We start from the raw sequence: 50766 nt of genomic DNA on the forward strand, positions 1-50766 counted from the left end.
TTCCTAGCATTGGTTCTAAACCTGTCCCCTTTCAATTTCTCCGAGTGCCTCCTGTAAGGATTGATAGTGGCCCCACAATGTTAGGCGCCCTTACAAACGTCAGGTCCCAGGTTCAATTCCCTCACCGAAGATTCACCAGGAATAGAATCAAATGAGAAGCACAGCCAGAGGTGATTGCATAAAGAATATATTATAGAAATAGGCTTACAGAAAAGTAAGATTCATAAAAGTTAAAAGTTACAATTACAGAGACTGCTTCTGTGTTCTTGTGAATGAGAGCGAACACACAAAGAAAGAGAGAGAAAGGGGGTGGGGAGGGCGATGCCCCAAGCTAGCAAGGGAGACCAGAGCCAAGCTTCGGGTTCCAGAGATAAAGAGAAGGATAGACAGAGAAAGAGATAGATCCTTGTGTGTTGCAGAGAGGAGGCTTTTCTAGCTTGGAATCTTATTCTGAACTAGTCTTTAAGCCCGTTACATTAACCGGTGCTAGAGATTCCTCGGCTTCCTACCCTCTCTTTCCCCTTCCCGTCCCGTCAACCCCCTTGTTTCCCTTTGCACAGTCTCCCTGCTTCATCCGCTCCTTCTCCTGCGCGGGCCACCGGAGCAGAGAGGACTGGGCAGAGGGGGCTGCCAGCCGGGGCCGGCGGAGAGGAGCTAGGCGGCTGGAGGAGTAGCAGCAGCCGCTGCTGATTGCAGCCTCCGTCCCGCCTTCGCCTCCCTGGATTTGCTAGAGCGGCCTGCAAGGTTCGCTACAGTGGCTGGCGAACCTCAGCAGGCCGCTTTGAAGAGGACCGGCAGTGGGAGGGAGGAGTCGCTGGTACACGCGCTAGCGCAGGCGCCGTGAGCACTGGCACAAAAGCACAGCTCACGCCACCAGGACTCACGGATTTTCGACAGCGCATGTGCACTTAGCCTTTTATTATTATGGACATGAGAATGAGCTAGAAGAGTCTGGGGAGTGGAGGGAAAAGAAAGTGAGATTGTCCTAAAGCAGGAGGAGAATGAGGAAGAAGAGCCTGGGGAGTGGAGGGAGCAGTGCCAGGAAGCAGAAAGTGAGATTTTCCTAAAGCAGGAGGAGAATGAGGAAGAAGAGTCTGGGGAGTGGAGGAAGCAGAAAGTGAGATTTTCCTAAAGCAGGAGGAGAATGAGGAAGAAGAGCCTGGGGAGTGGAGGGAGCAGTGCCTGGGGAGTGGAGGGAGCAGTGCCAGGAAGCAGAAAGTGAGATTGTCCTAAAGCAGGAGGAGAATGAGGAAGAAGAGTCTGGGGAGTGGAGGGAGAAGTGCCAGGAAGCAGAAAATGAGACTGTCCTAAGACAGGAGGTGAATGAGGAAGAAGAGTCTGGGGAGTGGAGGGAAAAGAAAGTGAGATTGTCCTAAAGCAGAAGGAGAATAAGGAAGAAGAGTCTGGGGAGTGGAGGGAAAAGAAAGTGAGATTGTCCTAAAGCAGGAGGAGAATGAGGAAGAAGAGCCTGGGGAGTGGAGGGAGCAGAGCCAGGAAGCAGAAAGTGAGATTGTGCTAAAGCAGGAGGAGAATGAGGAAGAAGAGCCTGGGGAGTGGAGGGAGCAGTGCCAGGAAGCAGAAAGTGAGATTGTGCTAAAGCAGGAGGAGAATGAGGAAGAATAGTCTGGGGAGTGGAGGGAGAAGTGCCAGGAAGCAGAAAATGAGACTGTCCTAAGACAGGAGGTGAATGAGGAAGAAGAGTCTGGGGAGTGGAGGGAAAAGAAAGTGAGATTGTCCTAAAGCAGGAGGAGAATGAGGAAGAAGAGCCTGGGGAGTGGATTGAGCAGAGCCAGGAAGCAGAAAGTGAGATTTTCCTAAAGCAGGAGGAGAATGAGGAAGAAGAGCCTGGGGAGTGGAGGGAGCAGAGCCAGGAAGCAGAAAGTGAGATTGTGCTAAAGCAGGAGGAGAATGAGGAAGAATAGTCTGGGGAGTGGAGGGAGAAGTGCCAGGAAGCAGAAAATGAGACTGTCCTAAGACAGGAGGTGAATGAGGAAGAAGAGTCTGGGGAGAGGAGGGAAAAGAAAGTGAGATTGTCCTAAAGCAGGAGGAGAATGAGGAAGAAGAGCCTGGGGAGTGGAGGGAGCAGTGCCAGGAAGCAGAAAGTGAGACTGTCCTAAAGCAGGAGGAGAATGAGGAAGAAGAGCCTGGGGAGTGGCTCCTTTCTTCTTTCCACCTCCTGCCTCTCTCCTACCTGCTGAGTCATCCTGCTGTTCTAGTCCTGGTTCTCTTCCTCTGGGCTGTTGAAGTCGTTTAAGAATTTCTCTTAATGGCCTGAGGAAGGAGACTTAAGGGTGAAGTGAAACTCCTCCCCCTTTGCCCGGGAACATTCTGGCAACTGGCCACTTAGAATGTGCCCATCAGTGTCCGAGGGGCGGACCTTGTGCTTCTCTCCCCTCCTCAGAGTTCTTGTGACCAATTATTGTTAGGAGGGTGGGACCCTGTCTTCCCTTCCTCCTTTAGGAGACTTTTGACCAATCAGTGCAAGGGGTGGAGTCTGGGACAGTGATTGGGCCTCTATCACTCTTTCCTGCTCTTTCCTGTGGATCATAGAGCCAATTGGAGTCCATGAGAGCAGAGAGAGAGGAAGCCCCCAACTCTCTCTTTATCTAAGATAGAAGTCTCTGCTGCCCCCTCTGGCCGGATGTTTGGGCTCAGGAGTCAGATACTATTGCACAGAAAACACCTTTTAGCTGGGCAACAGGATATTAAGAGCAATGAGTGAGAGAGTGAGTGAGTGAGTGTAAGGTGGAGAGTGCATGAGCCTTCCTTACTCCTGGGGGAAATTTCTGAACATTCTGTGCCCAGTGGTTCAAAATTCTCCTTTGATTGTTGGACGTGTTTTTGCACCAAATTAGCCCTTCCTAAAGCCTGAAATTCCTTCCTGCTTTTTCCTCAGGCTCCGGCCTCCCCAGCTCACTCCAGCTGCACTTCTCTTTCCTTCAAAATGCCTTATCGCGCTTCAGGCACTACAGTGGAGCAGTAAGGGGGAGGGGCGGTCTGCCCCGGATGCCTTCTTGGCTTCCCCCCCCCACACACACACGTGCATGCCGCTTCCCTTTCCCCATACCTCTGTAACGTTCCTGGCGTAAGCAGCAACCTGCAACCTGCTGCCGTGCCTGTGATGGCTTTGGTGGTCTCTCTGACGTCATGCTAGGTGCAGGTCCCAGAAGTGACATCAGAGAGTGCGCCAAAGCTGACACTGTAAGTAAGTTAGTGGCTACTCAAGCCAAAGATAAAAAAGGTACAGGAGAAGGGGGTGGAGAAGAGGAGGGTTACTGGCGCCCCAAGGAAGATGACACCCGGGGCAGACTGCCCTCCTCACTACACCACTGCCTGTGACATCACTTCCTGTGGCCCACGCCTAGGAAGTGACATCAGAGGAAGAGCCAAGCAATATACATTATTGAGACAAGCTAAGCAACAAACGGGGGATATTTCTCGCATATTACTCAACAAAGAACATAGATTTATATTTAAATGGCAGACATTGACCCCTCTGGGACATAATTTAGATTTTGATTGGTTTCAGCTGTAGGGTTTCCTTTTTGCTATTTTTGATGTCAGTCTGCAGGGCTCCCCTTAGTTAGGATAAGGTATGCGCATGCATTGGTTTCATTCTTGCTTACGCCGTTGGCTTCTTTTAATTGCTGCTTTGGCCTTTCCCTCCTTTTTTCCCCTTGTTGTGGTTTGGTAGCGCTGTAGTGGGTTCCTCCCCTTTTTTAGAATGCGCCTGCTGCTTGTTCGTGGGACTCGCGATAACTGATGACATCCATTCAGGAAGAGGGTCGGGCAAGGCTGGAGCACAAAAAGATCGTGAGATTGGAGGAGGCAGCCGGCAACTATCCAGTGAGGGAGGGATTTAAGGGGGATTTAAAAAGGTACGGGGAGGGAGGGATGATTTAAAAAGGTACAGCTACTCTAGTAACACCGCGGCTAATAAAATGGGGCGGCTTATCTAACATTTTTAAACCATAAATCAGCATTTACGGCAGCCTATCAAGTGGGGCAGCTTATCTTTTGGGAAATACGGTAATTGTTAGAAAGACATCTGCTTTGTAACATGAAATAAGTTATTTGGTAATATGATGGGTCTTTTTTGTATAAATCTTTTTATTATAAGTTAAGAAATTAGTAAAACTTTTGCTTTTTCATAAATGTATCTTGGTAAAATGACTGAATAGGAAGAAGTTTTATTGCTTTACATAGAAACATGACGGCAGATAAAGGCCAAATTGCCCATCCAGTCTGCCCATCCGCAGTATCCATTATCTCTCTCTCCGAGAGACCCTACGTGCCTATCCCAGGCCCTCTTGAATTCAGACACAGTCTCTGTCTCCACCACCTCTTCCGGGAGAATGTTCCACGCATCTACCACCCTTTCTGTAAAAAAATATTTCCTCAGATTCCTCATGATCATTTACATTACGTAGGTATTTAAACATCTCTATTATATCTCCCCTCTCCCACCTTTCGTCCAAAGTATACAGATTGAGATCTTTCAGTCTATCCCCATACGCCTTATGATGAAGACCACATACCATTTTAGTAGCCTTCCTCTGGACCGACTCCATCCTTTTTATATCTTTTTGAAGAATTGTATACAATATTCTAAATGAGGTCTCACCAGAGTCTTCAACCAACCTCACTATACTCATGTCACCCCTCTCCTTAAGTCACTTCATTGGCTTCCTATTGATCACCCTCTGTCTTCTCCCCACCTTAAACCCCCTCTCTCCTCTCTCCCCTGCCTATCTTCTCCCTAAATTTCAATATAGTCCTCTCCTAGTCCTTACACTGACAAACTGTATCTAAACTCATAGAACTGTTCTTAAACTAAACTACTTATATGTAAAGTCTACTCTTAATTTGCTTATTCTCCCTTTATTTAAATTACATCACATTCTTATAGTCCAAACATTTAAACCTGTTGTACTTCTTATATGTCAAATTACTCTCCATTGTGTATGTTCACTTGTAGACCGTTCTGAGCTACTGGGAGGACGGGATAAAAATCTAAATAAATAAAATAAAAATAAAATAAAATAAATAAAATATTGGCCATCGCATATGGCTCAAGATCTTATTGCTAACCTACAAGTGTTTTCATTCTGCTGCCCCTCAATATCTCTCTCTTCTCTCTCCTTATACACCTCCCAGAGAACTCCATTCCTCAAATAAGCTACTCTTAGCTGTACCCTTTTCCTCCACTTCTATGCCTTAGAACGTAAAAACATTCCGGATCAGATCCTGGGCCCATCAAGTCCGGTGATCCACACACGCGGAGGCCCCACCAGATGTACCCTGGCATAGTTTTAGTCCCCATATCACTGTATGCTTCTCAAGGGAGATGTGCATCTAATTTACCCTTACCCGTATCACTCTATGCCACTCTTAAGGAGATGTGCATCTAGTTTACCCTTAAATCCTAGAACAGTGGATTCTGCAATTACTTCCTCTGGGAGAGCATTCCAGGTGTCCACCACTCGCTGCGTGAAACAGAACTTCCTGATATTCATCCTGGACCTGTCCCCCCTCAGCTTCCGTCTATGTCCTCTTGTCTGTGTCACATTGGACATTGTAAAAAACTGCTTTCCCTTGAATTGATGGTGGTAAGTATATTGTACAGAATATCAGGGGGACATAACTAATATGGCCCCCATAACCCATATATTTATTAGATACACTTTTAGTTAGGGCTCTGAAAGACACTAATATTATAGCTGAATAATAGAAATCCTTCACACACAGCAAAGTATAAACAACAGAATTCGCAGAGTCCATATTTTTCCTTCCTAGAGCAAAATATTATGGTGTAATGTCTGAAACTAGCTCAGTAGATTTCAGACCTCCTCTTCACCAAATCAAATAGATTTTTTTTTTTTTTTAACAAAGCTCTATCTAATAATGGGTATTGTATTATTGCAGGGGATTTCCTTGATACAGCCCGTTTGGGGCGAAACGTAGCTCTATGTCGGAGTGCCTACCCCCACCCGCGTAGATGAAGATGAGTATTTGTATTTATACTAATTTATTTAAAATATTTTAAAAAGTATTTAAAAAGTATTAGAGGCCATTGACAACTATGGGTGCCAATAGTCTGTATGATCTAAAAGTTTAGTGGCATACAGATGGTACCGCTGAGGTCTGTTAGCCTAAGAACTCTGAAGTTGTTTAATGCTTGGAGCCATAACATAGCAGGTCCCTGCAAATCAGCTAAACGTCACGCTGATGATGTTTAGCAAAGGAAAGAGTTTCGGGAAAACATATTGTCTCTTCCAGTAGTTGTTCAGACAGGTTAATGAGAATAATATGTCTGTGCATGAGAACATACGGCCTCTTTTTCAAAACTGCGCTAACGGCCCCGAAGCCCATAGAGATTTAAAGGGCTTCGGGGCTGTTGCCGTGTGGCTTTGTAAAAGAGGCCGGTAGTTTTCTTCCACTTACATAGTTAGGGCAAATATTGATAAGCTGGGAGTTATAGATAATCATCTGTAAACGAGATATTTGCAATAGATAGCAGTGATGAGACAATAGCATGTGATGAATTAAGTCATTGTTAATAAGGAATGAAGTAACCAATAGAATATTGCAATTTGTAAATGGATTGTAATTGGACGATGCACCAACTATGTATGTTTAATAATGAATTAATTAATGCTGTCAATAAAATAGCCAGTCACCTGTCTCATTATTTTGGGGATGCAGAAACGCTTCTCAAAGCTTTGACTACCTAAACTTTTGTGTGGATTTCTTTCTCTGATCTTTCCAGAAATAGACTAAAGAACTGAGGAGGCAGGTAGATAGCCTGAGTAGATGGTTAGTTCAACCAGAGTTTGTCCGTCAAGCCCCTTCCCTTGTTTAAAAGCAGACTGAAAACCCACCTTTTGGTTCAAGCCAATTCCCAAAGAAAAGCAGGACTACAAGTCCCAGCATGCACCAGGCAAACTCTGATCTGCACATGTGGATCCAGTTGGCAGCCTCAGGTCTGGCAAATCTGAGCCCACCTATTACAACCCCATGCACGTTTCATTGTCTCTTATACTTGTTTAAAACAGCCCCAGCCTTCCCTTTTCATAAAACAAATCTATAAAGGCAAAAAGAATCTGCAGCCATTCTGACCCTGACTCCGCCCCCTTCCATTGATTGGTTAATAGGACCTTTGTGAGAAATGACAGACCAAAAAGCAACCGGTCTAAAACCGATTGGTCACAAGACTCCCGAGGGCGGGAAAGGAAGGCACTCCTTGCTTTCTGATTGGATAAAATGCTCCTGCATGAGAGAGAAGTGGGTAGGACGCTACAAACGTTAGTCAACAACGGAAGGTCTCGAGAATGAGTCAGAGAGCAGAAGCAAAGGGGCGGAGCTTCAGCTCTTCCTGCACTGATTGGTCAGATTCCTAGGAGAGACGAGGACGACAATTGCACTGGATTCTTAGCTGCTTTTTCCTCCATTTTGTTCTCTCCCTTCATTAAGAGACTCTGATTTCCAAAGACAACCCCAGCAGCCCTTACAGAGAGGGAAGCAGGGCTGGAACCAGTGCTGGGCAGGACAGGAGGAAGAGGCCAGAAGGTAGGACAGAGACTGGCAGGAGGGAAGAAGGAAGAACAAGGAGGGAGCCTCACCCTGCTCCCTCTACCCCCCCAGGAACTGCTCCCTCCAACCCCAGGCTCTTCATTCTCACCCTGCCCCCTCCCCTCCCCAGGCACTGCTCCCTCCACTCCCCAGGCTCTTCATCCTCACCCTGCCCCCTCCCATCCCCAGGTACTGCTCCCTCCCCTCCCCAGGCTCTTCATTCTCACCCTGCCCCCTCCCATCCCCAGGCACTGCTCCCTCCCCTCTCCAGGCTCTTCATTCTCACCCTGCCCCCTCCCATCCCCAGGCACTGCTCCCTCCCCTCCCCAGGCTCTTCATTCTCACCCTGCCCCCTCCCCTCCCCAGGCACTGCTCCCTCCCCACCCCAGGCTCTTCATTCTCACCCTGCCCCCTCCCATCCCCAGGCACTGCTCCCTCCCCTCCCCAGGCTCTTCTTTCTCACCCTGCTCCCTCCCATCCCCAGGCACTGCTCCCTCCCCTCCCCTCCCCAGGCTCTTCTTTCTCACCCTGCCCCCTCCCATCCCCAGGCACTGCTCCCTCCCCTCCCCAGGCTCTTCATTCTCACCCTGCCCCCTCCCATCCCCAGGCACTGTTCCCTCCCCTGCCCAGGTTCTTCATTCTCACCCTGCCCCCTCCCATCCCCAGGCACTGCTCCCTCCCCTCCCCAGGCTCTTCATTCTCACCCTGCCCCCTCCCATCCCCAGGCACTTCATTCTCACCCTGCTCCCTCCCCTCCCCAGGCTCTTCTTCCTCACTCTGCTCCCTCCACTCCCCAAGCTCTTCATTCTCACCCTGCCCCCTCCCCTCGCCAGGCACTGCTCCCTCCACTCCCCAGGCTCTTCTTCCTCACCCTGTTCCCTCCCCTCCCCAGTCTCTTCATCCTCAACCTGCTCCCTCCCCTCCCCAGGCTCTTCATTCTCACCCTGCCCCCTCCCATCCCCAGGCACTGCTCCCTCCCTTCCCCAGGCTCTTCTTTCTCACCCTGCCCCCTCCCATCCCCAGGCACTGCTCCCTCCCCTCTCCAGGCTCTTCATTCTCACCCTGCCCCCTCCCATCCCCAGGCACTGCTCCCTCCCCTCCCCAGGCTCTTCATTCTCACCCTGCCCCCTCCCATCCCCAGGCACTGCTCCCTCCCCACCCCAGGCTCTTCATTCTCACCCTGCCCCCTCCCATCCCCAGGCACTGCTCCCTCCCCTCCCCAGGCTCTTCTTTCTCACCCTGCTCCCTCCCATCCCCAGGTACTGCTCCCTCCCCTCCCCTCCCCAGGCTCTTCTTTCTCACCCTGCCCCCTCCCATCCCCAGGCACTGCTCCCTCCCCTCCCCAGGCTCTTCATTCTCACCCTGCCCCCTCCCATCCCCAGGCACTGTTCCCTCCCCTGCCCAGGTTCTTCATTCTCACCCTGCCCCCTCCCATCCCCAGGCACTGCTCCCTCCCCTCCCCAGGCTCTTCATTCTCACCCTGCCCCCTCCCATCCCCAGGCACTTCATTCTCACCCTGCTCCCTCCCCTCCCCAGGCTCTTCTTCCTCACTCTGCTCCCTCCACTCCCCAAGCTCTTCATTCTCACCCTGCCCCCTCCCCTCCCCAGGCACTGCTCCCTCCCCTCCCCAGGCTCTTCTTCCTCACCCTGTTCCCTCCCCTCCCCAGTCTCTTCATCCTCAACCTGCTCCCTCCCCTCCCCAGGCTCTTCATTCTCACCCTGCCCCCTCCCATCCCCAGGCACTGCTCCCTCCCTTCCCCAGGCTCTTCTTTCTCACCCTGCCCCCTCCCATCCCCAGGCACTGTTCCCTCCCCTCCCCAGGCTCTTCTTTCTCACCCTGCCCCCTCCCATCCCCAGGCACTGCTCCCTCCCCTCCCTAGGTCTTCATTCTCACCCTGCCCCCTCCCATCCCCAGGCACTGCTCCCTCCCCTCCCCAGGCTCTTCATTCTCACCCTGCCCCCCTCCCATCCCCAGGCACTGCTCCCTCCCCTCCCCAGGCTCTTCTTTCTCACCCTGCTCCCTCCCATCCCCAGGTACTGCTCCCTCCCCTCCCCTCCCCTCCCCAGGCTCTTCTTTCTCACCCTGCCCCCACCCATCCCCAGGCACTGCTCCCTCCCCTCCCCAGGCTCTTCATTCTCACCCTGCCCCCTCCCATCCCCAGGCACTGCTCCCTCCCCTCCCCAGGCTCTTCATTCTCACCCTGCCCCCTCCCATCCCCAGGCACTGCTCCCTCCCCTCCCCAGGCTCTTCATTCTCACCCTGCCCCCTCCCATCCCCAGGCACTGCTCCCTCCCCTACCCAGGCTCTTCTTTCTCACCCTGCCCCCTCCCATCCCCAGGCACTGCTCCCTCCCCTCCCCAGGCTCTTCATTCTCACCCTGCCCCCTCCCATCCCCAGGCACTGCTCCCTCCCCTCCCCAGGCTCTCCATTCTCACCCTGCCCCCTCCCATCCCCAGGCACTGCTCCCTCCCCTCCCCAGGCTCTTCATTCTCACCCTGCACCCTCCCATCCCCAGGCACTGCTCCCTCCCCTCCCCAGGCTCTCCATTCTCACCCTGCCCCCTCCCATCCCCAGGCACTGCTCCCTCCCCTCCCCAGGCTCTTCTTTCTCACCCTACCCCCTCCCATCCCCAGGCACTGCTCCCTCCCCTCCCCAGGCTCTTCATTCTCACCCTGCCCCCTCCCATCCCCAGGCACTGCTCCCTCCCCTCCCCAGGCTCTTCATTCTCACCCTGCCCGCTCCCATCCCCAGGCACTGCTCCCTCCCCTCCCCAGGCTCTTCATTCTCACCCTGCCCCCTCCCATCCCCAGACTCTTCATTCTCACCCTGCACCCTCCCATCCCCAGGCACTGCTCCCTCCCCTCCCCAGACTCTTCATTCTCACCCTGCCCCCTCTCATCCCCAGGCACTTCATTCCCACCCTGCTCCCTCCCCTCCCCAGGCTCTTCTTCCTCACTCTGCTCCCTCCACTCCCCAAGCTCTTCATTCTCACCCTGCCCCCTCCCCTCCACAGGCACTGCTCCCTCCACTCCCCAGGCTCTTCTTCCTCACCCTGTTCCCTCCCCTCCCCAGTCTCTTCATCCTCAACCTGCTCCCTTCCCTCCCCAGGCTCTTCTTCCTCACCCTGCTCCCTCCACTCCCCAAGCTCTTCATTCTCACCCTGACCCCTCCCCTCCCCAGGCACTGCTCCCTCCACTCCCCAGGCTCTTCTTCCTCACCCTGCTCCCTCCACTCTCCAGGCTCTGCTCACTCCACTCCCAGGCACTGCTCCCTCCACTCCCCAGGTTCTTCATCCTCACCATGCTCTCTCCCCTCCCCAGGCTCTTCTTCCTCACCCTGCTCCCTCCACCCCCCCCCCCCCCCCGTAGGCACTGCTCCCTCCTCTCCTCAGGCTCTTAATCCTCACCCTGCTAGCTCCACTTCCCAGGCTCTTAATCCTCACCCTGCTCTCTCCACCTCCCAGGCACTGCTCCCTCCACCCCCCAGTCACTGCTCCCTCCACCCCCCAGGCACTGCTCCCTCCACTCCCCAGGCTCTTCTTCCTCATTCTCCTCCTGCTTCACGATAATCTCACTTTCTTCTTCCTGGCACTGCTTCCTCCACTTTTCAGGCTCTTCCTCATTCTCCTCCTGCTTTAGGACAATCTCACTTTCTTCTTCCTGGCACTGCTCCCTCCACTCCCCTGGCACTGCTTCCTCCACGCTACAGGCACTGTCCTCTGCACTCCACAGGCACTGCTCCCTCCACTCCCCAGGCTCTGCTTCCTCATTCTTCTTTTGCTTTATAACAATCTCACTTTCTGCTACCTGGCACTGCTCCCTCCACTCCCCAGGCTCTTCTTCCTCATTCTACTCCTGCTTTAGGACAATCTAACTTTCTGCTTCCTGGCACTGCTCCCTCACTCCCCAGGCACTGCTCCCTCCAATCCCCAGGCACTGCTCCCTCAACTCCCCAGGCAATGCTCCCTCTACTCCACTGGCTTTTCTTCCTTATTCTCCTCCTGCTTTATGACAATCTCACTTTCTGCTTCCTGGCACTGCCCCCTCCACTCCCCTGGCACTGCCTCCTCCACTCCCCAGGCACTGCTCCCTCCACTCCCCAGGCTCTTCTTCCTCATTCTCCTCCTGCTTTAAGACAATCTCACTTTCTTCTTCCTGGCACTGTTCCCTCCACTCCTCAGGCTCTTCTTCCTCACCCTGCTCCCTCCACTCCCAAAACTCTTCATTCTCACCCTGCCCCCTCCCTCCCCAGGCACTGTCCCTCCACTCCCCAGGATCTTCTTACTCACCCTGCTCCCTCCACTCCCAGGCACTGCTCTCTCCACTCCCCAGGCTCTTCATCCTCGCCCTGCTCCCTCTCCTCCCCAGGCTCTTCATCCTCAACCTGATCCCTCCCCTCCCCAGGCTCATCTTCCTTACCCTGCTCCTTCCACTCCCCAAGATCTTCATTCTCACCCTGCCCCCTCCCTCCCAAGTCACTCTGCTACCTGGCACTGCTTCCTCCACTCCCCAGGCTCTTCTTCCTCATTCTACTCCTTCTTTAAGATAATCTCACTTTCTGCTTTCTGGCACTGCTCCCTCCACTCCCCAGGCTCTTCTTCCTCATTCTCTTGCTTTACGACAATCTCACTTTCTGCTTCCTGGCATTGCTCCATCCACTCTTCAGGCTCTTCTTCCTCATTCTACTCCTGCTTTAGGACAATCTAACTTTCTGCATCCTGGCACTGCTCCCTCCACTCTCGAGGCATTGCTCCCTCCACTCCCCAGGCAATGCTCCCTACACTCCTCAGGCACTGCTCCCTCCACTCCCCAGGCTCTGCACTCTCCCCTCCCAAAGCACTGCTCCCTCCCCAGGCACTACTCCCTTCCCTCCCCAGGCACTGCTCCTTCCACTCCCCAGGCTCTTCTTCCTCACCCTACTCCCTCCACTCCCCAGGCTCTTCATCCTCACCCTGCTCTCTCCACCCCAAGGCATTGCTCCCTCCACCCCCCCTGGCACTGCTCCCTCCACTCTCCAGGCTCTTCTTCCTCATTCTCCTCCTGCTTTAGCACAATCTAACTTTCTTCTTCCTGGCACTGCTCCCTCCACTCCCCAGGCAATGCTCCCTCCACTCCCCAGGCTTTTCTTCCTTATTCTCCTCCTGCTTTATGACAATCTCACTTTCTACTTCTTGGCACTGCCCCCTCCACTCCCCTGGAACTGCCCCCTCCACTCCCCAAGCTCTGCTCCCTCATTCTTCTCTTGCTTTACAACAATCTCACTTTCTGCTACCTGGCACTGCTCCCTCCACTCCCCTGGCTCTTCTTCCTCATTCTCCTCCTGCTTTAGGACAATCTCACTTTCTGCTTCCTGACACTGTTCCCTCCACTCCCCAGGCTCTTCTTCCTCATTCTCTTGCTGCTTTAGGATAATCTCACTTTCTGCTTTCTGGCACTGCTCCATCCACTCCCCAGGCTCTTCTTCCTTATTCTCCTCCTGCTTTAGGACAATCTCACTATCTGCTCCCCAAGCAATGCTCCCTCCACTCCCCAGGCTCTGCTCCCTCCAGTCCCCAGGCTCTTTTTCCTTATTCTCCTCCTGCTTTAGGACAATCTCACTTTCTGCTTCCTGGCACTGCTCCATCCACTCGCCAGGCTCTTCTTCCTCATTCTCCTCCTACTTTAGCACAATCTCTCTTTCTGTCCTGGCACTGCTCTCTCCATTCCTCAGGCTCTTCTTCCTCATTCTCCTCCTGCTTTAGGATACTTTCTGCTTCCTGGCACTGCTCCATCCACTCTCAGGCACTGCTCCCTCCACTCCCTAGGCAATGCTCCCTCCACTCCCCAGGCTCTTCTTCCTCATTCTCCTCCTGCTTTAGGACAATCTCACTTTCTGCTTCCTGGCACTGCTCTCTCCACTCCCCAGGCTCATCTTCCTCATTCTCTTCCTGCTTTAGGACAATCTCAATTTCTACTTCCTGACACTGCTCCCTCCACTCCCCAGGCTCTTCTTGCTCATTCTCTTTCTGCTTTAGGACAATCTCACTTTTCACTCCCCAGGCTCTTCTTCCTTATTCTCCTCCTGCTTTAGGACAATCTCACTTTCTGCTTCCTGGCACTGCTCCCTCCACTCCCCAGGTTCTTCTTCCTCATTCTCCTCCTGCTTTAGGACAATCTTACTTTCTGCTTCCTGGCACTGTTCCCTTCACTCCCCAGGCTCTTCTTCCTCATTCTCCTCCTGCTTTAGGACAATCTTACTTTCTGCTTCCTGGCACTGCTCCCTCCACTCCCCAGGTTCTTCTTCCTCATTCTCCTGGTTTAGGACAATCTCACTTTCTGCTTCCTGGCACTGCTTACTCCGCTACCCAGGCTCTGCACTCTCCCCTCCCAAAGCACTGCTCCCTCCCCAGGCACTACTCCCTTCCACTCCCCAGGCTCTTCTTCCTCACCCTACTCCCTCCACTCCCCAGGCTCTTCATCCTCACCCTGCTCTCTCCACCCCCAGGCATTGCTCCCTCCACCCCCCCTGGCACTGCTCCCTCCACTCTCCAGGCTCTTCTTCCTCATTCTCCTCCTGCTTTAGCACAATCTAACTTTCTTCTTCCTGGCACTGCTCCCTCCACTCCCCAGGCAATGCTCCCTCCACTTCCCAGGCTCTTCTTCCTCATTCTCCTCCTGGTTTAGAACAATCTCACTTTCTGCTTCCTGGCACTGCTCCCTCCACTCCCCAGGCTCATCTTTCTGATTCTCTTCCTGCTTTAGGACAATCTCAATTTCTACTTCCTGGCACTGCTCCCTCCACTCCCCAGGCTCTTCTTGCTCATTCTCTTTCTGCTTTAGGACAATCTCACTTTTCACTCCCCAGGCTCATCTTTCTCATTCTCTTCCTGCTTTAGGACAATCTCAATTTCTGCTTCCTGGCACTGCTCCCTCCACTCCCCAGGTTCTTCTTCCTCATTCTCTTCCTGCTTTAGGACAATCTCACTTTCTGCTTCCTGGCACTGCTCCCTCCACTCCCCAGGCTCTTCTTCCTCATTCTCTTCCTGCTTTAGGACAATCTCACTTTCTGCTTCCTGGCACTGCTCCCTCCACTCCCCAGGTTCTTCTTCCTCATTCTCCTCCTGCTTTAGGACAATCTTACTTTCTGCTTCCTGGCACTGTTCCCTTCACTCCCCAGTCTCTTCTTCCTCATTCTCCTCCTGCTTTAGGACAATCTTACTTTCTGCTTCCTGGCACTGCTCCCTTAACTCCCCAGGTTCTTCTTCCTCATTCTCCTGCTTTAGGACAATCTCACTTTCTGCTTCCTGGCACTGCTTACTCCGCTACCCAGGCTCTGCACTCTCCCCTCCCCAAGCACTGCTCCCTCCCCAGGCACTACTCCCTTCCACTCCCCAGGCTCTTCTTCCTCACCCTACTCCCTCCACTCCCCAGGCTCTTCATCCTCACCCTGCTCTCTCCACCCCCAGGCATTGCTCCCTCCACCCCCCCTGGCACTGCTCCCTCCACTCTCCAGGCTCTTCTTCCTCATTCTCCTCCTGCTTTAGCACAATCTAACTTTCTTCTTCCTGGCACTCCTCCCTCCACTCCCCAGGCTCTTCTTTCTCATTCTCCTCCTGCTTTAGGACAATCTCACTTTCTGCTTCCTGGCACTGCTCCATCCACTCCCCAGGTTCTTCTTCCTCATTCTCCTTCTGCTTTAGGACAATCTCACTTTCTGCTTCCTGGCACTGCTTCATCCACTCCCCAGGCTCTTCTTCCTCATTCTCTTCCTGATTTAGGAAGCTCTCTTCAAGAGCCGAGACTTTAGATCTGATCTAAAATATTCTCAGTGTTTCTCCGTGGGCTTGATTTTGTTTCTGGTTTGTCTTTCAGATGCGGGTGACATTTGATGACATCTCTATCTCTTTCTCCCAAGAGGAGTGGGAATATTTAGATGAAGGGCAGAAGGAGCTGTACCAGGAGGTAATGAAGGAGAATTATGAAACTGTGATGTTTGTTGGTAAGTAGTATTTCTTTTATTTATTTATCCCATCCTCCCAGCAGCACCCAGAGCGGGTTAGAGAATAAAATTCATAAAAATCAGACAAACGACAAATAAGTCAAATTCAAAAACTACACCAGAAATATTAGTCTATTATGTTTTTTTCCATATAATCTTATGAAATCCCAATAGACCTTTTAAATCGAGGGAATTCTATTCTATAGCCATTGAAAAGGAGTAGGTCCCAATTCCTGCCCCATACTTTCTCTGTCTCTGTCATTTGGAAGTTAGAGGCAAGAGAAAATCTCCAAAACATGTCCAATTTATTATAAGCTTTACATCTCTTTTATATCATTCTAAATGAATCAGTGTTGTCATCATGTGTCAGCATGTGACGTAAATGCAAACCATATATGGTCACAGGTCACATGAAACTAAAGAAATCAGCATTTTTTCTATCTCAAGACTGGAGTCCAAAAGGTCAGAAGAGCCTTGGCCAGCAAAGCCTTTTCTGTTTGCACATACGACTTATAAAAACAATTGAAGTCACTTCACAACAAGATAACACACACATCTTATCAAACATAGATGTCCTTGCACCATCTCAGCAAGAGAAGGCAAACAGAGCCTGAATTTACAGCTTCAAACACTGTCTATGGAAAACTACCAAGGTACATGATACATGTCCCTTCAGCCATACCAAGTAATAAGAATAAGCTTGAGACCAAAGTGGCAACTGTCCAGACCGGTATAGCCATAGATAATCTTACAGATGGGACATACCAAAGCAGTACCCATCATGGGTGGGATCCCCGAAGAACCAACACCAGAACACGCTCACCGAACACCGACACGCCTTAACGTCCACACGGTAGTGCCTGACAAAAGAATGGAAGGAAGACCAAACCGCAGCCTTACAAATATCCACTGGAGGCACCAACGAAGACTCAGCCCAGTAAGCCGCCTGACCCCGAGTGAAATGAGCGCTGAGTAAATCCAGAAGAGGCTTCTTCTGAAGAAGGTATGTGGAAGCAATAGTCTCCTTAATCCAGCGTTCAATGGTAGCCTTGGAAGCGTCATCCCTCTTACGAGGACTCTCTTGAATGACAAAAAGATTTTCAGATTTCCTGATCTCCTGAGTTCTCTGCAGATAAAAGCGAAGGACCCGACAAACATCCAACTTGGGCAAATGTTTCTGATCTGAAGATCCCCCCCTGACTACCCAACATAGGGATTGCCTGATTGACATGAAAAGGAGAAACTACCATGGGCAGAAAGGAAGGAACAGGCCGCAACACGACCCATTCCCTAGAAATCTCCAGGAAGGGAGACCTACAAGAGAGAGCCTGCAGCTCAGAAACACGCCTAGCAGAAGTTTTTGGGTTTTTTTTTTAAATTCTTTATTCATTTTCAATCTTACATCAAGTGTACAAACATTAAAACAATACGGTTAAACACATCACTTGACAATCTTTCTATTTTATCTTATAATATATCATTCCCTCTCTTATTTATGAATAATAAAATATAAAGCCCCCCCTTCCTAACATTAGACGGTGTATATTTCAATTATTCTTTTTCCTTATATGATAATTGAAAGAATGGGGGATGGGTGGGTTATGATAATTTAATATATATGTGCATAATTTAATTGATTAATATACATAGGAATTATATTATTCATGTATAGTTATGAGATGGGGGTGGGATATAAATCTTTTAGGTATATATTGTTATGGAATTATCAAGTGAGAATGTAATATGTTGTGTTCATATTTTAATGTACACTTGATGTATAAGTTAAAATGGATAAAGGTTTGAAAAGAAAATGGTATTTACTCATTACAATAAGAAGTTAATGGCTCCCAAATTTTATTAAAATTCTTATAGTTCCTTTGTTGTATAGCTATTGTTCTTTCCATTTTATATATGTAGTGTTCTCCCCAGGGCTTTTTAACCAGGCGGTCCGCCCAGCTAATTTAGATTACCACCCAACTGTCATCTATCAGGAATCCTGCTGTTGCTGCCGCTCAACATAAAAAAATTCCCCCAAAATACCATCTCTCACCGATTTGGAGATGCGAACTCATGCTTCGGGGCTCTAAGGTATGCGTGCCGGCTTCCCTCCGAAACCGGAAGTTACGTCCCGGGGCGTGGGGAAGAAGAGAAGGGAAGCCGGCACGCACACCTTAGAGCCCCGAAGCATGAGTTCGCTACGGGCTAAGACAGGAAACTGGTTAACGACAGATGGAAACTTACAACTTACTTTGGGTCTTTCTCGCTGCCGGGTCCTGCCTACTTTCTGTTTCTACGAAGGCAGGACCCGGCAACGAGGAAGGCCCGAAGCAAGTTGTAAGTTTTCATCCTTGCTGACCTATGCCTAATGGCGCAAGGGAAGCCTCCCCTTCTCTCGCTTGGAAACTTCACCGCAGCGCAGGATGCCTATGGTGCAGGACAGGACACTGAACAAATCAGACCTCGCACTCTCTACCACACTGTCCCACACCTACATTGTAGCGAACAAGGAATCTCCGGGAGCTCGAGTAGGTGACGTTGCCGTAGTAGAAGTCAGGTGGACTGGTCTGGCCTTGTACTTATAGGGGTGTGAGTGACATCTTACTCCATGATTGATTTGACTGATTACTAGGTTTCAAAGGGCCAAAATTCATTTGTGGATATTGAAACGAAGTGGTAACCATCACAGGAAAAGGGGGATGGACAAGAGAGGGGAGGGGGTGCATGAGCAGGATATGTACTTCATTGTTTAAATCTTAAAGGTGTTAAGAGCTGTGGGGGGTTGAGCCTTCATGTCTCAGACAACTAACCTAGTTAACATAAATTAAATGACCTCTTCCCAAACCATTAAGAGAGTAAACACCCAACATTCTGCATGTGATTACCTCCAGCACAGGCAGGAACAAAAGACATCCTTTTAGACAGAGACAGAAAACTTATCCATTAAAATGTGACCTTTCAGATATGTTTTGATATTATTTTATATTTATAATTTGTTACTGGAAAAAATGTGTGGTATTTTTCCCCCCCAGGATTTGAAGTTACTGTAAAGTTATTTAAAGTTTGTTTAGCTCTTGTTAGCATAGTAATTGTGAATCATTCCTAACCAAAATTTGTATGTCTACTCAGTAAACAGGGATGTTCAAGATGCTGAGTGCACAAAAAAAAAAAAGAGGGAGAGAAAACTTAAAAAATGGTGAACTTGTGTCATATGAATATAAAGGAGTGAAAAAAGCTAATATAAGGGGCCTGTATGCAAAAACTTAAATAGCTATGTGTAGAAAATAGCTCGGTTTGCATCTTGGAGATAAGGATTTTTTAAAATTGAAAATGCAAAATTATGCCAAAATTTCTGGGATGCGATCATTTGTCCCCCTTCCTCTCAGCAGGTCTACCATCTCTCCTCCCACAATAGGCCCAGTCACTAGAATGCTTTTTTGTTTGGGGGGCCCGAAAGCACTGCCCAGGCTCCACCCCAGACCCAGCCGCCATACTAATAATAGTACTAGTTGTAAATGCCATTTCTTCCATTCATTTTTCACATACACACAATATAATCTTATTCATAATACATAATGGTAACCACAAAATTAAACTACACAAAGCACACTCTTTTACCCCTTCCCCACCTTGCACAGCATTTCTTCCTCTCTCCTCCACCCCCATGTGCTATGTCCACCATCTCTCTCTCATTCCTTCCCTTGCTGTAAAGGGAGTGAGGAAAGAAAGTTAGAGGGATCCAGGATATATCGCTCCAACTCCTTCTACTGCCACATCCAACATTTCTCCCTCTCTCATCCCCCCCGGACTGTGTGCAGCATCTTTTACCCCTGTCCACCAGCCCCATGCCCAACATTTCTCCTTCTATTACCCCTCTCCAGAACCATGCGACATCTCTTCCTCCATTCCCTCCACCACCAGGTCCAACATTCTTCCCTCTTGCATTTGTCCCACTGTTCCCTCTCCAACACCACATCCAACATTTCTCCCTCTCATCTTTCTCTACCTTACTCCTCTCCCACCAACATGTCCAACAATTCTCTTCTTATGCCCAACATTCTCCTCTTTCTTCCTTTCCCCATGTACACCATTTCTTTCCCTCACACCCATGCTCAACAATTTTCCCTTTCTATTCCCTCCTCCACCTCAGCATCTCTTTCCTTCTATCCTTCCATGCTATGTCCCAAGTTCATGCCCCTTCCCTCTCTTCCTTCTGTATCCCAAGTTTGTGCCCCCTCCCTCCTTCCTTACTGACATTTTCTCTGCGTACAGTGTGCTTTGTGTTTTTTTAAATTTTATTGTTGGTAGATTATTTTGACTTGGTCATTTTAAAAGTAGCTCGCAAGCCAAAAAAGTGTGGGCACCCCTGCTGTAGAGCCATTTCTTATATGACTGGATGAACTATATTTATATTTTTTTTGTTAGTTGTTTAAATTCATGCAGAAATAAATGGCTAGATTGAATCTAATGACTTCATTAACGTCTTTCCCTTTTTTAAACCTCTATACCATTTGAAAGAGGGCAAATATCTAATTATTCCCTTCTAGAATTGGATACTTCTTAAATTTAGTAAAAATATTCTGGCACAAGTGTCAAACCTTAAAAAAGGAAGTCATATTGAGCATTGGAAAATAATAATAAACTAATAAAAAATAGTACACATTTAGGGCTCCTTTTACTAAGTTGCGATAGTGGTTTTAGCGTGCTCTTAGCGCACGCAGAATTACCACGTGCACTAGATGCTAACGCCAGCATTGAGCTGGCTTTAGTTTTCTCGCTTAGCGCGGGGGTTTGCGAGCGCTAAAAATGCTAGTACACCTTAGTAAAAGAGGGGGTTAATTTTCCCCATCCGGCTACTTTTTCATGCCACCCGGCTGGAAAAAATTTCTGGGGAGAACACTGTATATGTGACATAATGAGTTCCACCAGAAGTTATAATTGAGTCTACTGTAGTTTTTCCAATTATTTGTGATATGCTGAATGGCGACTCCTGTCATTATCAGTAAAAGTTTATTGTTATTTGCTGATATTTGGCTCTTTTTCCTCATAGACATACCAAATAGTACTGTTTTATAAGATAATGCCACATGCTTTTCCAATAAACAATTTACTTGATTCCAGATTGAATTCCAAAAGGCAAAAATATAGGGAAAGTGAAACAAAAGATGATCTAAAGCACAGTTCTTCAACCGCCGGTCCGCGGACCGGTGCCGGTCCGCAGAAAATTCCTGCCGGTCCGCGCAGGGCCGGCGAGATGGACGCTGTTAAATTTCCTGCCCTGGTGGTGTTCGGGGAAATCTTCTGTTCCGCCCAGCCTCGGGCGATCAAGACAGGCTGCTGACGTCGGGCATTCCCTCTGAGTCTCGCCTATGCGGAAACAGGAAGTTGAAAAAAATAGGCGGGACTCAGAGAGGGAAGGTCCCGACGTCGGAAGCCTGTCTTGATCGCTGCCCCTGCCGAGTCGCCGAAGAGGGCCGCGGGGAAGCAGCAAGTAGAAGGGAGATGCGCGATGGTCAGCGTGCGCGGTGGGGGCAGCGTGTAGATTGGGGCCATCAGCAGCATCTGTGCTGAGAGTCTGCCCACGTGCAGGATGCGGCGGATAGGGGCCTCCGGCTCGTCTTGGGCGGCAGGGCCTGCAGTGCAAAGTTTTTGCCGGCTTGGGGGGGGGGGTCGCGAATGTGCAAGGAGCCTTCAACAGTGGCTGTCTCCTCTCCTAGCAGCTCTATACTTACCAGGGCAGTGATTCACTTTGGCAACTTTACCTTCCTCAGAGGCAGCAACGACTTAAGGCTGCCTAAGGAAATCACTGCTGCAGGCAAGTACTGAGAGCTGCTGGATGGAGAGGAAGCCACTGTTGGAAGCTGGGAAGTTGCTGGATAAAGGGAGAGCTGCCACTGCACCTGGAGGTAGAAAGAGAGATGCTGCTGGGAGGGGAAGAGGGAAAGGGATGGTTAGAGAGTTACTGTTGGATAGGGGGGAGGAGGGAAGGGAGAAGGAAAAAAGGAAGGAAACAGCTGGCAGGGAGATTAGAGGAGGGAAAGGGGAGAGACTGGAATGAGAAAGTAGAGAGAGATTGATGCTGGAAAGGGGATCAGCAGAGAAATGAGAGAGGGATAAATATGCTAGATCTGGTGTAGGAGAGATAAAAATGAAGAAAGCAGTGAAGCTGGAATGAATGATGTAAAAAGGAGAGAGGAGGCACAGGCTGGATGGAAAGGAGAGAGGGGCATAGAAAGAAGTCAGATACATATGGAAGGAGGAGAGGCCAGACAGTGGATGGAACGGGCAGACGCTGGAAGTACAATATATCAGATTTGAAATATATATCTTGCTACTGCTAGAGACATAACTGGGGACTGCAAAGCCTAACACTATTTCTATCATGTGTGACTGCAGTATTCTGTTAGCATGATATTTCTGTGTAGCATTCTGTAATAATTTGGCTTGTTCAGTTTTCTTGATAGTAGAGGGGATATATGTGAAGGGGAGGGGAGACAGGGGTTTTGTTGGTCCTTGCTCTGAATATTTATATTTATAAAATGACAATTGTACAGAATATTGTTTCTTTTTATACTTTAATAAAATACGTTCAATATAAAATCATAACTGAGGCTTGTGCAGATGGGATCAGATGGTTTGTGGGGACCAAGCTTGCGGAGACGGGCGAAAATGTGTTTTTTTATTTCGGTCTTAGTAGTTTGCCGGTCCACAAAATAATTCTTTTATTTCTGCCGGTCCACGGGTGTAAAAAGGTTGAAGAACACTGATCTAAAGTCCCTATTTCAAGGTTACAATGCCAACATCTATTAGACTTTGAACTATTTAACTTCTGTAATCTAACCGGGGTCCAAAATACTCTATGCAAAAGAAAAAAACATGCCGACATTGTACATCTCATCCTCCAAAACCAAATTTGTGGCCATTGAGATGCTGAAATTTGATGCTTAATCTCAATGCTCCAAATATCCCAGAAAGTCCGCCTGAAAGCATAGAAATTCCAGACTATATTGCGTATTCAGATTTTTCCATTCAGGGAACCCCACCTGAATGGCCTGCTTCAGTTGCAGCCACCTAAAACTTTGTGATTTATTAAGACCATATTTATGCTGCAACTGTGAAAAATCAAGCAGTTTACCATTTAAAATAACATCATTTAAAGTCCTTATACCTGCAATCATCCAATGCTTCCAGATGATCTTAAATCCGCCAATTTGAATCTTGGGGTTTAGCCATATGGTTTGATTTGTTGATTTACTAATAGGAATATTTGTTAGATTGCTGACAAATCGTAATGTTTTCCATGTGTCCATTAAAATTCTGTTATCTTTATACAGTCTAGGCATCTTGATACTAAGGACATGACAAAGATGTAAAGGAAACATGAGTCGCCATTCCAGATACAACCAATGAGCTCAGGGAGGATCCAATACATACCTTGGCGTAAAATATAGGCTTGATGGTACCTATAAAAGTTTGGAAAATTTATCCCACCCTCCTTAATTGGTTTTTGTAAAGATACTAGAGCGATCCTAGGAGTTTTACCTAGCCAAACAAATTTAGTAAGAATAGAATTCAATTTTTTATAAAAAGACCCCTGAAAAAAAACTGGTATCATTCCCGTTGGACAACAAACTACAGGCAATCTCCCCCACCAAGATAAATGCAAAGGATTCCACTGCTCAACCATTTCTGTTACCTTTTTTAATATAAATTTTTCATTCTCTTTCACCGTATCTTCTAGTGTGTTTTTAATCCAAAAACGAGTGCACCGGTTTGCGAGTGTTTTGCAAGACGAGCAAAACATTTCTGTATTGTTTTGTTTATTTGTGGTTGCACGGTGCAGCATCTGTCTATAGTCATTCCCAGTACTTTTAGGGTGGTTTGGATGGGATAATTGATTGAGTTGATTTCTATATTGGTTATGGTTGGGACTTTGTTATTTTCGAGGAGGATGAATTTGGTTTTGTCTGGGTTGAGTTTCAGTTTGTGATCTTTCATCCAGGTCACTAATGTTCGGTGTAGTGTGTCTGTCATAGAGGGCTTTGGTTGATCAAAAGGTATGAGAATTAGAGAATGACACAGTGGTTGTTACCCGCGGCTAGCCGCGAGTAACCTGCTGAAACGGTGAAAGAAAAAATAGTAGTCGCTGCGGGGACGGGGACAAGGCCATTTACCGCCCCGTGGAGCAGTGAATGGTCTTGTCTCCGCAGTGAGGCAATCAAGGATCGCACGGTCCAGCAGTCCCCACCCGCCCATCGCAGCGTTCAGCCAGCTCCCTCCCTCCACCTCACCTTATATGAAGAGTTTGACGGCTTTCTTTTTCACCCAGCCGCACGCTTTCAAAAAGCAACGCACACGCGGCTGCTCAAGTTGTTCAATCTTTTCCTCTGCTGCAACTTCCTGTTTCTGGTTGCGTCAGAGCAGAAGATTGAACAACTGAGCAGCTGTGCGTGTGCAGCTTTTTGAACGTGTGCGGATGGGCGAAAAAGAAAGCCGGCAAACTCTGCATATAAGGTGAGGTGAAGGGAGGGAGCTGATGGAACGCGCAATCGGGCGGGGGGGCTTCTGGACCACGCAATCGCGTGAACTCTCAGGCCTTGAGTATGCTCACATGCTCAAGGCCCAGCACAGGAGGCAGATCTTTGGGCACCGGCACCAACGCACAGGACATGTTGGTGCCGGTACCGGTGCGGAGGCTACACTAAAGTAAGAAGAGGGTTCGGGTGGGGCGAGTGGGTGCCCGATGGCGGTGGGGGGGGGTGCCGGTTTGCGGGGGGGGCGCTCGCAAATCGAGGCGCACTCGGTTTCCGAGGCGCCAGTTTTGCGAATCTTTTGCAATCATGAGAAACCTAAGACAAGTTTGAAAATTTTTCGAGAGAGCACAATTCCAGCTCATAGTTCAATCCTTCATCCTAGGTCTACTGGATTACTGCAACATCCTTTACCTCCCCCGCCCTGCTACAATGACTAAACAACTACAAACAATCCAAAATATAGCTCTGAGACTCATTGAGGAAACATTACAGAAGCATACATCAACTCACACTGGCTACCAATCCAAGAAAGAATACTATTTAAAACCATAAACGGAGACAGCCCAACCTACCTGAACAACCGCCTCATCCAGACATAGAAAAACACCCCCCCCCATTCATACAACCCCCCAATCAAAGAAGTTAAATGGAAAAAACTATACGATGGCCTCCTAGCCACTCAAGCAGCAAAACTAGATAACCAAATCTCCAATCTACTGATAACAACTCCAGGCTACAAGATGTTCAGAAAAGAAATAAAAACTATACTCTTCAAGAAATCCCTGAAAAAGGCTTAACACCATAAGTACCATCCTTCTTCCCTTTTTCTCCCTAACTCACCGATACTACCTGATCTACTCTTTACCTTCACAAGAAATGATCTGTGATCCTACTTTGTAACCCCTTTTATCCCAGGACAAGCAGGCAGCATATTCTTGACTGATGGGTGACGGCACCGACGGAGCCCCGGTACGGACACTTTTAGAGTGATTACACTCTAAGAACTTGGAAAGTTCTAGAGGCCGCACCGCGCATGCGCGAGTGCCTTCCCGCCCGACTCAGGCGCGCGGTCCCCAGTTTCTTAGTTTCCGCGGAGCTAAGAAGTCGCATGTTTCAACGGCTGTTGAAAATTTTTTCTTACGCCTTCCCGCTCGCGAATCCTTTTTGGGGTCTTTTTGCCCTTCTTTCTTTTATTATTTTTCTTTAAAAAAAAAAAATCTTTCTCTTCATCGAGTTTTTTCGTTTTTCGGTTTTGCCCCGGCGGGGCCTACTGCCACCATCGAGGCCTCGGTCTTCGATTTGGCAGAAGCCGTCTTTCCTTTCATGCCCCCCCAGCCAGGGTTTAAGAAGTGCCAGCGGTGTGCACGGCCTATCTCCCTTACGGACCCGCACAACTGGTGCTTACAGTGCCTGGGTCCGGAGCATCAGGCTACCACCTGCACCCACTGTGCCACGTTGAAAAAACGTACTTTGAAAAATCGCCAGATACAACAGCGATTACTTTTCGGTACCGAGATGTCCGATCCCGCGACATCGACACCGGCATCGGCTCCTGTCCAGTCGGCACCCACCTCGCCGGCGTCGCAGCACCCAGGTAAGCCGGCTAAGAAGCCTTCCCCGCTGTAGCGTCCTCCGGTCTCGATTGCAGCGAGCCCAGTCCTGCCGACCGTGAGACGCCAGCGGAAGCGCTCCGCCCCTATTGAGGTGAGTCCCTCGACATCGGGCTCCTCATCTCCGGGGTGTAGAGCGGCACCGCAGGTACCGCAAAAGAAAAAGGCGGTACCGGTGCCTTCATTAGATGATCGCATTGCAGCCATCTTACAAGTGCAGCTCAAGGAGCAGCTTCAACAACTCCTTCCAGCTATCCTGGCACCGAGCCTTCCGGTGCCGGTCCCCACTGAGCCGCCGGTACCGATAGTGGAACAGCCTATATTGTCTGCATCCACTCTTTCGGTACCGGTACACTCGGCCTCATCGGTGTCGATGCCAGTCCTTGCACCGGAGCCGAGAGCTCAGCACCAGTCGGTACAGACTTCGGCTCCGGTGCAACCGGTAACATCTCCCGGTACCGTATCGATGAGGTCGGGTAAGTCGGTTCGCAAGTCCCGACACTTGGAACCATCCACCCCCGAGTCTCGGGACCGTAGTTCCCATGTTCGGGACCCTGATCTGTGGGGTGATTCCGAAGAGCCTTTTCTGTCAGAAGGTGAATGTTCTTCGGAGGAGGATGAGCCTGTTATTCCTGACCCATCCTCCAAACATGATTCCTCATCTTTTTCTTCCTTTTTAAAAGACATGTGTGAATCTCTTTCCATTCCTTTGGAGGCTGAGTCTAAAAAGTCTAAAGCCTTTCTAGATGCCCTTGATTTTGATCAGCCTCCAAAGGAGTTTTTGAAACTCCCTCTTCATGATATCTTGAGGGAAACCTTTTATAAAAATTTAGAGACTCCTCTTACTGTCCCGGGAGCTCCTCGCAAATTAGATTCCCTGTATAAGGTTATCCCTATTCCAGGGTTCGATAAGCCCCAGCTCCCACATGAGTCTCTCCTTGTGGAATCCACACTTAAAAAATCCTCAGGAGCTAGTGTATATGCTTCTGTCCCTCCTGGCAGAGAAGGTAAAGCCATGGACAAATTTGGTAAGCGTCTCTACCAGAATGCGATGCTCGCTAATCGATCTGGCAACTATGCTTTTCATTTCTCTTTCTATTTAAAGCATCTCCTTACCACCATGGCTTCTTTTGAGCAGTACCTTCCTGAAAGGAAACGTTTGGCTTTTGACCAATGTTCCTCTTCTTTTTTTCAGCTCAGAAAATTTATGGTAAGATCTATATATGATACTTTTGAACTTACCTCCAGAGCAACAGCTAAGTCTGTGGCCATGCGCCGCTTAGCCTGGCTGAGGGTATCCGAACTTGATGTTAACCATCAAGACCGGTTGGCTAATGCACCATGTTTGGGGGATGAGCTGTTTGGAGAATCCATGGACTCAACTACCCAAAAGCTCTCCGCTCATGAAACACGCTGGGATACTCTCCTCAAGACTAAGAAGAAACCTCCACCAGCACGGCCTTTCAGACAGCAATCGGCCTACCAACGCCGTTATGTGGCTCGTCCCTTACAGTCTGCTCCACAACAACCTAGGAGGCAGCGTCAGCAGCAACGACAGACACCTAGACCACAGCAGCAGCAACCTGTCAAGCCGCCTCCTCAACAAAAAGCGACTCAGCCCTTTTGACTTGATTCTCCAGGGCATAGCCAGCATCCAAACCATCTCCACTCCTGCCTCAACCCATAGGAGGTCGTCTCTCTTTGTTCCTAAGCCGGTGGGAAGTTATCACTTCGGACCAATGGGTCCTCAACATCATCCACCACGGCTACTCTCTCAACTTTCAAACCCTCCCGGGCCCAAGTCTACCAAAAGAGTCTGCTTTGCACACTCCTCAATCTTCCCTACTTCTTCAGGAAGTTCAATCCCTCCTCCTTCTGAACACCATAGAGGAAGTTCCTCCGGAGAAAAAGGGGCAGGGATTCTACTCCCGTTATTTTCTAGTCCCCAAAAAAACAGGGGATCTCAGACCAATTCTGGATCTTCGCGATCTCAACAAATGCTTGGTCAAAGAGAAATTCAAGATGCTATCTTTAGCTACGCTTTACCCTCTTCTCAATCAAAACGACTGGCTATGCTCCCTCGATCTCAAAGAGGCATACACTCACATACCTGTCCATCTGGCCTCCAGACAGTATCTCCGATTCATGATAAATCACTGTCATTACCAATACAAAGTGCTCCCTTTCGGTCTTGCCTCTTCTCCAAGAGTGTTTACCAAATGTCTGATCGTGGTGGCTGCTTTTCTACGCTCCCACCACCTTCAGGTCTTTCCTTACCTGGACGACTGGTTGATCAAGGCCGTTTCACCTCACTCAGTGCTCCTGGCCACCAACCAAACCATCCTATTTCTGCAACTTCTAGGGTTCGAGATCAATCTACCCAAATCTCACCTTCTTCCTACTCAAAGACTTCAGTTCATTGGAGCCGTGTTAGACACAGTCCTGATGAGAGCATTCCTGCCAACCAACCGTCTTCAGACTATCCAATTTCTATGTCAGCAAGTACTTCTTCAGCATTCCATTTCAGCCAGGCAGATGATGATACTCTTGGGTCACATGGCCTCTACAGTTCATGTCACACCCCTGGCACGTCTTCACCTACGCACTCCTCAATGGACCCTAGCTACCCAGTGGTCCCAAGCGACGGATCCTTGCTCTCGACACATATCTGTGACATCATCTCTTCGTCAGTCTCTTCAGTGGTGGTTGATATCTTCAAATCTCTCCAAAGGTCTTCTGTTCCATCTACCTCCTCATCAACTTGTCATCACTACCGACGCCTCCCCTTATGCCTGGGGGGCACATTTGAACGAATTCCAAACTCAGGGCCTTTGGACTGCTCAGGAAATGAAGCATCACATCAATTTCCTGGAGCTCAGAGCGATGTTCTATGCCCTCAAGGCCTTTCAACACCTTCTCTTTCCTCAGGTCCTCCTGCTGTGCACAGACAATCAGGTTGCGATGTACTACATCAACAAACAGGGTGGGACAGGCTCTCACCTCTTGTGCCAGGAAGCCCAGAGAATCTGGACTCGGGCCACAGCTCGCCAATTATTCCTGAAAGCGATCTACATTCAAGGAGAGCAGAATTCATTAGCGGACAAGCTCAGCAGAATTCTCCAACCTCACGAATGGACTCTCGATCCCTCGACCCTGCAATCCATCTTCGCTCAGTGGGGCACTCCTCAGGTGGACCTCTTTGCAGCTCCTCACAATCATCAACTGCCCCAATTCTGCTCCAGACTCTACACTCCTCACCGTCTGGCAGCGGATGCATTTCTTCTGGATTGGTCCAATCTGTTCCTGTATGCTTTCCCTCCTCTACCGCTCATGTTACGAACCTTGTTCAAACTCAAGAGGGAACAAGCCACCATGATTCTGATTGCTCCACGGTGGCCCAGACAGCATTGGTTCTCCCTTCTACTTCAACTCAGTTCCAGGGAACCTTTTCTGCTTCCAATATTTCCTTCTCTGCTTACGCAGCATCAGGAGACCCTTCTGCATCCCAACCTCCAGTCTCTGCACCTGACAGCTTGGTATCTCTCGGGCTGACTTCACATGATTCTCTTCTGTCTCAGCCCGTTCGTTCGATTCTGGATGCTTCCAGGAAACCTGCTACTCTGCAATGTTACCATCAGAAGTGGACACGGTTTTCTTCTCGGTGTCTTCGTCATCACCATGATCCCACATCCCTTGCAGTGGAGACCTTGTTGGATTATCTGCTTTCTCTGTCTGACTCTGGCCTCAAATCTACCTCCATCAGAGTCCATCTCAGTGGTATTGCTGCTTTTCATGAGCCGGTCCATGGGAAACTCCTTTCAGCTCATCCCCTGGTCTCCAGATTCATGCGAGGTCTTTTCAATGTGAAACCACCTCTTAAAGCACCTCCTGTGGTCTGGGATCTTAATGTGGTTCTCTCCGCTTTAATGAAGCCTCCATTTGAACCCTTGGCTACCGCCACTTTCAAGTTTCTGACTTGGAAGGTACTGTTCCTTATTGCTCTCACCTCTGCCAGGAGGGTCAGTGAGCTCCATGCACTAGTTGCTGACCCACCTTTCACAGTCTTTCATCATGATAAGGTGGTTCTCCGCACACATCCAAAGTTTCTCCCTAAGGTTGTCTCTGAATTCCATCTCAACCAATCTATTGTACTACCTGTTTTCTTTCCGAAACCTCACTCTCATTCTGGTGAACAGGCTCTTCATACTTTGGACTGTAAACGGGCTTTAGCTTACTATTTAGACTGTACTAAGCCCCACAGATCATCGCCCCAACTCTTCCTGTCCTTTGATCCAAATAAATTGGGGCGTCCTGTCTCTAAACGTACGCTGTCGAATTGGTTAGCAGCGTGCATTTCTTTCTGCTCTGCTCAGTCTGGACTGACACTGGAAGGTTCGGTCACAGCTCATAGGGTTAGAGCTATGGCAGCATCGGTAGCTTTCCTCCGTTCTACGCCTATTGAGGAAATCTGCAAAGCTGCCACTTGGTCCTCAGTTCATACTTTTACATCACATTATTGTCTGGATGCATTCTCCAGACGGGATGGTCACTTCGGCCAATCTGTTTTACAGAATTTCTAATGTTTTCCTAATGGCCAACCTTCCCACCATCCCTCTTTTTGTTAGCTTGGAGGTCACCCATCAGTCAAGAATATGCTGCCTGCTTGTCCTGGGATAAAGCACAGTTACTTACCGTAACAGGTGTTATCCAGGGACAGCAGGCAGATATTCTTGCGTCCCACCCTCCTCCCCAGGTTGGCTTCTTAGCTGGCTTATATTAACTGGGGACCGCACGCCTGAGTCGGGCGGAAAGGCACTCGCGCATGCACGGTGCGGCCTCTAGAACTTTCCAAGTTCTTCGAGTGCAATCACTCTAAAAGTGTCCGTACCGGGGCTCCGTCGGTGCCGTCACCCATCAGTCAAGAATATCTGCCTGCTGTCCCTGGATAACACCTGTTACGGTAAGTAACTGTGCTTTCTAATCCGCCTTGAACCGCAAGGTAATGGCGGAATAGAAATCTCTAATGTAATGTAATCTTCATCATGACTGAAACCAAACTGTGGAATAGTACTAAGTTGCCTTTCCCTATTCCGATCAGTCTGCCGACTAGCCAAGCAGAACTAGGAACTTGAAACAGAAATAAACAAGACTCCAAACAGGAGTAACAACAAATATACCCAAATGCTTTTGGAAAATGCAAAGGAGAGATCCCAGCAAGAAAATGTCCTCACAGCTCGCCAGCCGAGCCACAGCCGCTGTTCTTCAATTCTCCCCGGCCCTAGAAAAATACTAGAACCCGCGGAAAAACCAAAATCTGCATGCACAACACGACAATAGACAGGGTGGAGTCTGGGGAAGCTAAAAGAAAGTAATCTGGAAGCAGGGACTTTGGATCATTTCATATTTTATTGTCCCTGTATCATGGTTTTTTGGAAATCAATTTGGTCTCAAATTAATTGTTTACTAGAAAACCATGTAGCTTTAACATATGATACAATTCTGTTTGGGATGTCAATGAGAGCAAAAAGTCAAATTTCATCAAATAATAACCAGCTTTTATTAATTAGGACAGGAGTTGCCATCCAACATATTACCAACAATTGGAAAAATTACAAAAGGCTTCGGTACACATTTTGGTGGAATTAATTATGTCATATTTATAAAATGGAAAGATCAATTGCCATACAAAAAGGGAATTATAATAATTTTAAAAAGATTGGGGGGCCATTAACAAATTATTGCAATGAATAGACATCATTTTCCTTTTTTTTTTGGTAAATCTTTATTCATTTTCATAAATTTCAACAAGTGTACAAAAATTATGCACAAAATACGTTAATAGACATCATTTTCCTAATGAAAGTACATTTACATGTAGGAGGAGGGTAAATAGTTCTTTTAAAGGTCTGATTAATAGAGTGAAATATAATATATAAATTATATTTTAATTAAATGACTTGTGGGAAGTGTGGATGGGGGGCGATAAATTCATTTATCCCAGGACAAGCAGGCATGATATTCTCACATGTGGGTGACGTCATCTACGGAGCCCCAACGCGGACAGCTTTTCAAGCAAACTTGATTGAAGTTTCAAGTTTGCACACTGCACCACGCATGTGCATGCCTTCTTGCCCACTAGAGGGCGCATCCCACCTCGTGGTCCTCAGTTCAGTTTTTTCCGCGGAGCCAGAAGCCCTGTGGAAATTGAGCTCTGCTGTTTTTGCCTTCTGTCACCGCGTCCGGTTGATTTTGATCTGTCGCTGTGCTTTAATTCTCTTTTCTTTTGTTTTTGTAGTTATCGTGTAAAAAAAAAAAAAGTTTTCTTTCCGTTCGGCTCCGGGGGCTCCCGTGAGCCGCGGCCGGCCTTGCTTCCGGCCGATACGGTTTTTAATGTCCCGTCCCTTGACGGGTTTCAAGAAGTGCACCCGGTGTGAGCAGTTACTTTCCATTACCGACCCACACCGGTGGTGCTTGCTCTGCTTAGGGCCTGAGCATCCGACTGACTCTTGCGATCGGTGCTCCACCTTTCAGGCCAGAGCGCTCCGCCGACGCCGTGCCAGGATGGCGGAGCTCTTCGCGGTCGACTCCGCGCCGGGGAAGGCCTCGACGTCGGCCTCGGCTTCGGCCCCGGCCTTGACCTCGGCCTCGGGATCCTCGGCTTCGCTGCATCCTTCGACTTCATCGAAGCCTGCTCCTTCGACTAAGCCTGCCTCGGGTAAGTCCTCTCTTCCATCCTCGACTCCAGGGTCGACGAAGAAGCCATCTTTGGGCTCCTCTACGGCGGGGGGGGGTCGTCCTCGGCCCCGCCCAGAACTACGGCCACTAATGCCTCGAGGGAATACTCGAGACCGAGGTCGCCCTCCAGGGAGCATCCCCCGGCCTCGGACCTGCCGACCATGGTGGGGATCCCGGCGTTCCAAGACTTGCTCCGAGCCCTGATTGCCTCGGAGCTGTCCGGGGCCATCGAGCACTTGCAGCAGGCTTCGACCTCGACTGCTCCGGCCTTGATGGCTCTGACCTCGGCGGCCTCGGTCTTCGCTCCCTCGACCTCGGGTACCGGGGCGGCACCGACCTCGGCCCCGACCTTACCCTCGACTTCGGCCTCGGGGGCCCCGCCTGAGAGAAGCGTAAGGCCCCGTGACAAGGTGCGCAGGATACGTCGGATCTCCTCCTCTTCCTCGAGGTCCTCTCGGGGCTCCTCGCCCTTGGGCCGGCCTCGGGCGAGGCGTCGTCCGAGGAAGCCCAAGCGTTCACGAGGTTCTCCTCGGCGACGTGATCGCTCCTCGCCGCTCGGGGGCGAGACCTTGCAGGTCTCGGAGCTCCGCCTCGACAACCCGAGGCTGCTCCGTTCCCCAGCCAGAGGGGGTTCGCGGGACTCCTCACCGAGGAGGAGGGGGCGTGCCTCGGTACCTCGGACACCTGGTACCTCTCCCAGGGGTTCTTCGAGACGTAGACGTTCCCCGACCCCCTCGAGGCCATTGGATCTGGCCTCTTGGGACTTGGGGTCCGGTAGGGAACCACGCTATTCCCACGAGGCTTCCCCCTTCTGTTCGGCGGAGAGGTCGAGAACCCCCTCGCCGCCCGCCAGACCGTCCTCCTTCTCCAGTTTCGTACAGGACATGGCACGTGCTTTGGGTCTGGACCTCATGGCGGGATCTCAGTACACCAAAGAGTTCCTCGAGGAGCAGGACCTTCCCACTCCCCCGAGGGAAACCCCCCCGTCTTCCTCTGAATAAGGTCCTTCTTCAGACCTTCCTTAAGAACCTGACTTCACCTCTTACAGTCACAGCGGTGCCGTCTAAGATGGAGTCCAAGTACAGGACAATACCACCCAAGGGATTCGATAAGGCTCAACTCTCACACCAGTCCTTGCTGGTCGAGTCGGCGCTGAAAAAGACGCAACCCTCCAGAGTTTCTGCGGCGGTCCCGCCCGGCAGGGAGGGTCGAACCCTGGACAAGTTTGGTCGTCGCCTCTATTCGAATTCCCTCATGGCAACAAGGGTTCTCAATTATGCCTTTACATTCTCGTCCTATTTACGTGGCATGGTAAAGGACCTGCCTCAGTATCGCGAGGCCCTGCCGGATTCCCATAGGGAAGGGTTTGACAAGTTCATGTTTGCTGTAGCTATGCGCCGGCTGGCGTGGCTACGCACCCTCGATATGGACCCAAACCTGCAGGAGCGTCTTGCGGATTTACCTTGCGTAGGGTCCGAATTATTTGATGAATCCCTAGAGGCGGCGACCAAACGGTTGTCGGAGCAGGAGCGCTCGTTGGCCTCTTTGGTCCGTGAAAAGGATTTAGGTCCCAATTCCTGCCCCATACTTTCTCTGTCTCTGTCATTTGGAAGTCAGGTACCTGGGGACACATCTTAAAGACCAGAAATCGTCTTCCAAAACATGTCCAAATTTTATTATGAGTTTCACATCTTTTATATGAATCAGGTTTGTCAGCATGTGACGTAAACACAAACCATATATGGACACAGGTCACATGAAACTTCAAACACATCAGCATTTTTCCTATCTGGAGATTGAAGTCCACAGAGGGTCAGAAAAAGCCTTAACCAGCAGAGCCCCTAATCTAAATCTGTCTGTAAATACGGCTTAACAAAACAATTGAATTCACTTTACAGCATCTCTGTTTAAACATTCTTGTCCTTGTATTCTCTTCAAGGAAGGGAAAGACAAACAAACAGGGCCTGGTTTTCTTACAACTTTAAACAACAAATGCCTAAGGAAAATTATCAAGGTTCATGATACGTGTCCCTTCAGTCCGTACGAAACCTCGGGCCACGCCGCAGAAACCCTTCCGGCCACCTCCGCGGCGTTACCCTCAGAAATCAACGCCGGCTTTTTCTAGGCCTCCGCCACGGCGTCCACCTCAACAGGGAAGAGGGGGACATTCGAAACCTCCGGCGCAGGGTGCGTCCAAGCCAGCGCCGTCCTTTTGACGGGCTATGCGGATGGGGCCGGCCCCCTTCTGCGATCGCGCCGGACCCCCTACCCATAGGGGGTCGACTCCGGTCCTTTTATGCGGCTTGGATCGAGATAACATCCAATGCTTGGGTGCTCCGGACCGTCTCCGAGGGCTACTCTCTCAACTTCTGGTCTACACCGCCGGATCAGTCACCGGGGGCTTGCCCATACAATCGGACCCAGCTCCCCATCCTCCTGGCAGAGGCCAGGGCCTTGTTGAGTCTTCGGGCGGTGGAACCTGTACCCCCCGACCAGCGGGGGCGGGGGTTTTACTCCCGTTACTTTTTGGTCCTAAAAAAGACCGGGGACTTGCGCCCCATTCTAGACCTCAGAAAGCTCAACAAGTTCCTGGTCCGGGAGAGGTTCAGGATGTTGTCGCTTCCGGTATTGTATCCTCTCTTGGAGGAAGGGGACTGGATGTGCTCCCTGGACCTGAAGGAAGCGTATACCCATGTTCCGGTGCATCCCTCCTTCCGCAAATTCTTACGGTTCCAGGTGGGCGAGCTTCACCTACAGTACCGGGTCCTCCCCTTCGGCCTGGCTTCGTCCCCTCGAGTCTTCACGAAGTGTATGGTGGTAGTCGCTGCAGCCCTGAGGTCTCGGGGGCTTCAGGTCTTCCCCTACCTGGACGATTGGCTGATCAAGGCCCCGACCAGGGAGGGGGTTATCTCAGCGACCCGACAGTCTATCATCTTCCTTCAACGACTGGGGTTCGAAGTGAACTTTCCCAAGTCACAGTTGTGCCCGACCCAATCACTTCAATTTATAGGCGCAGTGCTGGACACTGTTCGCCTCCGTTCGTTCCTCCCCCCTCCTCGTTTGGAGGCCCTGATTTGGTTGGGTCGTCTGGTTTCTCGACTTCCTGTGGTGTCGGCTCAGCGCATGATGATGCTTCTGGGCCACATGGCGTCTACGGTCCACGTCACTCCGTTCTCCAGATTGCACCTGAGAATTCCTCAGTGGACTCTGGCCTCTCAGTGGCGCCAGGATTGCGATCCTGTCTCTTGTCTCATAGCGGTGACTCCTTTGAGGCGATCGCTCCGTTGGTGGACCGACTCTTCGAATCTTTCCGGGGGTTTGCTCTTTCTCGTCCCTCCGCATCGCAAGGTTCTGACCACGGACTCCTCGGAGTACGCGTGGGGGGCCCACCTCGACGGTCTGCAGACCCAGGGTCTGTGGTCGGCGGAGGACCGACACTGTCACATCAATGTGTTGGAGCTTCGTGCCATCTTTCTGGCGGCTCGAGCATTCTGCCACCTACTCCGCGATCAGGTAGTCCTCGTGCGCACGGACAACCAAGTGGCCATGTATTATGTGAACAAGCAAGGTGGGACGGGCTCTTGGTCCCTTTGCCGGGAAGCCCTACGCCTTTGGGAATGGGCGGTCTCCCAGAACATCTTCCTACAGGCGGTCTATATCCAGGGAGAACGGAACTGCTTGGCAGACAAACTCAGTCGTCTTCTCCAGCCGCACGAGTGGTCGCTCAACTCCAGGGTCCTGCGCGAGGTCTTCGACCGCTGGGGGACTCCGCAGGTGGATCTGTTTGCCTCTCCGGAGACTCACAAACTGCCCCTATATTGTTCTCGGATGTACTCCCGGGACCGTCTCGAGGCCGATGCCTTTCTTCTCGACTGGGGAGGGAGGTTCCTTTATGCGTTTCCTCCTTTTCCTCTGATCTTGAGGACGTTGGTTCGTCTCAAATCATCCAGAGCCACTATGATTCTCATTGCGCCTCGGTGGCCTCGTCAACACTGGTTCTCCCTGCTTCTTCAACTCAGTGTCAGGGAGCCTCTGCTTCTGCCTGTGTTTCCCTCTCTGCTATCTCAGAGTCGGGGTTCGCTGTTGCAGCCCAATCTTCAGTCTTTACACCTGACTGCTTGGTTCCTTTCCCCTTGACTTCGGTTCCTGTTTCTCAGTCTGTGAGGGAAGTTTTGGAAGCCTCGCGCAAGGTCTCGACCAGGCTTTGTTATTCCCAGAAATGGACCAGGTTTTCATCCTGGTGTTCCTCGCATCATCTGGATCCGGATTCGGTCCCGGTGTCTTCGGTGCTGGAATACTTGTTGCATCTGTCTAATTCGGGCCTGAAGACGACATCCGTTCGGGTGCATCTCAGTGCCATTTCCGCATTCCATCGTCATCTGGAGGGGCGTTCTCTCTCTCTTCATCCTCTGGTGACTCGTTTTATGAAGGGTCTCGTGAATGTTTGTCCTCCTCTCAAACCTCCTCCGGTGGTTTGGGATTTGAATGTTGTCTTAGCTCAACTGATGAAGCCTCCCTTTGAGCCTATCGACAAGTCTCTCCTTAAATTTCTTACTTGCAAGGTGCTATTTCTGATTGCGCTCACATCTGCTCGTCGGATTAGTGAGCTGCAGGCTTTGGTTGCGGACCCGCCTTTTACTGTGTTTCATCATGACAAGGTGGTTCTTCGCACCCATCCTAAATTTTTGCCTAAGGTTGTGTCTGATTTCCACCTCAATCAGTCCATTGTTCTTCCTGTGTTCTTCCCGAAGCCCCACTCTCATCCTGGCGAGGCGGCGCTCCACACGCTTGACTGTAAGAGGGCGTTGGCATTTTATCTCCAACGTACCAAGTCTCATCGGAAGGTTCCTCAATTGTTTTTGTCCTTTGATCCTAATCGTTTAGGACATCCTGTTTCCAAGCGCACCTTGTCGAACTGGTTGGCTGCTTGTATCTCGTTTTGCTACGCTCAGGCTGGTCTTACGCCCCCGGGTCGAGTCACGGGGCATAAGGTCCGGGCGATGGCAGCTTCTGTTGCTTTCCTCCGGTCTACTCCTGTGGAGGACATATGTAAAGCTGCCACTTGGTCTTCGGTTCATACGTTCAACCTCCCACTACTGTCTGGACACTCTGTCCAGAAGCGACGGCCGGTTTGGCCAGTCGGTGTTACGTAACCTGTTTTCCTAAATTGCCATCCTCCCACCTGCCCTTTTTTGGTTGGCTTGGAGGTCACCCACATGTGAGAATATCATGCCTGCTTGTCCTGGGATAAAGCACAGTTACTTACCGTAACAGGTGTTATCCAGGGACAGCAGGCATATATGCTCACAACCCGCCCTCCTCCCCGGGGATGGCTTCTTTGCTGGTTATGGAACTGAGGACCACGAGGTGGGGATGCGCCCTCTAGTGGGCAAGAAGGCATGCACATGCGTGGTGCAGTGTAGCAAACTTGAAACTTCAATCAAGTTTGCTTGAAAAGCGGTCCGCACTGGGGCTCCGTAGATGACGTCACCCACATGTGAGAATATATGCCTGCTGTCCCTGGATAACACCTGTTACGGTAAGTAACTGTGCTGTCTGTAAAATCATAATTGTATGAATATCAAGTGATATGTAAAAGTTAATATGATGAAGTATTGTGCACTTGTTGTAAGATGGAATAATGAATAAAGAATTTTTTTTAAAAAAAGCAGGTAAGAACCTAATTTTGCCTTCCCAGTTACTAAAATTATGTTTGTCTCTCTCCATATCCAGCAGATAATGAGGTGAAAGAGAGCAGAGAAGAACCTCCTTTAAAACGGAAACTGCGTCCAAGACCTCTTTGTGTTTCCCAAGGGACAGAGAGGGGAGAATCAGGGAGTTGTCAGCTGCGCTCCCAGAAGAAGCAGAGGGACTCACCGGATGGCATCGCCGAGCGCGAGAGAAATGACGAGAAGCTCGCAAACATCCCTGAGCGCCAGAGTAAGAGCGCGGAGATGCCCTTCCAAAAGAACAACAGCCGGCAATCGACCTCTGACCTCCATCGCCAAAAGAGGAAATGGAAGAAATCTCACGGGGACGAGAGGAACCACTCTCCGGAAGGGCATTCGAGGTCTTTTCAGTGCACTGAATGTGGAAGGCGTTTCTTTTACAAGCACTCACTAACTACGCACCTGAAAACGCATGCAGCAGCGTCTGGACACGTTACTCCAGAAAGATCTTTGATGTCCTGTGTCTGTGCTGAATGTGGTCAAACGTTCAGTCACGTGGGTAACTTAAAAAGGCACCAGAAAATCCACAAAGGAGAGAGACCATTTCATTGTGCTGCATGTGGGAAACGTTTCTATCATAAGTATTCCCTGAGGACTCACCAGAAAATCCACAGAGGTGAGAAACCCTTTGAATGTACTGAATGCGGGAAATGCTTTGCTTTGAAATGTGAACTAGTTTCCAAGTTTATTACAAATTTGATATTACAATACTGAAATTTTTAAAAAAAGAGAGGTGAGAGGCATTGAAACCAAAAATATCAAGGATGGATCAGACAGAGACAAATGGTAACAAAGGGGCCAAGTACATAGAGATAAAATGAAAGGTATTTCGATTGACAATAGGAAGGGGGAAGCTCTTCTTAAAAGTGGTTTGTGATTATTACTTCAGCCTGAAGGGATCGTTGTGACTTCTCTTTGTCTTTTCATGACTGGTGTCAGTTTAATAAAATGTAAGGATGGTCGCACCCCCACAATGTTAGGTTGGAGGGGTTAAGTGAAAAGCGTCCTGACAAACGCTGGTCCCAGGTTCAGTTCCTTCACAGAAGTTTCATTAGGGATAGAATCAAATAAGAAGCACAGCCAGGGGTGATTATATAAAGAATATATTATAGAAATAGTCTTACAGAAAAGTAATATTTATAAGCATTACAATTAAGCAGAGAGCATTACACTTAAGCAGAGAGCAAAGCAGTCTCACTGCCTTACAGAGTCCAGAAGGAAGCGTGAAGTTTCAGGGAAAGGCAGAGAGAGAGAGAGAGGGGGATGGGGTGATGTTTCGTGTTCCATAGATAAAGAGAAGGATAGACAGAGAAATAGAGAGAGCTCAAGAGAGAACCAGAGTGCCAAGCCAAGAGCCAAGAGATAGCTAGATAGAAAGAGAGAGAGAGGGCCAAGACCCCTCTCCTGATAGCTTGATAGAAAAAGAGAGAGAGATTGATAGCTCCATAGAAAAAGAGAGAGATAAACTGATAGAGCCGAGAGCAGGCTTTTATACCTTGGAATCTTATTCTGACTAGAGAAAATATTGTATCTCCCAGTATCTTTCTGTTTAGAACTTGCAAACTGTTTGAGACAATGGTCAATTTAATTAACAAAGGAGGGTGTAATACCTGCAAGCATGGTGATGGGATTAAGTCTCTGGCTTGATCTGTGCACCATTGTCCTAAGCACCCTCTTAATCAGACATTAACACCTTTTAGCTAGCCATGATTCAATCAGGGCTACTTGAAACTTAAAATATATCAGTCAGGGCTACTTAAAACAGTTTCCCTGCACTAAGGGTCTATCTGCCTTCCCATGCCAGGGTCAGATTGATATAATATCCCATAAGCCTCTAGGCTGACAACTGGTAGGCATCCTTGAAGAATAACAATTTTATTCTTATATACCGCCACACCTTCAGTTCAAGGCGGTTTACAATAAGAAAAAAGCTGGACATACAGCGAATTACAATAAATGTCAAATGTTTCTCAGAAAAATACCGATTACAATTGAATCAAAATGTGAGAAAAAACTGAACATACCACAAACAGGAATCATAATGATCAAATATTTCTTTAAAAATAGAAAAATGCAGTTAAGTCAAATATTTTTCGAAATGAATCATAAGATTGGGTTTGAGGAATAAGAGGATTCCAATAGGAAGGACTTTAGTTTGCATCGAGGGATTTGTCAAATCTGATATCTGATGGTAGAGCATTCCTTAGGGACAGAGAAAATAGCTGTCTTCCGTTGGATCGTAGGGCACATGATAGGGCGGTGACCCATCAAAAAGCACGCAGGACATTGGCGTGCCGACAATCCCGCCCTGACATTGGCATGCAGGACCTTACCATTTGCCTTCCCGTTTGCGCTCTGAGGGCGGTTGGGGGGGGGGAACCCCCTAATACACTCCCGCTCTCATTCGGGGTGGGGGGTGGAGAGAACCCCCTGCACCACACTTACAACTCACGCAAACTCTAAACTTTTCCTTTTACGCTCTCAGAAAATCCCCCCCTCCAAAATAATGATAATAATTTATTCTTATATACCACCAAAGCCATAATAGTTTGAGGCGGTTTACAATAAGAAGTGCTAGACAATCAAAATAGTCACAATGTAAAATCATCAAATACACTCGTACAGAATAAAAGAAATAAAAACAGTAAAATTCTTAGCTTACAAATCAATTAAACAGTTTTGTTTTTACTGATTTTCTAAAACTAAAATAGGATGAGGAGTGCATAATAATGTTACCCAGCCAATCGTTCAATTTACCTGCCTGGAAAGCAAGAGTTCTGTCCAGGAATCTTTTCTAACGACAGGCCTTTATTGTTTGATAAGTGAACATGTGTCCTAATAGGACAATCCAAATTAAAATGAGAAAGCAAGTACGTAGGGGCCAAACCAAAGACAAGAAAATGTAAAGAAAACTCTTGCTTCCAGGGGGATCCCGACGCGCACCATTCTTGCAAAAACCCCTACTCCACTTACAATTTCGCCCAGAAGGTAAGGCAATACGGCAGCATGCATTTGTCAGTGTTTTGGAAGGAGAACCATCAAAATGATAAAGGGGACGTAATTCCTCTCCGATGAGGAAAGACAGATGCGGTTCGGGCTCTTCAGCTGAAGGGGGCTATGATGGAGCTCTACAAAAACCAGAGTGGTGGGAATCCTTTTTTTTCACTCTTTCAGAAAGTACAAAAACCAGGGGACACTCCAATGAAATTACATGGGAATACTTTTAAAATAAATAGGAGGAAATATTTTATTCACTCAACAAATCATTAAACTCTGGAACTCATTGCCAGAGGATGTGGTAAAAGTTAGCATAGCTGGGTTTAAGAAAAGTTTGGACAAGTTCCTGGAGGAAAAGTCCCTTAAGAACATAAGAATTGCCGCTGCTGGGAGAGGATGAACAACTTGTCTCTATCTACTAAGTCTATTCCTTTCATTATCTTGAATGTTTCGATCATGTCCCCTCTCAGTCCCCTCTTTTTAAGGGAGAAGAGGCCCAGTTTCTCTAATCTCTCAATGTAACAGCAACTCCTCCAGCCCCTGGACCCTTTTGAGTAGTACAATGTCCTTCTTCATGTATGGCGACCAGTGCTGGACGCAGTATTCCAGGTGGGGGCGTACCATGGCCCAGTACAGCGGCATGATAATCTCTGAGTAGCAACATTTCATGCTAGCGATCCACAGCAAGCAGTGGCTTCCCCCATGTTTTTCCCAAGGACAGACTATGGACTTTTCCTCCAGGAACTTGTCCAAACTTTTCTTAAAACCTGCTACGCTATCTGCTCTTACCACAATGTTGAAGAACTATCAATTTTAATCTGTAATTTTTTTAAACTTATCTTTTGTCTCATTTACTGCTTTTTCCTGCATAGTAAAGGTTTTGTCTGGGCTTATATTTGGGAAGATTTTAGGGTTTTTTTTCCTCTGTTGAGAAGGACTCTGGAAATTGTATTATGGTTTTTTTAATCTTAGTTATGCTCATGAGTGCTGTCAAAGGTGTATTGTGTTTGGATAGTGAAACTTCATTGGTCAAGTTTTTTATGAGGCAAGATATACACTTCTCCCTTCGTATTCGCGGTTGCAACGATCACAGTTTCGATTATTAACGTTTTTTAGCTTGCTGGCTCCTCCCCCCTCCCCCAAATTACATCAGCTTGCATAGAGAAATCACTAATTCCCAGCACTTTCTTCACCGTGTTTTGCCTCTCCCACCATGTTATTCACAGTTTCACCATATTCATGATGGGTTTTAATAGAAAACAGCAAATAACAAATGAAAAAGTTATTTGCGGTTTTTCTGTCTTTGCGGTTCTGTTAATCCCCTATCACAGCGAATACGGAGGGAGAAGTGTACTGTAAATGACAAATGAAGCGAAACATGAAGCTTACAAGTGCAAATGCAGTAGAATTGGAGGGATGAGGAAAGAGTCGATCTGACAGAAGGGGCAGGAAGTAGGAAATCAAGCCAGCAGGGAAAAGAGGGGAGCATCAGGCTAAAATACGTTTGATGTCTTTGTTCTTATCCCGCAGATAATGAGTTGACGGAAGAAGTAAAAGAGAAAAATGGAGAAGAACATCTGTTAAAATGGAAACTGCGCCCAAGACATGTCGGCGTTTCCCAAGGGACGGAGCGGGGAGAATCTGGGAGAAGTCAGCAGGAATCGCAGAAGAAACAGAAAGACTCCCCGGTTGGCGTCACTGAGTGTGAGAGACGTGATCAGAAGCTCACAAACTTTCCAGAGTACCAGAGTAAGCAGAGAGCAGAGACACCCTTCCAAAATAAAAGTGGAAAGGGGAAATGGAAGAAATCTCTTGGAGCAGAACAGACTGACCCCTTGGAAGGGCATTCGAGGTCTCTTCAGTGCACAGAATGTGGAAGACATTTCTCTTATAAGCATTCACTAACCGCGCACCTGAAAACCCACGCAGCAGCAGCATCTGGAAGTATTACCCAAGAAAGATCTTTGATGTCTTGTGTGTGTGCTGAATGTGGCCAATCTTTCAGTCATATTGGCAACTTAAGAAGGCACCAGAAAATCCATACCGGTGAGAAACCATTTAAATGTACAGAATGTGGAAAATGTTTCCGTCATATGTATTCCCTGAGAACTCATGAGAAAATCCACCGCGGTGAGAGACCATTTAAATGCTCTGAATGTGGGAAAAGTTTTGTTTTGAAGTGTGAACTAGTGAAACACAGTAGGAGGCATGTGGGAGAGAATTCTAACCCCTTTGGAGACAATGCGTCGCAAGAGAAACCCTTTAAGTGTACTGAATGCGGGAAATGTTATTCTTGGGAGTCACGCCTAAAAGACCATCTTAAAATTCACACAGGAGAAAAACTCTTTAAGTGTACTGAATGCGGGAAGCAGTTTGTTCGACGCACAGAACTAGTTAGGCATCAAAGAACTCACACTGGAGAGAGAGCCTTTCCATGCACTGAATGTCATAAAAAATTTGCCAGAAAAGAAGGCCTAGAGAAACACCTAAGAATTCATACGGGAGTGAAACCTTTTCCATGTATGGAATGTGGGAAAAGGTTCAGTCGTAAGGATCTCTTATTGCTACACTTAAGAAACAAGAAAGAAACTCCAGCATCAAAGAAGAAAACTCATTCATGTACCGAGTGTGATAGAAAATTTCCTGACAAGTCACAGTTGGCATACCATCTTATGACCCATACGGGAGAGAAACCATTCAGATGTTTTGAGTGTGGTAAAAGCTTTAGGCACAAACCATATCTGAAAATACACCAAATGATTCATACTGGAGAGAAACGCTTTAAATGTTCTGACTGTAATAAATATTTCTACACAAAAACTAGTTTACGAAAGCATGAAATAATCCATGCTGGAGAGAAACCATTCAGATGTTTTGAGTGTGGTAAAAGCTTTACGCACAAGCCTTCTCTGAAAATACACCATATGATGCACACTGGAGAGAAGCCCTTTAAATGTTCTGAGTGTAATAAATATTTTTACACAAAATGTAATTTAAGACACCATGAGCTAATCCATTCTGGAGAGAAACCCTTTAAGTGTTCTGACTGTGATAAATGTTTCTACACACAATCTAATCTAAAAAGCCATGAAATTATTCACACAGGAAAGAAAACCTTTAAATGCTTTGAATGCAATACATGTTTCCGTTTAAAATCATCTTTAAGAAGGCATGTAAAAATCCACACTGAATAGAAATCAGAATAATGAAAATAGCTTACCCTTATCAATCATGAAATTATCCCACTGGAGAGAAAAGATGGCAGCACTCAACAGTCTGTCTCTGCTTTTACCTGGTTGTAGAAGCCGTTTTTATACACCACCTGGTTCTACTAACCCCTGATGCAGCCCTTTGCGGGTGGGTGAAACGCAGGTTTTTTTAATATGTGTTTTTTATGTCTGTGCCACAATAAATCATTCTTGGTTTCTGCATTTTGGCTGAGCTGCTGTTTTGCCTACTAGCTTAGGAGTGAGGTTTGTTATTGTTGAGTTATGTGCAAAATTAATGGTTTTATAGCCATTACCCTGAAAATACCATGTAAATTTACTTAGCCAATGAAATCGTGAAATAACTCCACGCTCGAGATAAAAAATCTGATTTGGAAGAAAACCAGACTTGGCAGTAAAAAAGAACCATCAGAATGGCATTAAGCATTGAGGTGTCGGTTGCAAGCAGTTTATTCTGTGAACCAAAGTGCAGTCCATGCCAAAGAAACTAAGACAAAGATGCTGAAACTTCCCATCTTTTTGGGATTCCGCAGGCTTAAGAACATAAGAATAGCTTTACTGGGTCAGACTAGTCTTGTTCTTTTGGGTTTACCCGCAACTTCATTATGTGCGTTGTAGGTTGCGCAAAATTCGGTAATACGAACACTTTCGGTTAGGGAGAACCCGATAGGTTTCAGATTGCTTGTGTCGGTTTATTTGTGTATGCATGGTCAAGCACCTGCGAGCCTGATGGGTACTATTCAGTTACCAAAGCCGCGCTCTGTCCGTCGCGCAGACTTGTTTGTTCCCCCAGTTAACTGTCTGAGAGTGAAAATGACACGAACAAGCACGGCAGCAGAGTAACCTTGGTGTTTTAAAGAAGTAAGATCCACTACCCAATGAACGGACACGTATCAGAACTTTAGTAAGTGTCCTTAGGCATATGTTGTTTAAAGATGCAAAGGTAGGCCCTGTTTATCTTTCCCTTCTTTGAAGATGGTACAAGGACATCTATGTTTATCTTTCTTTCTTTGACATGAATGTTTAAACAGAGTTGTAGTGAAGTGAATTCAATTGTTTTGTTAAGCCGTATTTACAGACAGATTTAGATTAGAAGCTCTGCTGGTTAAGGCTTTTTCTGACCCTCTTTGGACTTCAATCTCCAGATAGGAAAAATGCTGATGTGTTTAAAGTTTCATGTGACCTTCCATATATGGTTTGAATTTACGTCACATGCTGACAAACCTGATTCATATAAAAGATGTGAAACTCATAATAAAAGATGGACATGTTTTGGAAGACGATTTCTGGTCTTTAAGATGTGTCACACTAAATCAAAAAATGGATAAAGTCCTTTCCTAAACAAGTAAAAGCAACAAGGACTTAGAAAGAGTATCATCAAAATAGATACAGGTCTCTTAAGCTCTCAGACGCCTGCGTTAGCTTTAGCATTGTTTATAAGCTAACAGAGCAGACATGGTGGTATCTTTCATCGAGCTTTAAAGAGTTTTTATAAATATTTTACATTTTTTAAGATTTTTAATATGCAAATAAAATTTCATGCATCGAATTAGAAATGCATTAAGAGGTCAAAAACCGGCACTTAGCTTTTAAGTGATATTCGCCGGTGTAATCCTCTAATAGTCACTCAACGGGCCCCGTTTCACCCAAAATAGGGCTTCATCAGGGGTCGGATTACTGTTCGAGCTGTTAAGGCTCGATGAAAGATACCACCATGTCTGCTCTGTTAGCTTATAAACAATGCTAAAGCTAACGCAGGCTTAAGAGACCTGTATCTTTAAGATGTGTCCCCAGGTACCTGACTTACAAATGACAGAGACAGAGAAAGTATGGGGCAGGAATTGGGACCTAAATCCTTTTCACCCAACATCTTCTCGCAATCTGGAAGTCTCTACCAACCCATATAAGGGCAGAAAGCAATTCTTGATCAATTCAAAGGAAGTCTGAAATGCTTTGAAGACGCTGCGATATCTTCCGTGTATTTAAATGACCTCACACCGCCACCCAATTTCTGTATATAATGTATGTTTAAAGTCAGCTTACATGAAATAAATTGTACCCAAGCAGGATGGAGTAACAGCAGTTAAGCCAACAGATGATGTCCGATCCGTCCTACCTTTTAAGGAACTCAGCTGGACCTTTTATAACCGAACTTAGTAGCCTGAGGTCCCGAGTCTTGCATAGTTACTAATTACATCCTTCATTTCTTTGTCATTTTTATGTTCAAACGATTTTATTGATGAAACTAGCGAAATAATCTTAAACAAATCAAAGTCGAGTAAGAAACAATGGAACATCATCAACAGCAGAGAGAAACAGTCAGCATCAGTTTTTATACATAATATGCAAAAGCCACCTGAGTCCAGAAGCAAAAGCAAAGCACACCAGGGCCCTGGACTCTTATGAGCCCTGGAGTCGTCCATCCATCATCCCTCCCCCCCCCCCTCTGACATGGAAACTGTTATATCAGAAGCATAGTGTACAAAAAGAACCTCCCCACCCTAATAGCGCAGTCTCGTAGCCAGATTCAAATGGACGCCATCCACCAGAACTATCCCTCCACCCAGTTGTCATTTTTAATGATTGAATGGTATACATAATGGCAGTTGAGTCCTAATGAAGCTTGGTACCACGTCTGACTTCTCTATTTTCCCTGACTCTTAATACTAAGGTCAATGATCCCTGAGAGCGATTGATTGTAGATTGGCAGCAGTTTTCACCTGCGGTTCATGGTGACCTTGTCATGTGGTTTTCTCAGACTAGAACATCCACCACTTGTCAGTCAGCAGATAGTTGGCATCTTCTTGGGCAAAGACGAAGATTTTTATTTGTGCTGACAGGGAAAGATAAACTTTGCACCGTTCATAAATCTCGTGTAAGGCACAATGTCTCTCTTAAAGTTCTCCCCTCAGCTTCCACTTCAAAGATGCTTCTGAAAGCTGATCCAGGCCTCTGATTGCTCTATTCCAGGGGTGGGCAACTCCGGTCCTCAGGATTTCCCCAATGCATGAGATCTATTTGTATGCACTGCTTTCAATGCATATTCATTGGGGAAATCCTGAAGACCGGAGTTGCCCATCCCTGCTCGATTCCACCTTAATTGTCTACTTTTTCTTCAAATATTGCAGTTCTCCCTACTCTCCTCTTGTTTTGTCGTCCGTTATGTCTGTATTGTTTTTAATTTGACTCGTGATTGTTTCCCCCACTTTCTATTATAAAACGCTTAGAATTTATGATTGGTGTTTTATCAAAATTTTAAGAGACTTGGAAATATAGGACTTGAGATTCTGGTCGCTTTTTGCTAGTGTTTCAAATGTGTATTATTTGTATTGTGTATGTTAAATTGTGAGCCGCTCTCTAAAAAGCGGGTTATAAATTTAAAAAAAACCATCAAACCATCTAGCCCAGTATACCGTCTTCACGGAGGCCAATCCAAGCCACAAAACCCCCAAAATAGTAGCATACCTGGATAAGAACATAAGAATCGCCACTGCTGGGGTCAGACCAGTGGTCCATCGTGCCCAGCAGTCCGCTCACACGGCGGCTACCTGTGCCCTAACCGAGACCAGCCCTACCTGCGTTCATTCGGCTGGTCTCGGTTAGGTTGCCCCTGCAGTAAATGTTACATCTTATGAACCCCACAGGGAAACTCTTTGGCTTGATAGAAATACTGCACTGAGTATTACAGTAGCAGTAAATTTGAGAGACTGAGATCAAACGACACCTACCCTGGTTTAGGATCGAGGATCATGCCCAAAACTAACTCATTTGGAGAAATCGATAGGTGAGAATTTGAGTGGAAATAGTTTTGAATTGATCCACGCCAGAGTCGCTTAGCCTTCAAGATTCTACATGGCGTCCTTCCCCCCGTTATCCCACTCCTTTGGAATTCCTCTAACCTCCCCAAAACTGAAACTATCTTTCCCCTCTACAAAAGGTAGATCCCGCGCAGGAAAACTTAGAACATCCCTCCCCTTTAGAACCACAGAACTCTGGAACAACCTCTCATCCCCGCTCAGAAATTCTAGCGCCTTCCGTAAACACCTGAAAACTTGGCTCTTTTCAAAGTTCTCTAGTACCCTGTCCCTCTCTATCTTCTCAGTCCCTCTCCTATATCCATCTTTGTAGTTCCTTTCCTCTCAACCTCTGTAAACCGTGCCCAGCTCTGCGCTTGTGGAGACGGTGCGGTATACAAACCTAAGGTTTAGTTTTGAGAAACTCCTTTGGTAAAGATCCAGAGATAACAGCATGCTTGCTCCTTGTGAAGGAGTGAGAGCTTCCCAGCCATCAACATTTAACGGAACAATTCTGTCCAGGAAACGTTTTCAGGATGACTTTTGGCCTCGACAGATGGGCTAAGGAGCAGTGGTTAAAGCTACAGCATCCATGCTGCTCCTTGTGACCCTGGGCAAGTCGCATTGCCCCAGGACAGACAGGGGCAAATGCTTGAGTACCTGAATAAACTCCTGTAAGCCATTCTGAGCTTCCCTGGGAGAACAATTGGATAAATGGTGTGAAAAGTTTCAGCCTCTGATAAGCAGAGCTGGTATTGTGACATCATAAGGCCTCATTCCACCAATAGGAGACAATCTCATCAGTGATGTCACAAAGATTGTCCTATACTTGGCTCACTTGCTACGTTTGTGGGTTCAAACCCACTCTGCTCCTTGTGACCCAGGTCCATTAGATAGATTATGAGCCCACTGGGACAGAGAGGGAAAAAGAGCTTGAGTACCTGAATAAATTCATGGAAACCGTTCTCCCTTGGGAGAAAGGTATAACAAATGGAATGAAGAGTTTCAGCCTCCGATAACCAGAGCTGAGAATGTGATGTCATAAGGCCTCATTCCACCAATGCCTAAGAACCAACCTCAGTCAAAACAATACTGGGGAAACCAGATCTCGCTGGGAGTGATTGAAAAGGGCTCTCCTATGCAATATTCAAACTTCGGACAGCCTGTTTTACAAAGCCGCGCTAGAGCCGTTACCACGCAGCAGCCACTAGCGTGGCTTTGTAAAACAGGCGCTTAGAATGTAACATGTATCTTCATATTTAGTCACAAAATATGCTCAGACATGAAGGCTAAAACAAGAAAAAAGCCTCACTACCCAATCATTGCAAATAGTTGGACTCACTTAGAAAAATATATACTTTCTTCGCTGCAAAAGCAGTCTAAATGATTAATGGCTGAAAAATGAGAGAATTATCTTTACTGAAGGTTCCAACGTAGCCCGTTTCGCTCCTGCATCAGGGAACCGATATGCAAGATTCAAACATTTAAAAGGTGGCGTCAGAAATGCAGGCTGGGGTCACATGATGCACTCAGCCTGATCGGACGTGTCTGAGCTCCTCTCCCGAACCCGGGGCTCTTTTTGCCCGTATTTCCCGCTAAAACTCTACCGTGTCAACCTGTACCGACCTCCACCGGCTGGCCACCCGCCGATATCTTTCCTCACCGGGGTTTTAAGTCTGCTAAACTTCTGAGAGGCCCTGCTACACCGGCTAAGATGGTGGCGCAAACCCCCTCCTGAGCACACGCAACTCAACCTGACTATCATGCTGCAAGCCGACGCAATCGAAGAGCTAAAGAAACACCTTACCACGTTTCTGGATGACAAGCTCACCAGATTGCAATCGACGGTCGATGGCCTCAAAGACACGGTTGAACGGCAGCCTACCCGATTGCAACACGTGGAGGATCGGGTGCACAGGCCCTGGAGGACAAATGCTGTCGGTTGGAGGAAAAAGCCGAGGCCCTGAGTTGAGTTTCAGTTTGAATTCGGTCATCCATGATTCAATTTGCTTTAAAGTTGATGCTAGATGATTCTTCGTCTCAAAGTCACGTTTATTAGGGGAAGAACTATGGTGATGTCGTCAGCTTAGATATAAAATTTGATTTTTAAACTTTGCAGTAGATTCCCCAGTGAGGCTAGGTAAATGTTAAACAGTGTGGGTTACCCAGTTGGAGGATTGTTTATTATCGCTATAGATTCGGTACGAACGTTTCGTCAAGAAACCTTGAACGGAGAGTCCAATTGTCTCCAAAAAGTCAATTAGGATAAGATGATCGACTAAATCGAAGGCAGCGTGTGTCCAAGGGGAAAGGCCGTCTCACCAGACAACCTTCTCATGGAGATCAGGTTCGGCTTAAATGATTCTTCGGGTATAATGATGTTTGTGATAAAGAAATGGGAGGTTTTTCTCTTTCTTTAAAGGGTTGATATTTGTTCTTTTTCCATTTCCCTATAGTAAGATGTCACGTCTTTAGCCAGAACCCTCCTGCTTTGACATGAGGGAAGATTTGCTGATCTCTTGTAGTGCTGCCCGATTCAGGAAAAAAATTTCGATTCGATTTTCCTGCCCAATTGGGTGGTTTTTTTTAAACA

General features: G+C 48.0%; 2 protein-coding genes across 3 annotated transcripts in view; one reads left to right on the top strand and one right to left on the bottom strand.

Annotated features, from left to right (window-relative positions):
* The window catches only part of LOC117354716 (zinc finger protein 721-like), a 375536-nt gene extending 373239 nt beyond the window's left edge, over positions 1 to 2297 (bottom strand). The window contains exon 1 of the mRNA XM_033932617.1: positions 2192 to 2297. Within this exon, the coding sequence (XP_033788508.1) occupies positions 2192 to 2203 (12 nt within the window). The 5' untranslated portion in view covers positions 2204 to 2297. The remainder of the gene's footprint in view (positions 1 to 2191) is intronic.
* Positions 2298 to 7319: 5022 nt separating this feature from the next.
* On the top strand, positions 7320 to 44583 carry LOC117354742 (oocyte zinc finger protein XlCOF6-like). 2 transcript variants are annotated; one of them, XM_033932687.1, is made up of 4 exons: positions 7320 to 7569; positions 15424 to 15550; positions 38163 to 38771; positions 42683 to 44583. In XM_033932687.1, the coding sequence occupies exons 2-4, from the start codon at positions 15424 to 15426 to the stop codon at positions 44344 to 44346; spliced, it is 2400 nt and encodes a 799-aa protein (XP_033788578.1). In that variant the 5' UTR covers positions 7320 to 7569; the 3' UTR covers positions 44347 to 44583. The 2 variants fall into 2 exon arrangements, with proteins under 2 accessions (XP_033788578.1, XP_033788577.1); XM_033932686.1 differs by having other exon boundaries at positions 7322 to 7569; positions 38160 to 38771.
* The last annotated feature ends 6183 nt before the right edge of the window (positions 44584 to 50766 follow it).

The sequence above is a fragment of the Geotrypetes seraphini genome, chromosome 2, assembly GCF_902459505.1.
Source record: "Geotrypetes seraphini chromosome 2, aGeoSer1.1, whole genome shotgun sequence".
In the NCBI taxonomy this organism is placed as follows: domain Eukaryota; kingdom Metazoa; phylum Chordata; class Amphibia; order Gymnophiona; family Dermophiidae; genus Geotrypetes; species Geotrypetes seraphini.

Coding starts and splice junctions, on each gene's coding strand:
- LOC117354742 (XM_033932686.1), top strand. CDS start 15,424: ATGCGGGTGACATTTGATGACATCTCTATCTCTTTCTCCCAAGAGGAG. Junction 15,551..38,159: donor TGAAACTGTGATGTTTGTTG/GTAAGTAGTATT, acceptor CTCCATATCCAG/CAGATAATGAGGTGAAAGAG. Junction 38,772..42,682: donor TCACCAGAAAATCCACAGAG/GTGAGAAACCCT, acceptor CTTATCCCGCAG/ATAATGAGTTGACGGAAGAA.